This window comes from Gymnoscopelus microlampas (genome assembly GCF_963454915.1).
Source record: "Gymnoscopelus microlampas genome assembly, chromosome: 17".
Lineage (NCBI taxonomy): Eukaryota > Metazoa > Chordata > Actinopteri > Myctophiformes > Myctophidae > Gymnoscopelus > Gymnoscopelus microlampas.
In genome coordinates this window covers 12,489,103-12,560,421 of record NC_139954.1, presented here as the reverse complement: position 1 = coordinate 12,560,421, position 71,319 = coordinate 12,489,103, and the positions used below count along the sequence as shown (strand labels likewise).

Genomic DNA, 71,319 nt, shown 5'->3' with positions numbered 1-71,319 from the left:
AGTAAAACTGTATAAAAAGAAGGAAACACATTTCAAGAGACGTATCATTGTACTGATAAATGTGTGTGTAAATGTTTGGCCATTTATAATAAGACCTCAAGAGTTTCATTATTCTGCTACATTTTCATGATGATTGAGTGATTCTGATGAGGACACCAACGTGACTTCATAGTGATATTAACTCATGTAACAGAACTGGCAGGATAGCAGTTGGCAGGGATGAAGGAATATATTCTACACTGGTGTGGTGACAAAACTAACACTGTATGGCTGCCTCCTAGTGGCACAATAACACCGCGTCAATCAGATGAGCACGATATTCCAAGTAACTTTGTCCTACATTAGATTATCTGAGAGGCGGTCAGGCGGAGGTAGCAGCACACAATAAAATGCATCAGAAGTGCAGATGGCTCTTAAAGTAGCAATACCACAATGTATATATAATTAAGAAAGTATGCAGTGGTGGAAAAAAGTACAACAATTTGTTACTTACAGTAAGTAAAAGTATCAATACTGCAATATAGAAATACTCTGTTACAAGTAAAAGTCCGGAATTCAAAATGTACTAAAGTACAAAAGTATTGGCATCAAAATATACTTAAAGTACCAAAAGTAAAAGTACTCATTATGCAGAATGTCCCATTTCAAGTTTTCAAATGCATACAAATTTTTTGAAAATAGCCGATCTACAAGCTAACAATGCGTCATATCGCGACGCATTGTGAGCTTGTAGATCGGGTATTTTCAAATGGCCGAAATGTATATAGGTCTGAGGTAGTATGTTTTGTAAAAATAATCAAAATCTACAAAGTAACTAGTGACTTCAAATAATTGTAGTGGAGTAAAAGTACAATATTTGCCTCTGGGATGTAGTGGAGTAGAGGTAAAAGTATTGGAAATTAGAAATACTCAAGTAAAGTACAAATACCTCAAAATTGTACTAAAGTACACTACTTGAGTACATGTACTTAGTTACTTTCCACCACTGAAATTATGTTGGTGGATAAAGGGAAGGTCTACAATCTGAAAAGTGCCTAAGGGTACCTTGAGGCCCTCTGTATGAGGTAAGTTAGTGTATAATGATGATGGTATCAGTCCAAATCACCGGTGTCTTTCAAATAAGATCATTGATTCCATGTTTGTATGCTGTTTGTGTTGTATATAATTATGTCTATAATATGGTGTTCATTTTCATGCAGGCCCTGTGGCCTCAACAGTGGTGATGGGCCTGCCTTCGATCTTTGCATATTTATTTATTTATTCTAGCATTTCTTGCTTTATAAATTCATTTATTTATTTATCTATGACAGTTTTGGTATTCCATACTAATAGGCCTACTGCCTGCTTATAGCCAACATGGGAAACCTACATTTAGGGTTGTTGATGGTCTGAGGACGTCCACTCTGTCACTTTTTTTGTCACCATGTAAAGTAAAGTAAAACACTTTTTTGCATCCAACGAGCCTCAATGTTCATTTGTCAGTGTTCTAGCCTATTTTGTTGTTCCCTGTTGAAGCTACAGGCATGAAACTTCATATAGGTGTCTCCTGATGAGGAACAACTTTGCCACTTTGACCTTTTACCCTTTTTTTTACCCTTTTTATCCACCATTTATAATTTAATGAAAAACGGAACAAATGTGAACTTGAGTTTTTTTTGTGTTGAACAAGTGAGAGGACCACACAAACAGCTTGATGACTGTTTTGTTTCATACTGCGTACTTTTAGAACTATAGAGGCAGACAAAATGTGAACAACAGCCAGACATAGATGGTTTAATGTTGACATAAAACTTAACTTAAACTACTCTCTTAAATAAAAGATTGATTTAAGTCTCAGCACTTACACACAGCCATGGCTAGTCTTACGCTGTATAAACTAGGCTTGATACTGCCACCTATTGGACTGATGGGCACATTACATCCTTATGTAATAATGCTTATACAGTATAACCTCTAGTAGACTGGGAAGAAGGGGGTATCACGCACCCCCGGAAATATAGGCTACTTCTGATCAGCGTTTCAAATTAAGTTAGCACTGCCAGTATCAAAAAACCTAATACGTATAGTAAAGGCGTGGCTTCATTTGGATTTCGGATTTCACATGGCCAGCCTGTGATGTCAGTCATCTATGATGACACCCTATCCAAGCCCCTTGACTTCCATTATAAAATTGAAGTGAAATATTTCCCCAAAAATTAAAAAAAAATAATAATGTGAAACACATGCGTGAACACACTTCTGTAGTCTACTAACAGAGTGCAAAGGAAATGTTATTGTGGTTATACTGTAGATGACACGGTCCATCGTATAATAAAGTATAAATTGGCCTGAATGCTCCCTAGATCAGTGGTTCTCAAACTAGGTCGGGACCCCCAGAGGTAATTGAGGGGGTTCTAGGGGATCCCCAGCTAAATGATTGATAGTTCGGAACCAATTGGACCCTTACAGGCCTAACTATAGGAGGGATTTTGGACTTTGTGCAACATTGTGTATACAGGGTAGGCCTATCTGCACATTTCTAAAGTGACAATTTAAGAACTTTTTAATACATTTTTAATACCTCAAATACCTCAAAAGTAGTCAACAAAATGTACAATAAACAATTGTCAAACATTGGCCAAATTGTCAAATATTACGGAAGAGGCGAAATAGCCGATCTACAAGCTCACAAGCCTCACTATTTTCACAATATTTATTTGTGGCACAGAGTCAAACAAAATGTAATGCCTCCTACCATTCCAAGTACTTGCATACTGTATCATCATTATAAGAAATAATAATAATAATGATAACTAGAAAAAGTGCTCCTCGGAGCACAACTCTCCGCCAGAAGACTTGTGTTGGTTCGAAGGTCGCGAAGGTCGCTATCCCTCTTGTATATGTAAGTGTCCTATCCATCCTGTCTGGGTAAGTGTCCTCTTCCGTTCATTCTGTGTAAGTGTCCTATCCCTCCTGTCCTATCCGTCCTGTCTATGTAAGTGTCATATCCCTCCTGTCTATATAAGTGTCCTATCTGTCCTATCTTTCCAATAAGACAGATAGGAACAATTGGACCGCGACTACTTGACTACTTCCGGTTCGAAGGTCTGGGAGTGAGCTAGTGGCCGGATTTTCGGTATTGGAATCTGGCTTATCACAGTGACACATGTATTTATAGGTCGCTATCCCTCTTGTATATGTAAGTGTCCTATCCAACCTGTCTGGGTAAGTGTCCTCTTCCGTTCTGTCTGTGTGAGTGTCCTATCCCTCCTGTCTGTATAAGTGTCCTATGTCATATCCCTCCTGTCTATATAAATGTCCTATCTGTCCTATCTGCCAATTATGTATCAGCCATGCAGCCATTTCATGGTTCCCGTCTCACCTCACTCTGACAGTGGCGGAGACACTGTCAGAGTGATGCCATGTATATATAGGCCCGGTGGCGTCACTAGCCAATCAGATCACAGTATTTCACGTGTCACGTGAGGCTTGACCAATCGGTGTGTCATGTTTAGAAAGTGAAAACGCAGTGATAACAATACTCTCCTGGCGGAGAGTAATAATAAATCACTGCACAAATCATTCCATCTTTTCATTCCGCTCCTTCACCTGCGGCCGCTTCGCCGCATTGAAATCGGACAAAGTCCAGGACTCGGGCCTCCTGCCCTTTGAGGAACTGCGCCACTGTCCTGCTGGGGTCTGGGAGGAAGGTCTGGGGCAGCAGGCGAGTCTCGCTCTCACCACAAGGCAGATCATCCATGTTGCCCAGGGACACAGGTGCCTCCCCCACCACATGTTGACCCAGCTTACGCCCCAGAGCCTCCTGAGACCCCTCCTTTCCACCATGGAACACCACCAGGGCACCATAGCGGCCCATGGCCATGTCACTCTGGCCAGTCACACCGGCATGCACATAAGACCCAATCTGACAGCCGGCAGGGACCCCCACTGTCACTGCCCACCTCACTGCCATGTTCTCACCCAGACGACCTATTGTGAGAGCCACCTGGTCAGCCAGTGAAGTTCCTTCAGTGACACTAAGTTTACTCAGCTGATCAGCTGCCAGCATATTCTTTACATATCCTGCCTGGCCTTGATGTTTCATCCGGTGGTGAGCCATGGCGGCAAATGCCACATCCTTAACCAGTCGCTGGAACTTCTCATTACGGGCAACAAAGTCTGTCTCACAGTTTACCTCCACAATAACTGCAGCTTTGTCTCCTACAAAAAGACCAATCAGACCCTCTTTTGCTTTCCGCCCCTCCAGCTTGTTTGCTTTGCTCCAACCTTCTTTCTGGGCTTGATCGTGTAACCAATTCTCAGCCTGCGTTATGTCATTGTCAAACTTCTCCAGTGCTTTCTTGCAGTTTATGAAGGTATAGCCAGTGCTCTTTCGCAGCTTCATCAACAGGGATTTCTCAGCAGCCAGAAGGTGACAGCCGGTGTGTAAGGATTGCACATACTGGCAAAGTCCCACCTTCGAAAACGTTCTTAATGCTCTAAAAACATACATTAACAACATTGTTGTATTTATGTTCTTTATTTCTTATGAAAGATAAACCGGGATGTCATTAAAATGCACGCTGTGTGACAGCTCTGTGCTGTCGCCGGCCAAACCACTCTTTATCACGTCGATCACCTCCTCTGGGTACCGTTGTGTCTTTTCCCGAGACAATAGCATCTTTAATGTCTTTAGATATTTTTCTCCACTTAAATATTGCTGATTTCACTGGACCAAACCAGTGATTGGTGACATCATTGCTGATCACTGGTTTGGTCCAGACATCATTGCTGATGTCACTGGTTTGGTCCAGACATCATTGCTGATGTCACTGGTTTGGTCAAGTGACATCAGCAATGATGTCACTTGTTTAGATGTTGTTTGTTTAGTTATCATTGGTTGAAATGTTCATGTGCATGAGACAACTTAATTTAAATCACCTTTTCCTAAAGAATTAAGCAAGTAGTGTTTCAATGTGATAGTCATGTGCTACCCAGTGGTTAAAGTAACTAGTACATTTACTCAAGTAGCCTACTGTACTTAAGTACAATTGAGGTACTTTAACTTTGCTTGAGTATTGAATTACTTGATACTTTGTACATGGATCTCTAAGGATGAGACTGGAAAACAGAAATTGCACAGGGCAAATATGACAAATAACTGAAATATACAAAATGACTGACAATGACACAATAGAGCATAGTGGAAATAGCTGATCTGTCCCCAGACCCCACTTTGAGAACCACTGATTCAAAGGGTTAATAATATATTATTGCAATAAATGCACCGTCTTAAATTCCCCGCACTCATAATGAAAGATGTCACTTGTGAATTGTTTTCAATCTTGTCCTTGGCGTTCAGCTGCTGAGAGGAACAGATTAAAAGTTGCAAATTTGCACTGGAAGTGAACAAAATGAACAAATCCAGCACAATACACTGATGTTAACTCACTGAGGCGTGCATTAAAACCACTTAAGCCACTTAATTTCAGTGACTGCATGCCGATGATCAGTGCTCGATCGATCATTCCTGCCACCAATCCCCTCAGGCCGAGGTTGGTACGTTGGTTCGTACACTCACAGAAATGTTGGTGTGACATGTCAGACTGTGCAACAACATCAAAATAGTGTACAAATATGACAAAATATGAAAGAACAGACTGCATCTCCTGTGGATGACCACTGATCACACCATTGATGGATCCTGGGGCAACAACTTCAGACTCAATTGAGTATGTCTTGCAGCCCTGCATCACCCAACCTTTTTCCTAAAATACCTAGGAAGGACATGTATGAAACTCACCTATAGTCTAATCACTAGACGCTTTGTCAAGTCATCATCTTTCCAGCGGATTTGCTGAGCTTTGGCATATATAGCTTGGTCAAAACTAACACTACATGGTCCAGTTCTAGCTGATCAGCAACTTCAACACCTTCAACCTGTATGTCTCCCTGCTATGGAACACTTTCATGCCTCCTTTTTGGGCATCCCAAGTTGTTGAAGGGCTAACAACCAGTTTGTGGGTATCCAAGGCTGCCAAATATAAAAACAAATAGTCTGCACCTATAACCTAGCTCTGAGATGGTATGTAGGAGTGGTTCATATTTAATGACCTTGGTCAAAAAGGCTTCGTCTAGGCTAGTGTCAAAGGTGCAGGCTATCTCTCTTCCCTGGACTCTTCATCAACTACAATATCATCTGGTGTATTAGCTGTCAAAGATGTAAAGATGTCTGGGTTATCACAGAGATGAAACATGGATGAAATGACACAGAATGTTTGTACATTCTCACTGTAGATGCATGATATTTTTACATGTTTATTTTGTGTAAAATATATATATATATATATATATATATATATATATTACTGATAAATACAGTTTAGTACCCATTGACAGCCCAATATTGACATGCATGGCATTTGCAATCTCTCACTTGTCCATATTGTCAATTATTTCAGTCTCTCATGTTAAAATGCCCCCCCTGTGTGTGTCTCACCTGCTGACGTTTCTGCAGACTGTTTGACGCAGGTTCTGTAGGTATCCCATCTCGTCTGTGTAAATTCCTGAACCTCTTCTTTCTGGACAGATATGAGTTGCATATAGCATCGTTTCGATTACTTTTTGCACACTTTGGAAGCATGTTTTCTATGTTTTGCATGTTTTCCTCGGACCCAAGGGTCGCCATGTTGGTTTGTAGTGAAACTAAAGCGGCTTCCCTATTGGTCCATATGCTAAAAAAAACACCACCCAGGGGTCATCAACATGCCAGCTTGTGATGGACATTTTTCTCAAACTACATTTTTGCCACAGTCTCATGGACATACAAAATGAGTGGTCAATAATATTACCATAAATACTAATTTACTAGTCCAGTAGTCACGATGGAGAACACAGATTGTGTTTTAAAGAGGGGTAGTGGTTAGTCCTCATCACTTTGTAATTTATTTATTTTATTTTATTAAGTGGAAAGCTGAGAGGGAAGGCGTAGATGGAGCAATTTGTAACCATATTTCAAAAATTGCTTTAAAAGTCAAGTGTATTATTGTTATCTCCATGGCCATCAGTGATTCACTGATTGCTTTGACCTTTTCAAAGCATTAAAGGAATAGTTCACCTAAAAAATGACATAATTTCTATCAATTACCCACCCCATGAAGTCTTGAATTCATGGAGATCCTTTGTTTTTTTACGCATTCCTAAGCCAACTACTCCTTTAAAGAAAGAGACAGTGAAAAGTATTCATCCATCATTATAAAATCTAAGCTTTTAAAAACAGACAGGGCTCAGACAGATTTTTCAAGACCCAGTCATTAGGCATGCATGTTCTGTATCCGCCACTGTTTGGTACCTGGTTTAACAAGGTTTGAATACCTGTCTGGCAGTGTCTTTATTAGAGTGTTAATGTCAAAGGGCATTTTGAACCCGTTTATCAGTTAAATTGTTTGCGTATAGTCACTGCACTTTGGCTTTGTAGGGCAGTATAGAAGTGTCAGTGTCCTACCTATTCTGAAGAAAACCTGGAGACTGGCAAGTCAGTATACTGGCTCTGGCGTTAATAGTTTTTCTAATCAAAGATTTGCCACAGACATGGACAAGTCTTGCCACGGACACGTTTGTCCCTGTATAGTAGTACCGACTTTAAACACTGATTATTACAAAACTGCTGGATAACATGAGGAGAACCTTTTGTTTCTACTAGAACTAGAGAAAAGGCAACTCAAACAATATGACGTCAACAGAGAGGTAAGGTGTCAGCCTCTCCCCATGGCAACACACACTTACCAGAGCTGTTCCCTTTATATAGTCTACTCAGACTCCACCCTTGGCTATCTAATCAACCAACCCCAGTGCAGTAGCAATCCACCCAAGATGATCCCCATGTATTAATCAGCTCTTCAGGCACCACACCCCAATACACAGTTAGGCTTCTAGGAAACAAAAGCATATTCGAATTCCAGTCACAGCAAATGGGCACCTCCTGTGGGACTGAGAATCTACAAGTGCTAAGCATACTACAGCATAACATACAATGTGTACGGCTGAACATTAGGAAATTAGTCTGTCAGGCTGCTCTGTCACAATCCATCATACATAGTTTTAAGAAAAGTAAATGGGGGTTGGGGGGCAGATAGAGGGAGAGCAAAGAGAGGAATACAGAAAAGAAGCATAAAAGGTTTCGTAGTGACTGAGGTCTGAATAGAACTTAAATGTTATCAAACCATTTTTCTGTTGGAGTCTTCCATCTCTTGTTTTAATAGTACTCGTGACGAGGGCCTCAATCTTCTGACACAAAGTCTGCGGTGTGCCGGGATGGTCAGTCTCTCCTGAAAAAAGTGAAAAATGTTTTTGAGAATGTTTTGAAATGATTAAAAACAAAATGTAGGCAACAAAAATAATAACGAAATATTTACCCGGTGTGACCCATAAAGATGTGTCCACGACCCACAAATGGGTCCCGACCCACTTTTTGGAAACCAGTATGTGTCCACGACCCAAAAATGGGTCCCAACCCATTGTCTGGGAACCAGTGCCCTATCCCGACCTATTATTTGGGAACCAGTGCCCTATCCCGACCCACTGTTTTTTTTTCCTCGTACCATCACCGGCAAAGACTGAAACGGATACAAAAGTCTTGGCAGTATATTCATCTTAACCCATCACCATTTTCAACACACTATTTGTCCAGGGCTGAGCGTTTACAAACTTTCGACTGAGTTTCTACAAATCTTCTTACAATCTTCCATCTTCACAATAAATGAGAAAACCTCTGTCTGTCATTCTGTCTGTCCCCTTCCATTTTTCTCCTCAGTGTTGACCAATCTGAACTTGCACATGGACCATTTGCATATGAAGTGAGTGAGGAAACCAATCTCTCACTTTTCCAATGTTTTATTAGCAACTCAATCAAGACTGCTGTGGGTGGGGAGAGACTCAGATATTACTGCCACATGGTACTTGATTGACAGGTGTTTCCTTAGAATGAGGCCATGACATCTTCTGTATTGTGGCATATCTTTAACAACCTTTCCTCTCATCAGCTGGCACACCTGCAGCTCATTCCTGATTGCAGCTGTAGCCCCACCTAACAGCTTAAAAAGCTGGCCTGCTGCACACTGCAGTGAGAGACAGACCCAGCCAGTACAGCACACAGTTGTCCCCCTCTATGTTCAGTTTGGCCGGCTTCTCCAAGTCCTTTTGGTTCCCTGAATTATTTTCCTTCCTAAATTGTGTGGTGTTCTTTTTATGTTACTGTTCTCCATTTAAAAGTGCTTTAACACTTAAGTGAATCAACTTAGAATATTTAAAAACCTACAAAACTCATCATGAGAATTGGACATAACTGGCTCAAAATAGATATAGGGGGTCTGAACCAAGAACTGCAAAAACAATTTGGATCGTTCAATGTAGTCCGAGTCTGAGTGATCCATGTTGACAGCACACCCAATCAAAATACAGTAAATGACATTTATTGTATACAGTGCAATGTATTATTAAACATATGTACATTTCTTGGCATTCTACACGTCTTCCTCGTATGTTACAAATGATGTTCAAATAAATACACATCCAGTCTAATGGCATATTCAACCAATTGTATTATACAAAAAATTAAACACAAATGAGAAAAGCTGTCCATTAACTTTCGGTCATAATGGTCTGGCCACTTGAGCCAGGTTGTGCCACATCCTGGCTAGAAGTGGTCGGAGGAGATGAGTTGGTGTTTGGAAGGTTCTGACCGTCTAGATCGCCTTGTACAATGACTCCTCTATCCATGGAGGAGGGAGGGAGGCGCACGGCGCCGATCCGAGTGAGGGGGAAGGGAAAGGGAGGCGCCGAGCCGAGCCGGAAAGCCACACACATGGAACAGCACATCCATAATGACCAGTTGATTAGAGGAAGTGTTTGTATATTTCCTCGTTTCTCCTGCCATTGTATTGGGGGTACGGGTACCTACATGTACCCTGCCGTTTGAGAGTGAGGGGTGGAAGAACATAAATATTAGTGTATATTAATACATACAAATATAGCTCTAATCAAAATGTCATGTTAACACTTTTAATACTTAAAGCTGTCCCTGTTCTACCCCAGATTTGAACCCGGGCCTCCAGCGCAAATGCTGAATTTTTTACCACTGAGGAGGGGGGAGGGAGGCGCGCGGAGCCGATCCAAGGGAGGGGGGAGAGGGGGGGGTGCACGGCGTCGGGAGGAAGGGGAAGGGAGGAGGGGGGAGGTGCACGCTGCCGGTCCAAGGGAGGGGGAGGGAGGCACAGGCTCCGAGGCGAGCCGGAAGGCTGCACCTTATTGACCAACACATCCACAATGACCAGTTGAATAGAGTAAAGGCCATTGCACACAGGATGCGATTATTGCGATTATTAGGCTCAGACAGGGTGCGTTTTTTTCCGTGCGAATAATCGCATCCTGTGTGCAATGGCCTTAAGTGTTGGTATATCTCCTCGTTTCTCCTACCATTGTATCGGGGGCGCCGCTACGTTTACATTGACCCTGCCCTTTATCCAATAAGGTTCATGCATTGAATGAAGCAAAAAGTAAAATCGCATGACTTAACCCTTTTGTCAGGTCAAGTCTTAATCTGTACTTTAACAGTACAGGACAGGAGTCCCTCCACACTAGTGCTCTGGTTTCTAAACAATCAGCACAATGAATGTGTAGAATTACGATGTTTAGGTATTATCATTCCAAACCTACAGTATGTTCTTGCAATTCTAAATTCAACCAACCAGTTGGAGAAAATGCAGACAGAGGCTTTAACCTTTGAATTTATTAAATATCCGAGACCATTAGTTTTATGGAAGATGCTTCTGAACATGTATTACTAGTTTGACCACTTCAAATGAGCTGTAATCTTACAATAACTATATCTACAATATCTCACAATAGACAAACCTTTAATGCTACTAATGATGGTAACTGATAATGTATGCACATACTATGGCCAGTTAGGGTTATCCATACATAATATACATTATAGGGTTAGGGAGACCTTTGTAGATACACTGTGTCAATCTATTACTTTTGGCTAGAACAGTTGTCAAATAATATAAGAAAGAGGCAAGAATTGTGAAAATAACCGATCTACAAGCTCACACCGCCTCGCACATGTGAGCTTGTAGATCTGCTATTTTCACAGTATTTATCTATGGAACCGAGTCAAACTAAATTGAATGCCTTAACTCCTACATTCCAAGTGCTTGTCAGGGTGGTGGGGGTCCCCAGTTCAAATATGATTATTTTTGCGGGTCGTGGCTTGAAAAGGTTGAGAAACACTGGGCTAGAACACAACATACATTATGCACTTTATTTCCTGTGGTCAATTAGTGTTATATTTACCTTCGTCATAGCTGGTCCATGTGCATTTCTCTGGTTTTACGCCACGAATGAGTGTTTGGCTTGAAGATAGCAAAGAGGAGATAGGAAAACAGAGGAAGGAAGTTACTCAGGTTAGTAGTGTCAGCTAAACTGCCAATGCAATGTAAATGTATTAATGTCTACACTATGGTAAATCTTTTATAAGTTTTGTTACCTCTGCACACATATGACGTGCAGGAAGTTGGTCTTCTCATCGGGCGTGACACAAAGCACTTCATAGTCGTCACCTTCGGATACCTTGGATCCATGCATTGTGAGATAGTACAGTGAAAATCGGTACCAGCTCGAACCCATACACCATGTACTGGCCGTACGGGAATAAGGCCTCCAAGGTGGCCCGTGCAAGCAGCTGGACCACTGTAATGTAACTGTAGCGTCAGCCCCCGTGTCGATTTTGAAGGTTACTGGCATGTTCTCACCCAGACAACCTATTGTGAGAGCCACCTGGTCAGCCAGTGAAGTTCCTTCAGTGACACTAAGTTTACTCAGCTGATCAGCTGCAAGCATATTCTTTACATATCCTGCCTGGCCTTGATTTTTCATCCGGTGGTGAGCCATGGCGGCAAATGCCACATCCTTAACCAGTCGCTAGAACTCTCATTACAGGCAACAAAGTCTGTCTCACAGTTTACCTCCACAATAACTGCAGCTCCTACAAAAATACCAATCAGACCTTCTTATGCTTTCCGCCCTTCCAGCTTGTTTGCTTTGCTCCAACCTTCTTTCTGGGCTTGATCATGTAACCAATTCTCAGCCTGCATTATGTCATTGTCAAACTTCTCTAGTGCTTTCTTGCAGTTTATGAAGGTATAGCCAGTGCTCTTCCTCAGCTTTATCAACAGGGCTTTCTCAGCATCCAGTGTGGCTCCATCGACAGCTTGAGCTAAAACAAAAACCTCCTGCCCCACCACAAACATTTTGAATTACAGATTGATCACACCTGCTCTTATTTACACACCTGCTACATAACATTACCCTTAATTAAGCACAAATCCCCCCCAATACTCTTACAATAAACCAAAAAAGAACGATATTCAAAGAATTACATTCAGGCTTGGAACAATTACTCTAAATTGTAACTTAAATTGAAGGAGCCTACAAGAAATGCTATAATCTCAAAAATATATTTAAAAAAAAAAGATCTATAGTTCTTCTATTTGTTTCCTTTTTTTCTTCACCCTGTCAGAAACAAGTATTGAAAAAAGCATAGAGAAAAAAAAACTCTGTAATGCCCTTTTGTGCCCATTGTTTAAATCCTTGGTCATAGATTCCCGGTTTGAAACTTGAGTCCTATAGAGACACACGGCCGGAAGCGGAAGGTCTACAAATTCACGCCCACTTTTGACACTCGGGGTCCGTTAGAACGATGAACTGCAGCTCTCAATGCAATCTCTATGAGAGGCATTGTAAAATACCCTAATTTCACTGGTTAACTACTGAAGCTGTAGCGATTTTTTTTTGTGTTCTAATAAACTGTCCCATTTGTTTAATTTATCCTTTTTAATGTCCCATATCTGTCATCTCGATATACTACCCACAATATACTATAATATACTCCATCAGTATGTCAAAACCGCTAGCATCGGAGATTTAGAGTTTAATGGCCGCATGGTATATACGTCACGGACGCATCCCTTGAGGTTTTCAATACCCAGAAAACTGGCGAAAGTGTCCGTTTTCAATATGTTTTGGTCATTATCTCTGAAACAGAAGGTCCAATCTGCTCAGTTCAAAGCTTGTTGGATGCGTGATTTTGAGGACGCAATGACACATTTTTTTTTGTTTTGTTTTGTTAGGGGAGGCGAGATCTTAGTTGGGCAGGCGACCGCCGGCCTGTCCTGCCTCTACAGTGGGTAAACCACTGGTCAGCGCTCGGCGCTCGTAAAGGCAGTGATGTCACTGAAATGCGACAACTTGTCTGTCTGCCGTCTACCCTCTGCTGTGTTAACATTATGGGTAACTCGTTAAAGTGACAAATTAAATGTGAAACACATCAACTATTAAGAAAACAAGAAGATATGTTGACAAAGACACTCCATACATTTGGAAACATATTTTTATTTAAATCAATATCGTCTCCAGTTAATGTAGGAATATTTTAAAAGTAGGCTAACTCTCATGTCCTCTCATAGGGAATGCATTGAGAGCTGCAGTTCATCGTTCTAACGGACCCCGAGTAGCGGCGCTATCTCAAAAGTGGGCGTGAATTTGTAGGCCTTCCGCTTCCGGCCGTGTGTCTCTATGCCAACCAGCTAAGATTTTTTGTTTCTTTCCCTATTTGTATTTTTTAACTATTCTATTCCATATTTCAGTTGTAAATCTAGTGATAGGATCCAGGTCTTTCTCCAATTTCATAAATAGCTCTTTATTTGCCATAAAATGTTGTACCTGGCATCCTTTAAATTCTATTTCAATATCCTTCCATTTCGTCCATTAACTTTCGGTCATAATGGTCATAATGGTCTGGCCACTTGAGCCAGGTTGTGCCACCTCCTGGCTAGAAGTGGTCGGAGGAGCTGATTTGGTGTTTGGAAGGTTCTGACCGTCTAGATCGCCTCGTACAATGACTCCTCTATCCATAGAGGGAGAGAGGAGGGAGGGCCACGGCGCCGATACAAGGGAGGGGGTAGGGAAAGGGAGGCGCAGGCACAGGCGCCGAGCCGAGCCGGAAAGCCACACCTTATGGACCAACACATCCATAATGACCAGTTTCTTACCCCCCCCCCCCCCCATATAAACCTTGATATCCATTTACCTCATTCCATGAATTGTTTTTTTTTCCTCGTACCATCACCGGTAAAGACTGAAACGGATACAAAAAGTCTTGGCAGTATATTCATCTTAACCCATCACCATTTTCAACAGTCCAGTAACTCGATTTGTCCAGGGCTGAGCGTTTACAAACTTTCGACTGAGTTTCTACAAATCTTCTTACAATCTTCTATCTTCACAATAAATGAGAAAACCTCTGTCTGTCATTCTGTCTGTCCCCTTCCATTTTTCTCCTCAGTGTTGACCAATCTGAACTTGCACATGGACCATTTGCATATGAAGTGAGTGAGGAAACCAATCTCTCACTTTTCCAATGTTTTATTAGCAACTCAATCAAGACTGCTGTGGGTGGGGAGAGACTCAGATATTACTGCCACATGGTACTTGATTGACAGGTGTTTCCTTAGAATATGGCCATGACATCTTCTGTATTGTGGCATATCTTTAACAACCTTTCCTCTCATCAGCTGGCACACCTGCAGCTCATTCCTGATTGCAGCTGTAGCCCCACCTAACAGCTTAAAAAGCTGGCCTGCTGCATACTGAAGTGAGAGACTCAGACACAGCCAGTACAGCACACAGTTGTCCCCCTCTATGTTCAGTTTGGCCGGCTTCTCCAAGTCCTTTTGGTTCCCTGAATTATTTTCCTTCCTAAATTGTGTGGTGTTCTTTTTATGTTACTGTTCTCCATTTAAAAGTGCTTTAACACTTAAGTGAATCAACTTAGAATATTTAAAAACCTACAAAACTCATCATGAGAATTGGACATAACTGGCTCAAAATAGATATAGGGGGTCTGAACCAAGAACTGCAAAAACAATTTGGATCGTTCAATGTAGTCCGAGTCTGAGTGATCCATGTTGACAGCACACACAATCAAAATACAGTAAATGACATTTATTGTATACAGTGCAATGTATTATTAAACATATGTACATTTCTTGGCATTCTACACGTCTTCCTCGTATGTTACAAATGATGTTCAAATAAATACACATCCAGTCTAATGGCATATTCAACCAATTGTATTATACAAAAAATTAAACACAAATGAGAAAAGCTGTCCATTAACTTTCGGTCATAATGGTCTGGCCACTTGAGCCAGGTTGTGCCACATCCTGGCTAGAAGTGGTCGGAGGAGATGAGTTGGTGTTTGGAAGGTTCTGACCGTCTAGATCGCCTTGTACAATGACTCCTCTATCCATGGAGGAGGGAGGGAGGCGCACGGCGCCGATCCGAGTGAGGGGGAAGGGAAAGGGAGGCGCCGAGCCGAGCCGGAAAGCCACACACATGGAACAGCACATCCATAATGACCAGTTGATTAGAGGAAGTGTTTGTATATTTCCTCGTTTCTCCTGCCATTGTATTGGGGGTACGGGTACCTACATGTACCCTGCCGTTTGAGAGTGAGGGGTGGAAGAACATAAATATTAGTGTATATTAATACATACAAATATAGCTCTAATCAAAATGTCGTGTTAACACTTTTAATACTTAAAGCTGTCCCTGTTCTACCCCAGATTTGAACCCGGGCCTCCAGCGCAAATGCTGAATTTTTTACCACTGAGGAGGGGGGAGGGAGGCGCGCGGAGCCGATCCAAGGGAGGGGGGAGAGGGGGGGGTGCACGGCGTCGGGAGGAAGGGGAAGGGAGGAGGGGGGAGGTGCACGCTGCCGGTCCAAGGGAGGGGGAGGGAGGCACAGGCTCCGAGGCGAGCCGGAAGGCTGCACCTTATTGACCAACACATCCACAATGACCAGTTGAATAGAGTAAAGGCCATTGCACACAGGATGCGATTATTGCGATTATTAGGCTCAGACAGGGTGCGTTTTTTTCCGTGCGAATAATCGCATCCTGTGTGCAATGGCCTTAAGTGTTGGTATATCTCCTCGTTTCTCCTACCATTGTATCGGGGGCGCCGCTACGTTTACATTGACCCTGCCCTTTATCCAATAAGGTTCATGCATTGAATGAAGCAAAAAGTAAAATCGCATGACTTAACCCTTTTGTCAGGTCAAGTCTTAATCTGTACTTTAACAGTACAGGACAGGAGTCCCTCCACACTAGTGCTCTGGTTTCTAAACAATCAGCACAATGAATGTGTAGAATTACGATGTTTAGGTATTATCATTCCAAACCTACAGTATGTTCTTGCAATTCTAAATTCAACCAACCAGTTGGAGAAAATGCAGACAGAGGCTTTAACCTTTGAATTTATTAAATATCCGAGACCATTAGTTTTATGGAAGATGCTTCTGAACATGTATTACTAGTTTGACCACTTCAAATGAGCTGTAATCTTACAATAACTATATCTACAATATCTCACAATAGAAAATAGTCAATTTGACAAACCTTTAACGCTACTAATGATGGTAACTGATACTTTATGCACATACTATGGCCAGTTAGGGTTATCCATACATAATATACATTATAGGGTTAGGGAGACCTTTGTAGATACACTGTGTCAATCTATTACTTTTGGCTAGAACAGTTGTCAAATAATATAAGAAAGAGGCAAGAATTGTGAAAATAACCGATCTACAAGCTCACACCGCCTCGCATATGTGAGCTTGTAGATCTGCTATTTTCACAGTATTTATCTATGGAACCGAGTCAAACTAAATTGAATGCCTTAACTCCTACATTCCAAGTGCTTGTCAGGGTGGTGGGGGTCCCCAGTTCAAATATGATTATTTTTGCGGGTCGTGGATTGAAAAGGTTGAGAAACACTGGGCTAGAACACAACATACATTATGCACTTTATTTCCTGTGGTCAATTAGTGTTATATTTACCTTCGTCATAGCTGGTCCATATGCATTTCTCTGGTTTTACGCCACGAATGAGTGCTTGGCTTGAAGATAGCAAAGAGGAGATAGGAAAACAGAGGAAGGAAGTTACTCAGGTTAGTAGTGTCAGCTAAACTGCCAATGCAATGTAAATGTATTAATGTCTACATTATGGTAAATCTTTTATAAGTTTTGTTACCTCTGCACACATATGACGTGCAGGAAGTTGGTCTTCTCATCGGGCGTGACACAAAGCACCTCAGAGTCGTCACCTTCGGATACCTTGGATCCATGCATTGTGAGATAGTACAGTGAAAATCGGTACCAGCTCGAACCCATACATGGTCGAACACACCAGCTCGAACACACCATGTACTGGCCGTACGGGAATAAGGCCTCCAAGGTGGGCCGTGCAAGCAGCTGGACCACTGTAATGTAACTGTAGCGTCAGTCCCCGTGTCGATTTTGAAGGTTACTGGCATGTTCTCACCCAGACAACCTATTGTGAGAGCCACCTGGTCAGCCAGTGAAGTTCCTTCAGTGACACTAAGTTTACTCAGCTGATCAGCTGCGAGCATATTCTTTACATATCTTGCCTGGCCTTGATTTTTCATCCGGTGGTGAGCCATGGCGGCAAATGCCACATCCTTAACCAGTTGCTGGAACTCTCATTACAGGCAACAAAGTCTGTCTCACAGTTTACCTCCACAATAACTGCAGCTCCTACAAAAATACCAATCAGACCTTCTTATGCTTTCCGCCCTTCCAGCTTGTTTGCTTTGCTCCAACCTTCTTTCTGGGCTTGATCGTGTAACCAATTCTCAGCCTGCATTATGTCATTGTCAAACTTCTCTAGTGCTTTCTTGCAGTTTATGAAGGTATAGCCAGTGCTCTCCCTCAGCTTCATCAACAGGGCTTTCTCAGCAGCTAGTGTGGCTCCATCGACAGCTTGAGCTAAAACAAAAACCTCCTGCCCCACCACAAACATTTTGAATTTACAAATTGATCACACCTGCTCTTATTTACACACCTGCTACATAACATTACCCTTAATTAAGCACAAATCCCCCCCCAATACTCTTACAATAAACCAAAAAAGAACAATATTCAAAGAATTACATTCAGGCTTGGAACAATTACTCTAAATTGTAACTTAAATTGAAGGAGCCTACAAGAAATGCTATAATCTCAAAAATATATTTAAAAAAAATGATCTATAGTTCTTCTATTTGTTTCCTTTTTTTCTTCACCCTGTCAGAAACAAGTATTGAAAAAAGCATCGAAAAAACAACAACTCTGTAATGCCCTTTTGTGGCCATTGTTTAAATCCTTGGTCATAGATTCCCGGTTTGAAACTTGAGTCCTATAGAGACACACGGCCGGAAGCGGAAGGCCTACAAATTCACGCCCACTTCTGACACTCGGGGTCCGTTAGAACGATGAACTGCAGCTCTCAATGCAATCTCTATGAGAGGCATTGTAAAATACCGTAATTTCACTGGTTAACTACTGAAGCTGTAGCGATTTTTTTTTGTGTTCTAATAAACTGTCCCATTTGTTTAATTTATCCTTTTTAATGTCCCATATCTGTCATCTCGATATACTATAATATACTCCATCAGTATGTCAAAACCGCTAGCATCGGAGATTTAGAGTTAAGTGGTCGCATGGTATATACGTCACGGACGCATCCCTTGAGGTTTTCAATACCCAGAAAACTGGCGAAAGTGTCCGTTTTCAATATGTTTTGGTCATTATCTCTGGAACAGAAGGTCCAATCTGCTCAGTTCAAAGCTTGTTGGATGCGTGATTTTGAGGACATTAAGCACGCAATGACACATTTTTTTTTTTTGTTTTGTTAGGGGAGGCGAGATCTTAGTTGGGCAGGCGACCGCCTGTCCTGCCTCTACAGTGGGTAAACCACTGGTCAGCACTCGGCGCTCGTAAAGGCAGTGATATCACTGAAATGCGACAACTTGTCTGTCTGCCGTCTACCCTCTGCTGTGTTAACATTATGGGTAACTCGTTAAAGTGTCAAATTAAATGTGAAACACATCAACTATTAAGAAAACAAGAAGATATGTTGACAAAGACACTCCATACATTTGGAAACATATTTTTATTTAAATCAATATCGTCTCCAGTTAATGTAGGAATATTTTGAAAGTAGGCTAACTCTCATGTCCTCTCATAGGGAATGCATAGACGGGTTTCCTGTTAGTAAACATGAGAGGAATATGACCGCGCAGAGGAGGGGGAAGCCTATGGGTGCGTTTGGAAATTACGCACCGGAGCACACTCGCCTATTAGTTTGTATTGGCCAGTGCGCTCACTGCCGCTCAGGGCTGTATTTTCGAACGCGCCTTTCACCCGGGCATGCGCAGATTGCGCATTCTGCTCTGTGATGACGTCGCGCGGAAATCCGTCTATTGAGAGCTGCAGTTCATCGTTCTAACGGACCCCGAGTAGCGGCGCTATCTCAAAAGTGGGCGTGAATTTGTAGGCCTTCCGCTTCTGGCCGTGTGTCTCTATGCCAACCAGCTAAGATTTTTTGTTTCTTTCCCTATTTGTATTTTTTAACTATTCTATTCCATATTTCAATTGTAAATCTAGTGATAGGATCCAGGTCTTTCTCCAATTTCATAAATAGCTCTTTATTTGCCATAAAATGTTGTACCTGGCATCCTTTAAATTCTATTTCAATATCCTTCCATTTCGTCCATTAACTTTCGGTCATAATGGTCATAATGGTCTGGCCACTTGAGCCAGGTTGTGCCACCTCCTGGCTAGAAGTGGTCGGAGGAGCTGATTTGGTGTTTGGACGGTTCTGACCGTCTAGATCGCCTCGTACAATGACTCCTCTATCCATAGAGGGAGAGAGGAGGGAGGCGCACGGCGCCGATCCGAGGGAGGGGGAAGAGAAAGGGAGGCGCAGGCACAGGCGCCGAGCCGAGCCGGAAAGCCACACCTTATGGACCAACACATCCATAATGACGAGTTTCTTACCCCCCCCCCCCCCCCCCATATAAACCTTGATATCCATTTACCTCATTCCATGAATTGTTTTTTTTTCCTCGTACCATCACCGGTAAAGACTGAAACGGATACAAAAAGTCTTGGCAGTATATTCATCTTAACCCATCACCATTTTCAACAGTCCAGTGACTCGATTTGTCCAGGGCTGAGCGTTTACAAACTTTCGACTATGTTTCTACAAATCTTCTTACAATCTTCTATCTTCACAATAAATGAGAAAACCTCTGTCTGTCATTCTGTCTGTCCCCTTCCATTTTTCTCCTCAGTGTTGACCAATCTGAACTTGCACATGGACCATTTGCATTTGAAGTGAGTGAGGAAACCAATCTCTCACTTTTCCAATGTTTTATTAGCAACTCAATCAAGACTGCTGTGGGTGGGGAGAGACTCAGATATTACTGCCACATGGTACTTGATTGACAGGTGTTTCCTTAGAATGAGGCCATGACATCTTCTGTATTGTGGCATATCTTTAACAACCTTTCCTCTCATCAGCTGGCACACCTGCAGCTCATTCCTGATTGCAGCTGTAGCCCCACCTAACAGCTTAAAAAGCTGGCCTGCTGCACACTGCAGTGAGAGACACAGAACCAGCCAGTACAGCACACAGTTGTCCCCCTCTATGTTCAGTTTGGCCGGCTTCTCCAAGTCCTTTTGGTTCCCTGAATTATTTTCCTTCCTAAATTGTGTGGTGTTCTTTTTATGTTACAGTTCTCCATTTAAAAGTGCTCTAACACTTAAGTGAATCAACTTAGAATATTTAAAAACCTACAAAACTCAATTATCATGAGAATTGGACATAACTGGCTCAAAATAGATATAGGGGGTCTGAACCAAAAACTGCAAAAACAATTTGGATCGTTCAATGTAGTCCGAGTCTTAGTGATCCATGTTGACAGCACACACAATCAAAAAACAGTAAATGACATTTATTGTATACAGTGCAATGTATTATTAAACATATGTACATTTCTTGGCATTCTACACGTCTTCCTCGTATGTTACAAATGATGTTCAAATAAATACACATCCAGTCCAATGGCATATTCAACCAATTGTATTATTCAAAACATTAAACACAAATGAGAAAAGCTGTCCATTAACTTTCGGTCATAATGGTCTGGCCACTTGAGCCAGGTTGTGCCACCTCCTGGCTAGAAGTGGTCGGAGGAGATGAGTTGGTGTTTGGAAGGTTCTGACCGTCTAGATCGCCTTGTACAATGACTCCTATCCATGGAGGAGGGAGGGAGGCGCCGAGCCGAGCCGGAAAGCCACACCTTATGGAACAACACATCCATAATGACCAGTTGATTAGAGGAAGTGTTTGTATATTTCCTCGTTTCTCCTGCCATTGTATTGGGGGTACGGGTACCTACATGTACCCTGCCGTTTGAGTGTGAGGGGTGGAAGAACAGAAATATTAGTGTATATTAATACATACAAATATAGGTCTAATCTGTTAATCTGATCAAAATGTTGTGTTAACACTTTTAATACTTAAAGCTGTCCCTGTTCTACCCCAGATTTGAACCCGGGCCTCCAGCGCAAATGCTGATTTTTTTACCACTGAGGAGGGGGGAGGGAGGCGCGCGGAGCCGATCCAAGGGAGCGGGGAGAGGGGGGGGGGGGGGGGGGGGGGGGGGGGGCGCACGGCGTCAGGGGGAAGGGAGGAGGGGGGAGGTGCACGCTGCCGGTCCAAGGGAGGGCGAGGGAGGCACAGGCTCCGAGGCGAGCCGGAAGGCTGCACCTTATTGACCAACACATCCACAATGACCAGTTGAATAGAGTAAAGGCCATTGCACACAGGATGCGATTATTGCGATTATTGCGATTATTAGGCTCAGACAGGGTGCGTTTTTTCCGTGCGAATAATCGCATCCTGTGTGCAATGGCCTTAAGTGTTGGTATATCTCCTCGTTTCTCCTACCATTGTATCGGGGGCGCCGCTACGTTTACATTGACCCTGCCCTTTATCCAATAAGGTTCATGCATTGAATGAAGCAAAAAGTAAAATCGCATGAATTAACCCTTTTGTCAGGTCAAGTCTTAATCTGTACTTTAACAGTACAGGACAGGAGGCCCTCCACACTAGTGCTCTGGTTTCTAAACAATCAGCATAATGAATGTGTATAATTACGATGTTTAGGTATTATCATTCCAAACCTACAGTATGTTCTTGCAATTCTAAATTCAACCAACCAGTTGGAGAAAATGCAGACAGAGGCTTTAACCTTTGAATTTATTAAATATCCGAGGCCATTAGTTTTATGGAAGATGCTTCTGAACATGTATTACTAGTTTGACCACTTCAAATGAGCTGTAATCTTACAATAACTATATCTACAATATCTCACAATAGAAAATAGTCAATTTGACAAACCTTTAACGCTACTAATGATGGTAACTGATAATTTATGCACATACTATGGCCAGTTAGGGTTATCCATACATAATATACATTATAGGGTTAGGGAGACCTTTGTAGATACACTGTGTCAATCTATTACTTTTGGCTAGAACAGTTGTCAAATAATATAAGAAAGAGGCAAGAATTGTGAAAATAACCGATCTACAAGCTCACACCGCCTCGCATATGTGAGCTTGTAGATCTGCTATTTTCACAGTGTTTATCTATGGAACCGAGTCAAACTAAATTGAATGCCTTAACTCCTACATTCCAAGTGCTTGTCAGGGTGGTGGGGGTCCCCAGTTCAAATATGATTATTTTTGCGGGTCGTGGATTGAAAAGGTTGAGAAACACTGGGCTAGAACACAACATACATTATGCACTTTATTTCCTGTGGTCAATTAGTGTTATATTTACCTTCGTCATAGCTGGTCCATATGCATTTCTCTGGTTTTACGCCACGAATGAGTGTTTGGCTTGAAGATAGCAAAGAGGAGATAGGAAAACAGAGGAAGGAAGTTACTCAGGTTAGTAGTGTCAGCTAAACTGCCAATGCAATGTAAATGTATTAATGTCTACACTATGGTAAATCTTTTATAAGTTTTGTTACCTCTGACGTGCAGGAAGTTGGTCTTCTCATCGGGCGTGACACAAAGCACCTCAGAGTCGTCACCTTCGGATACCTTGGATCCATGCATTGTGAGATAGTACAGTGAAAATCGGTACCAGCTCGAGCCCATACACCATGTACTGGCCGTACGGGAATAAGGCCTCCAAGGTGGCCCGTGCAAGCAGCTGGACCACTGTAATGTAACTGTAGCGTCAGCCCCCGTGTCGATTTTGAAGGTTACTGGCATGTTCTCACCCAGACAACCTATTGTGAGAGCCACCTGGTCAGCCAGTGAAGTTCCTTCAGTGACACTAAGTTTACTCAGCTGATCAGCTGCGAGCATATTCTTTACATATCCTGCCTGGCCTTGATTTTTCATCCGGTGGTGAGCCATGGCGGCAAATGCCACATCCTTAACCAGTTGCTGGAACTCTCATTACAGGCAACAAAGTCTGCCTCACAGTTTACCTCCACAATAACTGCAGCTCCTACAAAAATACCAATCAGACCTTCTTATGCTTTCCGCCCTTCCAGCTTGTTTGCTTTGCTCCAACCTTCTTTCTGGGCTTGATCGTGTAATCAATTCTCAGCCTGCATTATGTCATTGTCAAACTTCTCTAGTGCTTTCTTGCAGTTTATGAAGGTATAGCCAGTGCTCTTCCTCAGCTTCATCAACAGGGCTTTCTCAGCAGCCAGTGTGGCTCCATCGACAGCTTGAGCTAAAACAAACACACAAAAAAACTCCTGCCGCACCACAAACATTTTGTATTACAAATTGATCACACCTGCTCTTATTTACACACCTGCTACATAACATTACCCTTAATTAAGCACAAATCCCCCCCAATACTCAATACTACAATAAACCAAAAAATAACAATATTTGAAGAATTACATTCAGGCTTGGAACAATTAGCCTACTCTAAATTGTAACTTAAATTGAAGGAGCCTACAAGAAATGCTATAATCTCAAAAATATAAAACAATAAATTATCTACAGATGTTCTTCTATTTGTTTACTTTTACCACTGGGCTAGAACACAACATACATTATGCACTTTATTTCCTGTGGTCAATTAGTGTTATATTTACCTTCGTCGTAACTGGTCCATATGCATTTCTCTGGTTTTACGCCACGAATGAGAGCTTGGCTTGAAGATAGCAAAGAGGAGATAGAAAAACTCAGGTTAGTAGTGTCAGCTAAACTGCCAATGCAATGTAAATGTATTAATGTCTACACTATGGTAACTCTTTTATAAGTTTTGTTACCTCTGCACACACATGACGTGCTGGAAGTTGGTCTTCTCATCGGGCGTGACACAAAGCACCTCAGAGTCGTCACCTTCGGATACCTAGGATCAATGCATTGAGAGATAGTACGGTTGAAAATCGGTAGAAAATCGGTACCAGCTCAAGCCCATACACCGTGTACTGGCTGTACGAGAATAAGGCCTCCATGGAGGCAAATGCCACATCCTTAACCAGTTACTGGAACTTCTCATTACAGGCAACAAAGTCTGTCTCACAGTTTACCTCAACAATAACTGCAGCTTTGTCTCCTACAAAAAGACCAATCAGACCTTCGTCCTTCCAGCTTGTTTGCTTTGCTCCAACCTTCTTTCTGGGCTTGATCGTGTAATCAATTCTCAGCCTGCATTATGTCATTGTCAAACTTCTCTAGTGCTTTCTTGCAGTTTATGAAGGTATAGCCAGTGCTCTTCCTCAGCTTCATCAACAGGGCTTTCTCAGCAGCCAGTGTGGCTCCATCGACAGCTTGAGCTAAAACAAACACACAAAAAAACTCCTGCCGCACCACAAACATTTTGTATTACAAATTGATCACACCTGCTCTTATTTACACACCTGCTACATAACATTACCCTTAATTAAGCACAAATCCCCCCCAATACTCAATACTACAATAAACCAAAAAATAACAATATTTGAAGAATTACATTCAGGCTTGGAACAATTAGCCTACTCTAAATTGTAACTTAAATTGAAGGAGCCTACAAGAAATGCTATAATCTCAAAAATATAAAACAATAAATTATCTACAGATGTTCTTCTATTTGTTTACTTTTACCACTGGGCTAGAACACAACATACATTATGCACTTTATTTCCTGTGGTCAATTAGTGTTATATTTACCTTCGTCGTAACTGGTCCATATGCATTTCTCTGGTTTTACGCCACGAATGAGAGCTTGGCTTGAAGATAGCAAAGAGGAGATAGAAAAACTCAGGTTAGTAGTGTCAGCTAAACTGCCAATGCAATGTAAATGTATTAATGTCTACACTATGGTAACTCTTTTATAAGTTTTGTTACCTCTGCACACACATGACGTGCTGGAAGTTGGTCTTCTCATCGGGCGTGACACAAAGCACCTCAGAGTCGTCACCTTCGGATACCTAGGATCAATGCATTGAGAGATAGTACGGTTGAAAATCGGTAGAAAATCGGTACCAGCTCAAGCCCATACACCGTGTACTGGCTGTACGAGAATAAGGCCTCCATGGAGGCAAATGCCACATCCTTAACCAGTTACTGGAACTTCTCATTACAGGCAACAAAGTCTGTCTCACAGTTTACCTCAACAATAACTGCAGCTTTGTCTCCTACAAAAAGACCAATCAGACCTTCGTCCTTCCAGCTTGTTTGCTTTGCTCCAACCTTCTTTCTGGGCTTGATCGTGTAATCAATTCTCAGCCTGCATTATGTCATTGTCAAACTTCTCTAGTGCTTTCTTGCAGTTTATGAAGGTATAGCCAGTGCTCTTCCTCAGCTTCATCAACAGGGCTTTCTCAGCAGCCAGTGTGGCTCCATCGACAGCTTGAGCTAAAACAAACACACAAAAAAACTCCTGCCGCACCACAAACATTTTGTATTACAAATTGATCACACCTGCTCTTATTTACACACCTGCTACATAACATTACCCTTAATTAAGCACAAATCCCCCCCAATACTCAATACTACAATAAACCAAAAAATAACAATATTTGAAGAATTACATTCAGGCTTGGAACAATTAGCCTACTCTAAATTGTAACTTAAATTGAAGGAGCCTACAAGAAATGCTATAATCTCAAAAATATAAAACAATAAATTATCTACAGATGTTCTTCTATTTGTTTACTTTTACCACTGGGCTAGAACACAACATACATTATGCACTTTATTTCCTGTGGTCAATTAGTGTTATATTTACCTTCGTCGTAACTGGTCCATATGCATTTCTCTGGTTTTACGCCACGAATGAGAGCTTGGCTTGAAGATAGCAAAGAGGAGATAGAAAAACTCAGGTTAGTAGTGTCAGCTAAACTGCCAATGCAATGTAAATGTATTAATGTCTACACTATGGTAACTCTTTTATAAGTTTTGTTACCTCTGCACACACATGACGTGCTGGAAGTTGGTCTTCTCATCGGGCGTGACACAAAGCACCTCAGAGTCGTCACCTTCGGATACCTAGGATCAATGCATTGAGAGATAGTACGGTTGAAAATCGGTAGAAAATCGGTACCAGCTCAAGCCCATACACCGTGTACTGGCTGTACGAGAATAAGGCCTCCATGGAGGCAAATGCCACATCCTTAACCAGTTACTGGAACTTCTCATTACAGGCAACAAAGTCTGTCTCACAGTTTACCTCAACAATAACTGCAGCTTTGTCTCCTACAAAAAGACCAATCAGACCTTCGTCCTTCCAGCTTGTTTGCTTTGCTCCAACCTTCTTTCTGGGCTTGATCGTGTAATCAATTCTCAGCCTGCATTATGTCATTGTCAAACTTCTCTAGTGCTTTCTTGCAGTTTATGAAGGTATAGCCAGTGCTCTTCCTCAGCTTCATCAACAGGGCTTTCTCAGCAGCCAGTGTGGCTCCATCGACAGCTTGAGCTAAAACAAACACACAAAAAAACTCCTGCCGCACCACAAACATTTTGTATTACAAATTGATCACACCTGCTCTTATTTACACACCTGCTACATAACATTACCCTTAATTAAGCACAAATCCCCCCCAATACTCAATACTACAATAAACCAAAAAATAACAATATTTGAAGAATTACATTCAGGCTTGGAACAATTAGCCTACTCTAAATTGTAACTTAAATTGAAGGAGCCTACAAGAAATGCTATAATCTCAAAAATATAAAACAATAAATTATCTACAGATGTTCTTCTATTTGTTTACTTTTACCACTGGGCTAGAACACAACATACATTATGCACTTTATTTCCTGTGGTCAATTGGTGTTATATTTACCTTCGTCGTAACTGGTCCATATGCATTTCTCTGGTTTTACGCCACGAATGAGAGCTTGGCTTGAAGATAGCAAAGAGGAGATAGAAAAACTCAGGTTAGTAGTGTCAGCTAAACTGCCAATGCAATGTAAATGTATTAATGTCTACACTATGGTAACTCTTTTATAAGTTTTGTTACCTCTGCACACACATGACGTGCTGGAAGTTGGTCTTCTCATCGGGCGTGACACAAAGCACCTCAGAGTCGTCACCTTCGGATACCTAGGATCAATGCATTGAGAGATAGTACGGTTGAAAATCGGTAGAAAATCGGTACCAGCTCAAGCCCATACACCGTGTACTGGCTGTACGAGAATAAGGCCTCCATGGAGGCAAATGCCACATCCTTAACCAGTTACTGGAACTTCTCATTACAGGCAACAAAGTCTGTCTCACAGTTTACCTCAACAATAACTGCAGCTTTGTCTCCTACAAAAAGACCAATCAGACCTTCGTCCTTCCAGCTTGTTTGCTTTGTTCCAACCTTCTTTCTGGGCTTGATCGTGTAACCAATTCTCAGCCTGCATTATGTCATTGTCAAACTTCTCTAGTGCTTTCTTGCAGTTTATGAAGGTATAGCCAGTGCTCTTCCTCCGCTTCATCAACAGGGCTTTCTCAGCAGCCAGTGTGGCTCCATCGACAGATTGAGCTAAAGCAAAAACCTCCTGCCCCACCACAAACATTTTGAATACAAATTGATCACACCTGCTCTTATTTACACACCTGCTACATAACATTACCCTTAATTAAACACAGGGAGGAGTCTGCATAATCTATAATAGGCTACTGTATATCTTACAATAAATGCAACAAATCTCTGTATGTATGTCTGTAATCCACGTATCTCGAGAACCGTTCAACTGCCCTAATTCAAATTCGCCACACACGTCACAGGCGACCAAGGGAGTGCAGTGCCCGGCGTCGAGGCGATCGGATAGGCGGTTGTCCAGAACCGCCAGAAAAGCCTATGGATTGATTTGGCAAATTCCACACAGGTTTTGGAGTGTTCATGGTGTTAATGTCCCCAGAGACCCACAACTAATGTGGATTGCAGTGGCAAATCAGAATTGGAAGAATTTGTATAATATTAAGTAAACCGCGATTCATTTGAGGAATATAACAAATACGTCAGCTGCCTCAGCTGGTGCCATTGACTTGGCAGAGAACCCCCCAGGACATAAGACATGGCAAGGAGGATGCAGTTGAATGGCTTAGTATCAGCACTAAACTTTGAGCCTGGTGATCCATAGGCCCAGCAGTGAGCATGGCCTCAAAGTGAACTGTGGTCAGTAGCATATCGGCCAAGGGCCTCAACACTAAATGAGGAGAAAATGAAATCAAGTTGGGAGATTTTCTTTTTTTATAAGACTAGACCTGTGCCCGTCGGTCACCGGCCTACTTGGGAACGATGCAAGTTGGGAACAATGAAAATAGGGAATGCATGCCCCACGCTGTTATGCAATACCTGTTATACCCGTTGTCATAGCACCCGTTGTCTCCCTTTTGTGCCCATATATGGAGATCTCTGTATCTGTGCGTCTGTCTGTCTGTGTCCCTTTTATGGCCATATATGGAAATCTCTGTGTCTGTCCTTGTCCCTTTTATGCTGATATATGGAGATCCCTGATGTTATCAGTATATGCCCATATATGGGTATGGCCATATATGGGCATATGAGGGGGGTTGACAGTTATGGAAAGTCCTTGTGCAGTGGGTCTGTGGAGAATATGTTGAGAATGTGTGAAACTGACTGTGTGCAAACTGACTGTGGAAAGTGGACTGACGAACTAATCAAATGGCAGGTGTGTGGAATTTGCCAAATCAATCCATAGGCTTTTCTGACGGTTCTGGACAACCACCTATCCGATCGCCTCGACGCGGGGCACTGCACTCCCTTGGTCGTCTGTGACGTGTGTGGCGAATTTGAAGTCGGGCGGTTGAACGGTTCTCGAGATACGTGGATTACAGACATACTACATACAGAGATTTGGTGCATTTATTGTAAGATATACAGGAACCTATTATAGATTATGCAGTATGGCCCAATTTTTTTTCTGCAAGACACTTGATTATCTATCTGTCTGTCTGCAGATCCTATTGCTTGCATGTTAGACTGCAACTTTTACTTTGAAGGACAAAGACCACGTGATCTGACATGTGGTCATTTGTTTTGTTGAAAAAGGTAGATTAAAAGATGACTGACATTTCAAATAATAACCATTTCAGACTTTTAGATTCCAGATGAATTAAGAAAAACAAAGATAAATAAAGAGCTTTTTCCTTTGTCAGTCCCAATTCAAAAAATGACAAAATACTAATCAGAATATCAGAAATATTTAGCAATTTCTAGATTTTTGGTGGGCTAGAAAATTGGAAAAATAAAGCCATTCTTTGATTTTTGTTCTGGGATGAAAGAAATGGAAAAACACTTCCTTAAGAGCTCTTTTCATTGTCAGTCCCAAATCAAAAGACGCCAAAATATTAATCAGAATATCAGAAAAATTGAGCGTTTTCCTGATTTCTTTTGTGGGCTAGAAAATTTGAAAAATGAAGCCATTATTAGATTTTTGTTCTGGGGTGAAAAAATGTCAAAAACCTTTTTTAATAGCTTTTTTTCAGTGTCAGTCCCAAATCAAAAAACGCCAAAATACTAATCAGAATATCAGAAAATGTATCATTTTCCAGATATTTTGGGAGACAAGAAACGTTTAAAAATGAAGCAATTTTTGATTTAAGTTCTGAAACGAAAATCTGTAAAATAGACTTTTCAGAAGTCGATTCCAATTGAATCTCAGATTATACTAAGATCCCAGACCCTTTTTTGTTCTTTCTGATTAAAACTTTGACAGATTAATATTAATCAATCCTCTGGAGAGCACAGCATCTTTTGCACAGTAGTACGTCCTTTTTTGCTTTATGAAATTAATTCATTTTAGGGCCTTTCTGCCTTAATTTGTATAGTGCACTGTAGAGTGACAGGAAACGGGGAGTTGAGTGACACGCGGGTAGTCGGGTTTGAGAATCGAACCCGTGACTTGCTGTCTAGCTGCATTAGAACCTTTATGTGGTGTGCACCTTAACCGCTAGGCCATCAGCACCCTCATTTATTCATTTTAATTTATCAATCATTTTTTTACCTGAGGTTCTGCAGAGTCACTTCCTGGAGTGCTGAGGGTCCAGGGGTGGTAGGGGAGGGGTGGTCGGACCAACCTCTCCACAGATGACCCCACTGCATCTACAGCAGTGGTTCTCATAGTGGGGTCCGGGGACCCCCAGGGGTTCTTAACGAGAGTCCAGGGAGTCCCTAGCAAAACGACTTAATCATTTAGCATAAAAATCTGATTAATCACTTTAACCCTATAAAACATTGTGGAAATAGATGATCTACAAGCTCACAGCTTGTAGATCAGATATTTCCACTTCTTTTGAAATGTTTGAAAATGTTTCAACAAAGAAACGATTATGCAAAATATATGTGATTATCTCAAATAATTGTGATTAGATGATAATGGGAAGGATAATGTTTCAGGTATGAATGTACCATCGCAGAATCAGCTGTGCTATTTATTCAAGTAAATTGGAAGGCAAGTGAGTTAAAATGTCCTGTCACTCACCCATAGAGTTCCAGACCTGTAGCCAAGTCATGGGTCTGAAGCTGGAGACCCGCGTGGCCACACTCCTGCTCCCCGCAGACAACCGATTGACCATCCAATTGAACCCGCTGACCAGCCTGTTCACCACCGCTGTGCCCAGTTACAGACCTGTAACTTCGCCGCATTGAAATCGGACAAAGTCCAGGACTCGGGCCTCCTGCCCTTTGAGGAACTGCGCCACTGTCCTGCTGGGGTCTGAGAGGAAGGTCTGGGGCAGCAGGCGAGTCTCGCTCTCACCACAAGGCAGATCATCCATGTTGCCAAGGGACACAGGTGCCTCCCCCACCACATGTTGACCCAGCTTACGCCCCAGAGCCTCCTGAGACCCCTCCTTTCCACCATGGAACACCACCAGGGCACCATAGCGGCCCATGGCCATGTCACTCTGGCCAGTCACACTGGCATGCACATAAGACCCGATCTGGCAACCGGCAGGGACCCCCACTGTCACTGCCCGCCTCACTGCCATGTTCTCACCCAGATGACCTATTGTGAGAGCCACCTGGTCAGCCAGTGAAGTTCCTTCAGTGACACTAAGTTTACTCAGCTGATCAGCTGCGAGCATATTCTTTACATATCCTGCCTGGCCTTGATTTTTCATCTGGTGGTGAGCCATGGCGGAAAATGCCACATCCTTAACCAGTTGCTGGAACTTCTCATTACGGGCAACAAAGTCTGTCTCACAGTTTACCTCCACAATAACTGCAGCTTTGTCTCCTACAAAAAGACCAATCAGACCCTCTTTTGCTTTCCGCCCTTCCAGCTTGTTTGCTTTGCTCCAACCTTCTTTCTGGGCTTGATCGTGTAACCAATTCTCAGCCTGCGTCATGTCATTGTCAAACTTCTCCAGTGCTTTCTTGCAGTTTATGAAGGTATAGCCAGTACTCTTCCTCAGCTTCATCAACAGGGCTTTCTCAGCAGCCAGGTGACAGCCTGTGTGTAAGGATTGCACATACTGGCAAACTCCCACCTTTGAAACGTGTGTTCTTAATGCTCTAAAAACAAAGGTTAACGACATTGTTGTATTTATGTTCTTTATTTCTTATGAAAGATAAACCGGGATGTCATTGAAATGCACACTGTGTGACAGCTCTGTGCTGTCACCGGCCAAACCACTCTTTATCACGTCAATCACCTCCTCTGGGTACCGCTGTGTCTCTTCCCAAGACAAATAGCATAATGCCTTTAGATCTTTTTCTCCACTTAAATAAGATTGGTGACATCATTGCTGATGCCACTGGACCAAACCAGTGATTGGTGACATCATTGCTGATGTCACTGGACCAAACCAGTGACATCAGCAATGATGTCACTTGTTTAAAGGGATTGTAGGCAAGTTCAGAGATAAAAAAAAGAAAAAAACTGTTGTCAAACATCGCCCCTCCACTCCCCCCCCCCCTCCTCATCAGCAGTTTGTTTCCCCGACCACCAGGGGGTGACGCAGGGGGGACTTCTAAACGGGCCATGCCGAAAATAGGTTGCTTTATTCGGATACAATGCGTGTCACTGGCCGCCCGGTCCACCCCTGCCGGCTCTCTGAATTTGTATTTTTAAATAGGCTCTGTCATGATAAATTGACCACATATATGAAGTTAAACAACTAAATTCTATCCAAACAATATCTTAAAAGTAAATTCCTCAAAAAAGAAGTTTGAGAGCGTTTTAAAACCGAAAGTAAAAAGTAAAAACTGACCACAGAAAACAATGGTGGCTCGTTCCATTTTTGTCGGCTGCACTCGGTTCCATTCGGTTTCACTCGGAACAGTTCACACGGACAGGGACACGCACATGCGTGCGTTAATTTACGTCCCGGACAAATATAAACTGTAGGGAAAATACGGATTTCAGAAAGAGGACTGTGCAATGCAGGAAAACACCCCAGCATCATTATATAGTGGCTGATAGAGGGGGAAAATGCAATATATATATATATATATATATATATATATATATATATATATATATATATATATAAATCTTTTTTTTAATTTAGGTTTAATGTTGCCTAGAATCCCTTTAAATGTCGTTTGTTTAGTTATCATTGGTTGAATAAATGTTCATGTGCAGGAGACAACTAACACATTTAAATCACCTTTTCCTAAATAATTAAGCAAGTGTTTCAATGTGATAGTCATGTGCTACCCAGTGGTTTAAGTAACTAGTACATTTACTCAAGTAGCCTACTGTACTTAAGTACAATAGAGGTACTTTAACTTTGCTTGAGTATTAAATTACTTGATACTTTGTACTTGTACTCCACTTCATCTCAGAGGCTAATATTGTCTTTTGTACTCCTCTACAATTATCTGACATACATTTTGAATACCAGACTTTTACTTGTAACAGAGTATTTCTGCATTGCAGTATTACTACTTTTACTTAAGTACAAAAAGTGAGTACTTCTTCCACCACTGGTCTCACCTGTCCAACATCTCTTGTGTTTCAACTGCTCCTTGTCCATTGTCTGTCTGAACATGGATCTCTAAGGGTGAGACTGGAAAACAGAAATTGCACAGGGCAGATATGACAAATAACTGAAATATACAAAATGACTGACAATGACACATACAGTACAAATAAAAAAAAAAAAATACTATTGCCAATATAAGCCATAATATTAATACATGTATACAATAGAGCATAGTGGAAATAGCTGATCTGTCCCCAGTCCCCACTTTGAGAACCACTGATTCAAATGGTTAATAATATATTATTGCAATAAATGCACAGTCTTAAATTCCCTGCACTCATAATGAAAGATGTCACTTGTGAATTGTTTTCAATCTTGTCCTTGGCGTTCAGCTACTGAGAGGAACAGATTAAAAGTTGCAAATTTACATTGGATGCAACAAAATGAACAAATCCAGCACAAAGACTGATGTTAACTCACTGAGGCGTGCATTAAAACCACTTAAGCCACTTCATTTCAGTGACTGCATGCCGATGATCAGTGCTCGATCGATCATTCCTGCCACCAATCCCCTCAGGCCGAGGTTGGTACGTTGGTTCGTACACTCACAGGTACGAACAGAGAAATGTTGGTGTGACATTGTCAGACTGTGCAATAACAGCAAAATAGTGTACAAATATGACAACATATGAAAGAACAGACTGCATTTCCTGTGGATGACCACTGATCACACCATTGATGGATCCTGGTGGGCAACTCTTGCAGCCCTGCATCACCAAACCTTTTTCCTAAAATACCTAGGAAGGACATGTATGAAACTCACCTAGTCTAATCACTAGACGTTTTGTCAAGTCATCATCTTTCCAGCGGATTTGCTGAGCTTTGGCATATATAGCTTGGTCAAAACTAACACTAAATGGTGTGTGTGTGTGTGTGTGTGTGTGTGTGTGTGTGTGTGTGTGTGTGTGTGTGTGTGTGTGCGTGCGTGTGTCTTACCTGCTGACGTTTCTGCTTGAGAGAGTTGATCCTTCTGCCATTTCCCTCTCACATTAATGTCTTTTTGTCAATAAAACTCCGGTAGCATGTTGCGAGAAACCCAGCATCCTCAGGGTTTCTTATCAACGTCCCTCACTAACTAAGCCACTGTTTGACGCAGGTTCTGTAGGTAGGCCTATCCCATCTCGTCTGTGTAAATTCCTGAAACTCTTCTTTCTGGACAGATGAGAGTTGCATATAGCATTGTTTCGATTATTTTTTGCACACTTTGGAAGCATATTTTCTATGTTTTGCATGTTTTCATCGGACCAAGGGTCGCCATGTTGGTTTGTTGTTAAACTAAAGTGGCTACCCTATTGGTCCATATGCTAAAAACCCCACCACCCAGGGGTCATCAACATGCCAGCTTGTGGAGGACATTTTTCTCAAACTCCATTTTTGCCACGGACATACAAAATGAGTGGTCCATAATATTACCATAAATACTAATATACTAGTCCAGTAGACACTATGGAGAACACAGACTGTGTTTTTAAAAAGGGGGAGTGGTTAGTCCTCATCACTTTGTAATTTATTTTATTTTATTAAGTGGAAAGCTGAGAGGGAAGGCGTAGATGGAGCCATTTGTAACCATATTTCAAAAATTGCTTTAAAAGTCAAGTGTATTGTATTATCTCCATGGCCATCAGTGATTCACTGATTGCTTTGAACTTTTCAAAGCATTAAAGGAATAGTTAACCTAAAAATGACTTAATTTCTATCAATTACACACCCCATGAAGTCCTGAATTCATGGACAGTCTTTGTTTTTTTTACGCATTCCTAAGCCAACTACTCCTTTAAAGAAAGAGAGTGAAAAGAATTCATCCACCGGTCATTATAAAATCTAAGCTTTTAAAAACAGACAGGGCTCAGACAGATTTTTCAAGACCCAGTCATTAGGCATGCAGGTTCTGTATCCGCCACTGTTTGGTACCTGGTTTAACAAGATCCAGTCATTAGGCATGCATGTTATGTATCCACCACTGTTTGGTACCTGGTTTAACAAGATTTGATACCTGTCTGGCAGTGTCTTTATTAGAGTGTTAATGTCAAAGGGCATTTTGAACCCTTTTATCAGTTAAATTGTTTGCGTATAGTCACTGCACTTTGGCTTTGTAGGGCAGTATAGAAGTATTACACCACTGGTATTTCTGCAAGAATTAATTCAGTGTCCTACCTATTCTGAAGAAACCTGGAGACTGGCAAGTCAGTATACTGGCTCTAGTGTTTTTAGATTTTTCAAAAATCATATCAATCATATCAAAGTCTTGCCACGGACACGTTTGTCCGTGTATGGACACATTGATGACCCCTGTATAGTAGTACCGACTTTAAACACTGATTATTAAAAAACTGCTGGATAACATGTGGAGAACCTTTTGTTTCTAGTAGGGAACAACTAGGGAAAAGACAACTCAAACAATATGACTTCAACAGAGAGGTAAGGTGTCAGCCTCTCCCCATGGCAACACACACTTACCAGAGCTGTTCCCTTTATATAGTCTACTCAGACTCCACCCTTGGCTATCTAATCAACCAACCCCAGTGCAGTAGCAATCCACCCAAGATGATCCCCATGTATTAATCAGCTCTTCAGGCACCACACCCCAATACAAGGAAACTTCCCCATAATAGTCCATGAGCCAGAGCCCCAAAATTGAGCAATGATTACCGAAAGAGTGGGCAAAACCAAACCTATATTAAATTGTTCATAGGGTCAATACGAGTAAATAAATATATGATAACCTTTCCACAGGAGCAGCTTTTTCATGGTTATCACACATTTTGTTATTTTCCCCATACGTACATGACAGGTGAAAAAATGACAAAATTTAAAAAAAGAGTTATCATAATGAAACTTCCTGAGTTGATTACTTGCATGAAGACAATGATTTATCGTATTACAAGTTTTCTTTAATTGTATATTTAAATATGCAAATTAGGCATTTAGTCCATGAGCCAGAGCCCCAAAATTGAGCCAGATATTGAATATTCCCTTGTTAAAAACCTTTGACTCCAACATCTTAACAAAATGAAATAAGAATGTAGACTCTGGCTTTGTCCAATGTTCCAATGTTGATTCTGGAAAGTTATGCAAATTCGGGCATATTCCTAATGCCAAATTTGCATATCTAAATATACAATATCAGAAAACTTGTAGTACAATAAATCATTGTCTTCATGTAAGTAATCAACTCAGGAAGTTTCATTATGATAACTATTTTTAAAATGTTGTCATTTTTTCACCTGTCATGTACGTATGGGGAAAATAACAAAATGTGTGATAACCATGAAAAAGCTGCTCCTGTGGAGAGGTTATCATATATTTATTTACTCGTATTGACCCTATGAACAATTTAATATAGGTATGGTTTTGCCCACTCTTTCGATAATGAAATCTTGTCTGGCTCATGGACTATAACAGCATCTGTGCAGATAAACAAAAGCATATTCGAATTCCAGTCACAGCAGAATGGGCACCTCCTGTGGGACTGAGAATCTACAAGTGCTAAGCACTACAGCATAACATACAATTAATGTGTACGGCTGTACATTAGGAAATTAGTCTGTCAGGCTGCTCTGTCACAATCCATCATACATAGTTTTAAGAAAAAAAAATGGGGTTGGGGGCAGACAGAGGGAGAGCAAAGAGAGGAATACAGAAAAGAAGCATAAAAGGTTTCATAGTGACTGAAGTCTGAATAGGCCTTAAATGTTATCAAACCATTTTTCCGTTGGAGTCGTCGATCTCTTGTTTTAATAGTACTCGTGAGGGCCTCAATCTTCTGACACAAAGTCTGCGGTGTGCCTGGATGGTCAGTCTCTCCTGAAAAAAGTGAAAAATGTTTTTGAAAATGTTTTGAAATGATTAAAAACTAAATGTAGGAAACAAAAATAGTAACGAAATATTTACCCGGTGTGACCCATAAAAATGTGTCCACGACCCACAAATGGGTCCCGACCCACTTTTTGGGAACCAGTATGTGTCCACGACCCACAAATGGGTCCCGACCCATTGTTTGGGAACCAGTGCCCTATCCCGACCCACTGTTTGGGAACCAGTGCCCTATACAATCATCCCGCCTGGTGCAGAGCAAGAAGACACCGTCAATAAATAATAAAGTATACCGGTACTCTCTTTCTTGTTCTGCATCAGGCAGTATTGTATAGGGTGTATACATCTGACACCCAATACAATCATTCTACTTGATGCAGAACAAGAAGAGAGTAGCACGGTAAGTTATGGCATCAACACAAATCACAGGTAACGCAACAGGCGACAACAGAGTGGATGTTACAATAGTCACCAGATTGTACCAGGATGCTGCAGATGTTCTATCAGTCAGCAACGGCTAGCTCTCTTCTTTGCAAATGCAAATTGCAATTAGCAGGAGGGTTAATGATAGATTCATCTTCCCAAAGGGGACAACTAATAGACTTAGACAGTCCTTTGTGTCGCTAGCTATGAAGATGTATAATGAGGCACACGATGCTCGCTCAGTTTGTTCAATAGACTCGGGGAAAACAACAGTTCTGTACAGTAGTGGACAATGTTAGACATGCTTAATGTATGTTCTCTTGTATGTTCCTATGGCTTGCACTATGCAAACACTGCTGAGAGTGTATCTGTTGTATATTGTATGCTGTATATAGTATTTTATTGCCAATTATTGATGGTGTTGCATTGATTGGTGATATATTTCTACCATGCTGAATATACAGTACTTTTTTTTCTTCACCCGTAACCTCTTTTTTAACTGCTGTGCTGTCTTTGGCAACTGATTTTCTCTCACAGGATCAACAGAGGTCTTATCAGGGACGAGGTCAACCCGAATACACATTTTATCCTAACTATATAGCATTAGTACGAATTCCCTGGACCAAAGTTTGTTACTAGTGTACTTAGATATGTAGATAACACATAGTATTGTGAGGATATCTGTAACACTTTTGGTAAACAAACCACCAGTTGAAAAATAACCATTTAACCACTATCACCCTCTGTACTTGGTCCCCTCCTTTACCCCCACTATACCAAATCTCTTTGGCAAAAATAACCAATCTACCAGCTCACAACGTGTCTCCTTGCTTATGAGATGTTGTGAGCTTTTACCTTTTCTATTTTCTTTTAATGTCTGCCTATTTTCCATTGAATCTTAACCTATTATGACATGCACAGAATAGGGAAGCTAGGGTTCCAAGCCTAAGTTTAAGAACCACCCATTTGCTTTTTTTGCCCCACATTTCTCAATCAGGTAAACAAAAATAAATTGTAAGTGGTCATAAAAACCTGACATCATTCAGATTTTAATACATATTAGATAGTAGTAGACAGGGGAAGTCGTGTAAGAAAAGCAAGCTTTTTTTCAGTTGTTCTCCAGCAGAAGAGTGTAACAGGGTAACAACAGTAAAAACAACAAAAAAGACAAAGAAAATGTTGCTTTATATAGCAATACTAACTGGGTATATCCTGTTTTAATCAAGGATCAAGAAGAATTCTGCATGGTGCAAAAATATTTGTAGAAAAATCAGAGCCATTTAAACAGCAGTAGCAGTTTCACAAACTAAGGCACCGACAATGGAGACCCGACAACACCGCTGAACCAAAGGGGTATATCAAGAGAAGCAGGCTAACTCATTTAACCATAGGACTGGGCGATATGGACAAAAATATGATATCACAATATTTTTGACAAAATACCTCAATACGTACACATATATACATTATGTATTTATTTTTCCCAAAAATGATTTAATATCGATATATTGCCCAGCCCTAACTTCACCAGATATCTCCAAGTGTGATCGTGAAATAACAAATACTCTAGCACTGCAGGTATTGAGATGAACACAATATGAGATATGACCAGAAGGCATCCGCGAGAACCAATATCCAAGTTCAAGCTGGCAAACTATATATAATATATAAATGAATCCAAACATTGTGAGCTTGTAGATCTTTTAGCTGCACAACACCAGTGTATGAGCGTATTGATTATATAGGCCTAGGCTATTTTGGAGAATGTTCACCTATTTTCACCTAACGACAAGCCTAGAGATGCCAGGGTTAATGTGGTTAAACTACCCTGCAGTCTTATGCTGTCACAAACACAAAGGTCTGATACACATCTATATATACAATTTGAATCCTGCGCCATGTCGGTTGTCCGTATGCGACGCCAGTGTGACGGTGTGACGTAATCTGACATCACGATGACAACGCCAGTGTGACATCACATGACATCACATCCTACCTATAAATTCTAGGATGCCGTCAGATCGCACCAGTTCGACGGCTTCCATAGTGATAAATAGTAATAATCTATACAAGGAACTCTCTCCACCACAAGAACTCTCTCCACCACAATGACGACAACTTCACCAAAGCCACAACGGCTGGAGATACAACGCCAGACATGGCGCACTGCAAAGTGAACGACGCGTCACGCTAGACGTTCGGGCCGCGTAGCGGCCCGAACTTCTAGTGAATATACAATCATGGTCCCTAAATGTAACAATCAATTAAAGCAAAGACATAACTTGTTAAACATGCCAACACATCCCTCCAAGGCGTTGGAACCACAATCTACGTCTACATTCTCCAACTGCCAAAAACTCCTGATGAGATCAACACAGCAAAGCGTAACGTTCATCTTGTCAATGATGCTTCTTTGTCAGTGAAAAGATCTTTGCATTCCTTTTACCGGGACATATAGCCTTTTGGAAAGTGTTTACTGTCAAAGGCTTCTCTTTAGTCCGTTTGACATATAACGGTGCTTATTTTCTATCCCAAATATACCATTACGATTATGCAGAGAAGTGTGATAGCATGTACAGCTGACTTTTTAAAGGGTTTTCCTGTGCATCAAGACGGTTCAGCTCATATTGGTGAACAGTTCTCACCCTGCCCAAATAGCCACAGATGAGGGGTCTCTTCTTCCTCCCTCAAATATGTGATGTCACAGTAATGTACAGCTCCACTTAAAAAGCATAGGAAATGTCAGGAGAGGGAACAGCTTAGTAATGTATAAACACATTAGTAAAGAAATCACAATGATTTTGTTTTTGTTTATTATGGAGGCTGAAGTAATTTTTTGAATTTAAACAGCATTGTGCTACAATTATTAATCCTTTTTTTTTTTTGCATATTATGTGCTCTGAAAAGCTTTCTCTCCCACTATATGATGGTTTGGTTTCATAATCTTATGGCTCAGAAACCCACGGCCCTGAGAAGGCAGCGCATAGCATGCACAACGTAATTAGCACTCAAGGCAGCCTTGTTTTATTGCACGTTATGTTTGTGTTTTAATTTGAGCATATGTCTTATTACTTTGTTTCGATTGTCCATTCCTTACTGCACTGCATTTCCCAAACTCCACCGTATGCAATACCTCATACAGTAGAATTTGAAAGAGAGCACACATTTTAACTCGATAAGCTGTGAAAGATTAAACAAATCTTCCATCTGCCCACAAACTTGAATCTTGAATGAACTGAATGAGCTGCTGAAAGTTGTGTACCTTAATGACAACACTTCATGTGGTGCCTGGTTTGGGAAGAGTTGTTCATGTTCACAACTATGGAATAAACTGTCCTAGGACACAAAGATAACACACGCGATCGCGTGAACTGGATTGTATGAGTTGGAAAAACGTTTTTTTTCCATGTATTTAACATGTAGTGTTCACTTAGTGATGTAGTGAGGATGCTTATGCAGTTCCAAAGCAGTAAAGGGGACGTGCCTGACTGGCGACTGAGTTGCAGCACGGTTTGCTGCTCTCCACGTCACTCTAGTGGTGCAGCAGAGATGCACAGGTTGTTTAAGGCACAGGCGACCTGTACAATCTTATCAAAGGTGGAGAGGCTGGACGTGCGCTCCGAGGCTGTGGTAAAGGGGCTTTCCACAGGGCCGGTGAGCATGGCGTATCTCTGCTTCACCATGGAGATCACCCTCTCCACGTGGCAGTGCACGCTCAGCACCTCTGGGGAACACGAGTCTACCAGCAGGGTACTTCCAGAGCTCCCATATGCTTCTCCTCCTCCTCCCTCGCCAGCTGTTCTGAACAGGGCCCCGCGGGCGGCCACGGACTCACCAATATCCAGGTCCCGATTGGCCAGCACAACGTCGCCAGGGAGGAGCTTGCACAGGAAGCCACAGCCCTCAGCCAGGTTCTTGTCGCTGACACTTCCCAGCACGCCCCTGGAGACAAAGGTGACCACCCCCTGAGGAGCCACGCCTATCAGGTACTTCAGTATGTTAATAGTACTACTGCCTGTACCCTGGTGGACTGACGGAGGTGTAAGCAAGGCCGTCTGCTGCTGGTTGGTCCGGGAAACGGGCTCCTCAAAGGGCACAGTGAAGCAGTCTATGATGACAGCGCAGTCTGGATGCGTGGAGCGCAAGGCAGCGGGAAGGTTCTTCCGGAGCTCGGCCCTGGAGGGCCAGAAAACGGCCGTGGGGACCAGGGTGGAGGACATGATGTTGACCATCCGGTGGACTGTCCTGGTCACCGTGCCGACTTTCACACCAAAGCGGTAGGCAAGGTCCTGGTTGCGCAGGTCCAGGCGGAGCCGCATGAGAGTCAGGAGAAGCTGCTGGAACTTGGTGAGCTTTACGTTCTTCATGCCGTCCATGTGGGGCGCCAGAAGCCACATGACGGTCTCCAACACAAAGTAGTTGGGCAGACCCGTGTAGAACTTCACCTTCTCTGCATCATTCTTCAGGGAGGTCTCCGAGAGCGACATCTTCTCCGCCGACTCTCTGAGACTCTGGTTCTCTTTCTTGAGGGCTTTCAGGATGTCCTCAAAGTTCAACGGCACCACGTCCGATGACTTCTGGGCAAACTTTCCCCTTTTGCTGTCACTCGCCAATTCCAGGTCGTCATCATCATCATCGTCGCTGTCATCTCCATCGCTGCTGGCAGACGAGGAGGCACTCTCCTCATCCCCTGCCTCCTCCTCCTCTTCACGTGCCTGGGTCTGTCCGTGTTCCCCCGCCAATGACCTGCCTTGGCCCTGGAGGAAAAGCAAGGCGTTGGCGGCCTCTACTTGCGCTTCCTGCTTGTCTACCAGTTCAAAAGCACCAGGTTCCTTCATCTCTGGGGACAAGGGGGTGGCGGTGAACACAGAGGGGACATAATCTGGTGACCGCGGGTTCTTCACCTGCTTACCTGAATGTATGGAGAGAACAAGACAAGGAGTGGTGGTCAAAGACAAAGAGAATACAGTATGTAAAAAGTACATTGCATCACCCCCATAACAGAAGACTGTTAGATTAGATGTAGTTCAGAATTCTAACTGTCTATTATAAAGGCTATATTGTATAGCCTATGGGGAGATGACAGTGGAGAGGGTGAAATTATCTGAACAGTCATTCTTTCTTAAACATCACTGGTCTAACTTCTAGCCGGTGAAATAACAGGGGAATAAAACCTTTCCTCTTTTTGCCGAGGATGCCCTGGTCCTCAACACTGTTTCAGCAGTGTTGCCATGTCTACTTATTCTAAGTGACTTTGGGCTTGTTTTTCTGTAAAGTTGCTTGTAAATATTGGTCGTTTTTTGGGCTTATTTCTAAAGTGTAATTGCTTATTGTGCTTGCTGTCTAATTTAAATGGTTTAAATGGTTTAAAATGTATTTTTAAACCAGTGTCTCTCAAACATGTTCAAGTCAAGGACCCCCAAATTAAAATGTATTTGTTTGCTGTCACCCATCTGACAGAAAATATTTTATGCCAGGGACCACCATACAAGATTTATATTCCAAAAATATATCAAATGTTTAATTTTTTCTTCAAGATTTAAAAAAGAAATAGCAGATCTACAAGCTCACAACTTCTAGATCGACTATTTTTGTTTTACATACAAATAGCCAATGTATACATTGTTTAAAGGGCGAAGGGCCTCGCTTCTTTTGGGCTATTTTCATGGAACTGGTTGCTTGTCTCTCTCGCAAAAAAACTGACAACACTGGTTGTCAGCTTGCAGATCTGTTCTTTTTTGGGTCGAGATATGGCAGTACAGTAATACAGCCTACAAAATGGGTCTTTCTACCAGATCTGTAGAGGGCGCAGTGGAGTAAATAAGATAATTTCAGTCTGGTGGACATATATTATTTTTCTGCCCAAAAAGTGTATTATACAGAGAAGGTGGGGTGCTGAGAGGCTTCCCACCCTGGAGAATAGACTTTCAACAACACAAAACAGCCTTTGTTTCGGTGAGAAGCGAAATAGTTTAGTTTATTTCTTACTAAAGAAGGAGACCCACGGCAGTGGAATTTTCGGTCTATGAGCAGAGCAGCGCGCCTGGCAGAGCGTTGAGGACTCACTAACACTCTGAGATAGCTGTAGAATACAACTCTCGTAGACGTATTTATGATTCTGACGTTTTCAATCTACGAGAGCTGTAGGGTTCATCCCCCATGGACACAGGGACTTATAGCACTATACCCCGTAGACACTCCAAACATGTACAAATTGAAAATAAAGGTGCTTACCCCCACGCCCCAAATGTTAACTCTCGCTACGGGGTAGTAGTTTAATGTAATAATCCATATATTTCAATACAGAAGTGTTTTAATGCCGTCTGTGGCCGATTCTGTCGGATGTTCCCAATGGGCGGTAGTGACGCGCCCATCTGGTGAAACCCGGAATTACACTCAATGTAAACAGTAAGTAAACGAGGGTGAAAAAATGGCGTTCGGCCACATACGGCATTAAAACACTTCTTTATTGAAAGATATGGAGTATTACATTAAACTACTATCCCGTAGCGAGAGTTAACATTTGGGGCGTGGGGGTAAGCACCTTTATTTTCAATTTGTACATGTTTGGAGTGTCTACGGGGTATAGTGCTGAAAGTCTCCGTGTCCATGGGGGGTGAACCCTACAACTCTCGTAGATTGAAAACGTCAGAATCATAAATACGTCTACGAGAGTTGTATTCTACAGCTAACTCTGGACCAGAGCTAGATGTTGTACCTGAGATGAAGTGAGTGCTACAGAGGCGGCTGCCGTCGTTGGGCGCCCATCCCTCCCGGTTGACGGCGGCGATCCACCGCTGCTTCCTCTCAGGGTCCCGGGGGAAGCGGTAGAAGGAGAGCGTGGTGCCCGGGGTTCTTCTGTTCCTGCAGCCGGCCACCACGCACGTGTGAACCATAGTATGTTAAAGAAGACTCTCTCTCCTCCACCCACGGTATAGTATCGTGGTGTGTGTGTGTGTGTGTGTGTGTGTGTGTGTGTGTGTGTGTGTGTGTGTGTGTGTGTGTGTGTGTATGTGTGCGTGCGTGGTGGGGTTAGACGTGTATTTTTTTTTCCTTTTTTTTTTTTTTGACTCCCAAAATGGTGGTCAGACTACTGGTGACCAGTGTTGCCAGGTTTTGTGAGAGAAATAAGCAGCCTGGTCTATGAAAGCAGGCCAAAAAGAAGCGGCTAGGCCACATGAGCAACAGGGGGCGGGGGGGTCCCTGGCACAACATTTTCATATGAAGGTCTTTCTCTTTGGATACATATATTAAATATATAAATACAATATTTGAGAGCCACTGGTTTAAACAAAATTTGGAAACAAGCCCAAAATATGCAGCTACATTTTAAGCAACTACATTTTAGAAACATGCCCAAAAAAACGCTATCAATATTTACAAGCAACTTTACAGAAAAAGAAGCTTATAATAAGCGGACATGGCGGTGACTAGCGAGAGAGAGCGAGAGACAAAAATGAAAAAAAGAAAAAAGAAACACGTTCCCTAGCCTAGACTTTCTCTAAAAGGAAAAACAGCGCCCTCTGCTGTTTGTGGAGAGCAGAATCAGCAGAGTGACTCTCGGACCAATCCACTTTGTAAGGTTGAATATCCGGTACGTTTTAATGTTCGTTTGTTTTGTATTAATTTATCTACATAATTATTTGTTTGATCTTTATTTGTATGGTGTTTTTCTGTGTTCATTTTAATGTTATAATAATTAAAAAACAAGGAAAAATAGTGCTTAGCCACGACGTCATCAGGGTTGCCATCTCCGCTTATTATAATCGACTTTGGGCTTATTTTTATGTAAAGTCGCTTGTAAATGCTGGTAGTTGCGAGTTGCAGTTTTTTGGGCTTGTTTCTAAAGTGTAGTTGCTTATTTTGGGCTTGCTGTGTAAATGTTGATTTAAAACCAGTGATTCTTAAACATTTTCATGTCAAGGACCCCCAAATTAATATATTTGTCTGCAGACCCCCATCTGAAAGTATGTTGTGCCAGGGACCCCCATACACTATTTGTGTTGTTAAAATGTTTCGAATTCATTTTTTTTCAAATGGCAGATGCGACCCGTTGTGAGCGTGTAGATCTGCTATTTTCAATTAGTCGAAAGGGCTCATGTAGCATAGCCGCTTCTTTTGGGCTTGTTTTCATATATCTAGTTGCTTGTTTCTCTCGTTGAACCTGGCAACACTGCCCCTGACAACGTCATCCGTATGCGCTCTGTGTTTGTTTTGAGTGTTGTTGCTGTTGCTGAAGTAAACGACCGCGATACAACATTTGTTAAAACCGACTGTTGTTGTTGGGTTAGGGTTAACTTTGAACTTTTTTCCCCAGAAAGTGCACGTGCACGCGCAATGATGGCTGTGGTGGAATCCAGGGTGACACAAGAGGAGATCAGGAAAGAACCAGAGCAACCAGTGGACAGAGAGAAGGTTGGAGCCAGTGTTGCCATGTCACATTTTCTATAAAGTTGTTTTTAAATATTGGTAGTTGCGGGTTTCGTTAAAAAAAAATCCAAATATTGCACATTTTATTGCAAGCGTTTTTGAAAATAGCAAATCTACAAGCTCAGATGCGACGTGTTGTGAGCTTGTAGATCGGCTATTTTCAAATAGCCGATAAAGTGCTCAAGCTCATGTGGCCTACCTAAGTTGCTTCTTCTCTAGACCTAGCCCTAGAATGTCTGTGATCTTACATACATTTCAAGTATTCCAAATACACAGTCATAGATCCCCCTCGTAGGCGCGCTGTGTAGTGACGATCTGCGCGGCCGTAAAAGTGCTCTAAACTCCGTCTGTACTCACCCAATAATTAATTCCTAAGACTTGGAGTCATTTTTTGTCCTCTAGTGTCATATCCATTTGAAAGTTCTGGCAGAAAACGTGTGTTTAGTCAAATATCTCCACTTTTCCACGAGCTTCACACGGACGACTGTCTGGATGCGCTAGGGGGGCCGACTTGAGTGACGGACCCATTTACTTGTGTGTTACTTACTCTAGACCCTGCTTGTTTTCCTAGACCCGGTTGCTTATTTCTCTCACTAAACCTGGCAACACTGGTTGGAGCCACCCCACTCTTTCACTATGAATGCTAGAACTGAATAAATACTGTGCCTATTTCAGTGGTTCTCAAACCTTTTTGGCTCAGGGCACCCCTGTAATTAAACTTTTCATCCACAGCACCCCTGAAGTATATAGTACCTTTATACATTTATGTAATATTACATACAGTACGTAAATAGGTCAATCCTTCCCCCTAAGACACAATATGTCACGAGGAAAACTTGAGAGAATATCCGTTTCCATTAGGACAGATTGAATATAACTTTATACATGACGTTTAACCATTTGAGCCAGCGTCCATATTATTCTGGGGGGAGCATTCACCAAAAATTGCAGATTTACAACACGTGAGGTTGAAGATCTGCTATTTTTGGAGAAGAGATTTGGTGTAGATTGTGGTTAAACTGAAGTGATATTGATAATTTCCAAATATTATCAAAGTATACTGCGGCACCCACTTTGAGAAACCCTGGCCTATCTTACTCAAATAAATGCAGCAATGCCAGCCCCATTTTTGTAACCCTGTATACTTTTTGGGTATTTGGGATGACGCTATTCCAAAATACAAAAAAGGCACCTACTACAAGGTTCTGAAAGGGGGGGGGGGCTACAAAACCACAATGTAGAAGTACACGGTTACAACGATCAAAGTCCTGTATTCAAATTTGTACTGTTATAGCCTTGGATCAAGACTACCATAGATGTATTTTAGCGAGTCTGACTTTTGCTTTCGTATCTAGATATGCAAATGTCAAAATCTATAAAATAAATCTGTGATAGTCTTGATCCAAGGCTAGTACCCCTGGGTCTTAGTGTATGTTTTGTATTAATAATCTAAATATGCAAAGTAACTAAAGCTGTCAAATAATTGTAGTGGAGTAAAAAGTACAACATTTGCCTCCATATTAGGACAAGACTGACTTCATCAACATGACGTCCGAGTTCCACAGGGAAGTCACACTGTCCTGTTGAGTTACATTCCTGCTTTGTCTTGTCTCTCCAACCAGACATGCCCTCTCCTGCTGAGGGTCTTCACCACCAATAGCGGTCGACACCATAGGATGGATGAGTTCACCAGAGGCAACGTTCCTGCAAATGAGCTTCAAATTTACACCTGGTAAAATACCTGAATAATCTGAACTTTATTGTATTTTTTTGTGTGCAAGCTCTCAACATTAGAATAGAGAAGAAAGGAACACAGAACAAAAATAAGTGGAAGGCACAGTCAAATACAATTTACAAATACTTGTGAAGGTGGTACAAGCTGGTACTGTGATGTGAATTTACTGATACACAGTAAAATCCTGAATGTTAATTTAAGAGAGAGAGAGAGAGAGTGTTACACTCTCAGAGTTACAAATTGAGGATTTTCCTGTGTAGGTTTTGTGCCATGCTCCTTTGAGAAGATGCTTTATGATTTTCTCTGTGTTGTTTCCTCACAGGACGGATGCCACATTGAAAGAGCTGACAAGTCTTGTGAAAGAAGTGTATCCCGACGCTCGCAAGAAGGGCACACATTTCAGTTTTGCCATAGTCTTCCCCGACCTGCAAAGACAAGTCTACAGGTAATCGGTGCAAAAGGCAAGCTTTGCTGTTGACCACAGTGGCTGGAGTGGACGAGTTCCAAACCACAGAATTTTGTAATCCTCCCCCTCTTTTGTCAAAACAATAGAACAGGCTTTCCAAAACGCCAGGTAGTTAACTGGCCACAACAAACCTTAAAAAAATACACAATATGGTTCTCTCACCTTTTGACTGTATATCCATAGTCCACACATGCAAAAAAATCTTACATTTTCTAAAGTAAACAATAATGAACCTAAACAATGATGTGGGAATAAATGGTAGGTATCTATGTGTGAGTGGAGTGTGGTGTGTGCAAATGTATAAATGAAAATAAAGGCAGGAACCCAAACAAATGCAGCTTGTGTGTGTGTGTGTGCGCATGCTCCAGGTTAGGCCCAGTGGCTGACTTAAAGAATGGGGTCCACCCCATTAATTAAACTTGAATTAACAATATTAAAGTTAACTACTCACCCAATGTAGTTAATGTATGTGTAGGCCTACAGGAAAATCTATACAGGACTTTGTACATTACTTTGGCTGTGCCTTCCTGTTCATTTTGTTGTTCCTTCCTTTTCTTCTCTAGTCCGTTTTACTATTCTAACTCTTCCTGTAACTGCAAATGATGTTGAGAGCTTGCACAAAAAAATTCACCCACTTTTACACCTGTAGTCGTGTGATGTGACAACAAAGTTTATTCTGATTCTGAAGTGAATTAGAGTAGTTTTTGTGACACTGCCTTCTTTGTGTTTCAGAGTGAAAGACATTGGCAACACTGTGTCAGGTCAGAAGGGCACAGATGATTCTATGACGCTAAAGTCCCAACGTTTCAGGATTGGGGACTATTTGGACATAGCAATCACCCCACCCAACAGAGCCCCGCCGATACAGGGTCTGAGACAGGGTATGAGACCCTTCTAACGGTTACACCTTCGACATTCAGACTACAGTGAACACCTGCCTTGAGTTGTAGATTGAAACTGGGAACTTTCTTATGTGGAACAGTCAGTCACTCTAGCCTGCAGGTGACGATGTTTATCACCCAACTGATCTTAAATTGTTTGAGGAGTGCTTGGTTGGCAGGGATGTGAGGTTTTTATATTAGCCGTTTAGATACACAACTCATATTTGTCTCAAGGTGCAGTGACTGCAGTCACACTGGATGCGATAAAAATAATTTGGATGCAACAGTTTCCCCACACAATGGCGGTTGCGTTCACACCCAGATGTGAAGTTTCCCCCCCCCCCCCACACACACACTGACAACAAAAATATTAAGGACACATTACAATTTTTTTTTTAAGATAATATAAATTCATACAAATAGTTTCATGTAAACAATGCATCTGAAATAACAGGTATACCATTCACAGCATTTTGTAAATACTTTGAATGAAATTGTGCTATTTTTGACAAAGTTATGGCCGAAGACATTTATTTTAATTGCCTCCAAAATGTACTAAGCGATTAAGGTAATCTAGGGACCATTGCCCACCTTTCCTGGAAATAAGTCATTCCGTGCAGATGTGTTCAGCTGAGACAAAGGCTTATCATACCTGCTGATTCAAACTCTAGAAATGAGTGGGCTTTTCTACATTTTGTGTAACCAAAGTTTTCTGTGTCGAGTGCAGACACTGCTCTTCTGTTGGAATGCTGTGAATTAAAAGACTTTGTAATATGATGTTCTATTCATACATTAAAACTTAATGTGTATGCATTTAAAACCACAATGGAAATAAGTATTTCACTCCGTTAGTTTTGATGATCTTGCAGCTCAAGAGTGCAAGGCCCTAGAGCATGTAGGCAATCTTATAACGAGGATTAGTGAGGGCCATTTATATCAAGTTAGGCTGAAAATAAATGAAGTGGTCCTTTAACTGCACATTTGTCAAACCCCAGGATGACCGGATGTACACCTGTAAACATCAAGAGACCGGGCAACCCGACAGACAAGTGGTTCTCAAACATTTCATGGCAAGGAAACCCAAATTGATATTAAGCCACAGACCCTCGTTTGAAAATAGTTTGTGCCAGGGATGCCCATAACTAAAGATTTGTTAGATTAGCCTTTACACAGAATTTTAAAACTGTGGTTGGTGAGATGACATTGAAGAGAATGAAACCTATGATTATGTCACTTACATTGAACTTCTATAGCTGATGAAATAAGTGGAAATGTTCCTATTTTTGCTAGGGACCCGCTGAAAACCCCTAAAGGGCCGCGGGGGTACCCAGATGGACCCCACTTAAAGAACCACTGCGATGGGAAAGTGGTTAGGCCACCGTCTCTCTCCACATGTACCTGTACCTATTGAAAAAGGGTGGGGGGAAAAGGGGCTCTGGTATGGAGTTACATTTGTGTCTTTATTACTCCGGCACCTATGAGAGGGTGGAAAGGGAGAACCACATCTGGAGTTTGTCAGAAAACATGAGTTACAGCTAAAAGTGGGAAAATGTTTTGTGGCCTTATAAGATATAGTACTAGAAAAATTTACTTTAATTCGTAATAGTGCAAGAACTGTCTATAGCCATGCAATTAATAAATCAAGCATGGGAACAGTACCTGTAAATGGGAGTTAGATTTATAGATCTAGACTTTGGCTTTTTTGTGTACCCCCCCTTCCTTGAAACCCCTTTACTCCTTGAGCTGCAAACATGAAAAAATGTAAAAACAAAGAAAAAAAATTAAAGCATAACTTTGAAGAAAGATTGTAAATAGTATTGTTACCGTTCCAAGTAAGCAAATAAGTTGCTGTTCAAGGGCACGGTTGATGGTTATATAATGGAATAATAAAAAGACAGGGACTGTACAGCTCACTTGTAACAAAGTCCGTGGTATAGGGTGGAAGTAAAAAAAGCAACAGAGGCACTCTGATGCAATTAAATCCTTTATTAAATAAGTATAACTTTTAAACATTGCAATTAAACATGCTAAACATCATTTATTGTCAACAAGAATGAATGAACAACACCACATAACAATCGTTCAAGACGCAGTCAGGTGTTCATTTGGTGATCAGCCTGTATTCCGAGTTCATCCCCACACCTCGGACCTGCCTGAGTCTGTTGAGCTCTGTGAGGCAGAGGAAGTAGACTGGAGCCTTGCTCACAGTGTCTAAACCTGCCATCCTCTTCAGGTCCGACATGCTGAACTCCTCATTTTCATCTGCAGAGGGCACCAAAGACCAACAATGACATGGATTATGATCAGACTGAATGGCTTGTGGAGAAAACTGTTGAGCACATACACAACGTCCTATCTCTCTCCACTGATAACGGTGCAACAAACTTATGTTGTTGCCGTCAGGCCTAAAGATATACAAGGAATGTGTGTATAGATCACGCAAACGTAGCGAAAACAGCTGATCTACAAGCTCATGGTGACACGCGGTTAGCTTGTAGGTCTGCTATTTTTGCAATCATTTGAAAAGGTTTTAAAATTAAAGTGGTTAAGTCGGTCTGAGTCCATTATTTGAAAACGTTTTAAAGTGAAAGTGGTTAGTCGGGAGCTTTTGACTATTAACTACATTGGAACACAGGTTATTTTTTCCTGACAGCGATACTATATAATATACAAGATGTATAACAATATGCAACTCATAATACAATCAAATCACAACTGATTTCAAACAAAGGTGTTAATAATTGGGCACATTAACATTATCATTTAAAATTTGTATCTATCCAAAAGTGATTTGTGTTTATAATATATTCGTTTGCTTACAAGTTAATGTTCTCAAAAAATAGCAACTTAATCAAATCTTTTTTTAAGTTTTTCAAATTTATTTCAAAATTTGGCACTTTTCTTTACAATATATTGGTCAAAAAAACGTCAGCCATCTGTGGTCTAAGACTTTCCAAAATGGGGATCAGCCCCAGACAAGACGAGTGCTGGACTCGTCTTTTGTCGTGACATTCTTGTTGTAAGCCAACTCCCGAGGTGAAATTGCGCCGTCACTTGAGATGATGTATCTTTTACAAAGTGACACGCCAGACAATGCACTGTATATTTCACTTCCAGCCCAGGTTCAAGCCAGGCCCAACTTCAAGGACTGCTGAATGACAAATGGCTGTCAAGTGTATTGCTCAAAGAATTGTCAACTGCATACTGCAGCGGTTCCCAACCTTTTCTGAGTCAGTGCCCATTGCCCACTTGAAAATCTTGAAAGTGTTCGCGGCCCACAGGTTTCCATTCATCAGTATTGCAATGAAAACTAATTGTTCAAAGAAAGAAAAAAAAACACCATGATAAAATCGTAATGTTTTGCCAATCATTTGGAAGCCCACTTGCAATATCCTCAGTGGGCCCAGGTCCACATTTTGGGAATCGTTGGCATACATTAAAGCGTTTGAATGTGGTTGATACAGTGTAACGCAGCCCTGGGTGTCAAATTACTCTTAGGTTAATCTTATGTTGCCACTTAAGCTGGATCCTTTTCAAGTAACGCATTGAATAAAACACATTGGAAAAGATACTATGTATTCAGCTTTCATGGTCCGTCTGACACATTTAGATTGCCAGCGTTGCCAGTGGACAGTGACAAATTGCCAATTACACACAGTATGCAGGGAGGACTGGACGAAACCATGCAAATGGGACAATAAACAGCATCCCTGTATGGGTCACAGATTAGAGCCTGGCACTAATGCTGCCATGGTTAGGGGTTCTTTTCCCAGTCAGACCCGTCCATACCAAAGCGCTTTGGACAAAAGCCACTTCACTTAATGGCATTACACGAATGTGTGTAATTTTGTGAGTGTGCAGCCAGCTGTTGCTGTAAAAGAGCATCTGTCCTTGGACAACATTCTCTTGATAAATGACTCATGTCCCTGGAGCCACTGTCCCCGTGTCTCCCTCTCACCAACTAATCGGTCTCTGTCTTACAGAGAATGGGGTGGCCTGTCTGTGGAAAATAGAAGATAGTGTAGTGGTTACACCCACCTAAAGCCTAGTTCAGACTGAAGATTCACAAGGAGAGGAAACCGGTTTAAGCCCGATTCATACTTGCGTTGTGAACTTGTAGGTCTGCTATTTTCGGCACGCCACACCATCATATGACGGAGCACACATTTAAGCATTACAGTGACAAATTGCAACGGTCTGAATTGCCCTGAAGACCCCCAGTCTCAGGACCCACACATACACCTTCCTCATCTATCAGCGAAATCAAGCAGAGCCTCCTGGTGATAGACTCCCCAGTCCCTGGAACCACATCCACCTAGTCTGGTATAGCCAGAAGATCAGAGATATCTGCCTACTGACGCATCTGGGGAAATCTAAATGCATTTAATGGACAGTAGAGTTGTTCCGATACCAGTATCGGAAAAGCTGCCGATACTGCCTAAAATGCAGGTATCGGCGAGAAAGACAGTCTTATGCTATTCCGATACCACATAATTTATCACATGACATTTCATTTAAAGTAATATTTTGATTGCTTCAGTTGATGTTGCACGACTGTTTTATACTCTTCCCATTTGCATTATAATTTTAATAACTTGTGTAGTTGCACATTAACAATTATTAATGGAGTTTTTATTTATTCCTAGATCAGTGGTTCTAAAATCTTTTTAATTTCAAGGACCCCCATAACTCTGAGAGTGTACAAATCGAACCAAATGGACCTGTAAGACACAAGTAATTCTCAGAGTTACAGACCCGTAAGGATCCATTGACACCCCCCCCCCCCCTGCCACAACCAATTTATTGGGCAGAAAACAGCTCACCATGCTCTTCCAACTAACCGTGTGAGTCTGCAGCAGCTTCGTTGAGCTTTTGAACGGCCTGGTTGAGGCTGGACAGAGGCATCTGACGAAGGTAGCCGGGCAGGCGCTGGAACTCAACCTGCGTCACCTCGAACATGACCTTGGATCTGGAACAACATTACAGACAAGCCCAAACACACACGTTTGTAATACTATACTTAGTTGTGAGGACATCAACATTTTTAGCACAGTCATTTTAAAAATACCATTTTTAACTCTGACCCTAAATCCTGAGTTGTACCGTGTCGCGCACCAAAAATAGCAATACCTAAAACCTCTAAATGTCATCCTAAACACAACCTGACCATTTTCCCAGCTGTAAGCTGAAAAGTCTAAAAATATGTCTAAACCATAAAAACAACCATTTGTCAAATTCTACAATACTTGAGGGGACATTTGGCCCTCACAAGTATAGCAAGACACACACAGATAGACCTGGTCTTCGTTAAATGAGATCAGGTCATAGAGATGTATTAAAGTTATGGCCTTAATTTCAGTATCTACAAAGAATAGTCATTTTATATACTGTACATGCATTTAATTAACCCAGATCAGCCCTGATTCGTGTTAACCCTTATTCCAATGCGGGGATTAACCACTCGTTTGTCGGCGTATGACAAACAGTGAAAATAGCTGATCTACAAGCTCACAGCGTGTCGCGATGCAATGTCTTGTGAGCTTGTAGAGTCGCCGTTTACGCGATATGTGAACACGTTTGAGAAATCAGCACAAAATGGGGATGCCAAGGTTAACGTGGTTTATCATTTGTAAAATGTTTGATCAGCTTACCGGTTTTCTTTTCCTGGAGGTCTGTGGTTTGGCAACACCGTTTTGGATTGTGCCAGCAGATGCTAAGGTATAAAAGACAGTGATAAAATGGATTAACTGAAGAAAAACAATGTGACAAAGAACAACAATCTGATGCTTCCATAGTTTTATCTGTGCAATGCCTTTCTGTAGAAAACACCATATAATTTACAACACCCACTAAATTCAGGTAATTGGAACATTTCTTTTTATTCCCCCAATATGGATTAACTTATGAATAGCTTTAGACAGGAGTTGTTTTCTTGCATAAAATCTGTACTTTTTCATAGGTTAATATGCAGGTAACTATATCGGAACAAGGCCACTGCAAAGTCTTGCTAAGAAAAACTGCTGAACTCAGCACACCGTTAAACCTTTTCACGTTTTTAGAGTCAGGTGCTTGATCCAAAAAAAGAACACGGTAGTGGATGGCAGTATAGATGGAACCCTTAAGTTTGCACACAAATCATTTGCAAAGGCAGACTCTATAAAAAGAATGGTGCAACGTTTGCAACGCACATGAGCAGGAGGAGACTGTGGTTCAAATCTGGGGGTAGAACAGGAAAGTTACATGCAAGAATGAATCACCAAGGTTCATGATTGCATAAAATGATGTGGCCAAATGGCAGACTTACCTGAATGTTGGTCAGTGTTTCAGAGCTGAGGTCTGGCATCTTTGGGCTCATGCCGCTCATCATGGGATCGTCCAGCTTCAGACTGGCAACACTGGGCAGCACCGGCTCCGTTTGCCCAGTTACAACACCCCTCTACAGGGACGGAAGGAGGAAAGGTAGGAGAGAAGGATGAAGGGAAGAATGACAAATGAACAAAGAAACAAAGTCAAAAATGGGTGGCATTTCAGAAAAGAAAATGGTCCAACAATTTCTTGGGTGGCAAAATGTTCCCTTTTACAACTCAAGTGGTTGAAAGCGTTCATATTGCATTGACATTCACTATTATATTATGGGGCAAACATTAACTTAGTCTTCTGATACAAGCATTTTACTGTGGTGGAACCAGTATTTATAATTAAGATTAATTAAAAAAGATCAAATCTCAGGATCCACACAGGAACAGTGTGGCTATAATGTGAACCTCATACTTCATGACTAACTTGGGACAACATTTGTCTATGATGACATATCTATGACTCCAAATTTAGGCACGGTTTCAGCCCAATGAGAGCCCTGTTGACTTCCATTATCAAATTAAAGTTAGATATTTCAGAAAGTATAAAACATGATTTATTTTTATGGAGGCACTTCCATGGCCTACTGGCAGTGTGCACAAGCATTTGGCACGGATCGGTCCAGTGGCTTGCAAGATTAGCTCCGGACACAGACAGACACTCATAGATGGCTAGTCTCCTGTAGAGCCTTGCTGTGGGAAGAGTTTACAAATACACTTATCCTTCTATCTATATTAAAACTGCCTTGTGGGTGGACGTTGGGTGGCGATGAACGGCGGTGTCATAAAAACACCATGCCTATTTACAGTGGTGCAAAGGCGATACGGACAAAATCAATCATCACAATTCTTTTAGCAAAATACGTTGATAATCTATTGTGACGATAATACTTTTTTTTTATAGCGGAAAACTACAAACTCACAATGCATCTCGTCTTTCAAACATTTTTGAAACACTTGCAATATCAAGATATTACCATATCCAAAATCCCATACCATATCTAGTCTCATATCACGATATTGATACATCGATATATTGCCCAGCCGTAGTTGGTCTAGTAGTGGGTACTACTCAGCACCCAGCTGTTGAAAGCCATGTGTCATGTCCAAGTCGGACAGAGACTCTAGTCTACCTGCTTGTAACCAGTCGTTGTTACTCTGCCTATAGCCTGACCTCTACTTGGTTGCTTGCAGATGTACAAGCTACATAGGGGTTACGATGTGATGCGTTCTTACTGTGGCTGCAGGCCGTGGACTGCGCCGCAAACCAAAATCCCACTCCGGCGTCTCGGGCGTGTGTACGACATCGTCAAGCGCCATTTCTGGAACGTCGTACTCCCAGGGCCTCTGGCCAGGCTTTGTGCGGTTGGCAGGCGTGGGAAGATCCGGGATGCTGGTGGCCCCTGTATGTTTCTCACCCTGGGAACCAAAGTACAACGGGTCATTCAAACAAAAAGGATTTTACAGTGTATACTGGGCTCCAGTATAGTGTAGTTAAGTGATTTGCAATCTTTTTAATTTGAAGGACCGCCAGTTCGAAATGCATAAGTCCACGGAACCCCCCCCCCCTCCCCATTTGATACAATTAGTTTTTGCTCTGGGACCCCAATCTACACTGTAAAATCCTCAAGAACTATGAGTGTACAAAACAGAACCAAATGGTCATACACTCCAGAGTTACAGACCAGTAAGGGTCCATTTTGACCCCTGGTGGTCCCCAAACCCAACATTGACAACCAGTGGGCTTACAGACACATGCACACGCTTTATGTGCTCGTCTAATTCTTATGGTTCTCATTGTTCTGTAAAGCACTTTGTAACCTTGTTTGGAAAAGCTCTATACAAATCCATTAACGTCATCATTTACTGTATACCATTTTGCGGCCGAGCGCTCTGTTGAGGTAGGCCGATTCAAACTGAGGGACCTCAGGAGACTTCAGGGGCATGGTCAGGGGCTGCTTATTCAGGAAAGGGGTCTCCTCCGGTGGAGGTGAAGAGGCGAGTCCATACACTCTTTTGTTCCGGATACGTGGGAGAGAATATACTTGGTGGGGCGGGGTAGGAGATGGAAACATTCGATCTAGGGGAGAGAACAAAAAAATATATAATACAAGAGCAAGTTCAACACTGTCTGTCCCAAATGGTAAATATGCATTAGTTTGCATTAGTGCCTCATGACGTGTTAACTATCTAGTACATGGGTTACAATGACACGCGAATGACGCCAGTGGCATACGTATCGATACAAGAGGCTTGACAATCAGTTCAGAATTGTGAAAAACAATATTGTTATACTCATCTCTAACACTCTTTGTACAGCCAAGTTTGCATGGAGACATGAATAAATGCTCACAATAGACGAAATACAACAAGAATATTATATTATTATTACTTGAATTAATATTGTTCACTCAATTGCAATCAGATCCTGAACAGAATTATAAATTCAATAGTATTCTTTATGCCAACCAAAATAACCTGTCAAAATGGCTGCTGTGAAAAGAGTAGTGTCAAATTGCCTAAAAATGGTCCAAAGTCTAGAAGTACAGAAAGAGATGTGGACCCCAGGAAGAGTAGCTGCTACTTTGGTGGCAGCTAATAGGGATCCAATGTAAATCTCAATGTCATACCAGGTGAAGCCAAGTCATCAGTCCCAGGGTGGTGTGCAGATACAGTTGAGCTGCACATGACAGAAGAACTCATTTTACATCCTTTTTTCGACACAATAATATGGCAATGAAAAAAAGCATTCACATGCAACAAAGAATCAATTTGGCCTAATGTCCCTTTCACACAGAAAGTCGCCCTTACATCTGCCAGCCCTACATGATTAATGGGCACAATTAAAATATTAAGCAAAATAATCTGCCAGCCCTGGCTCTAGTGCATCAAGAAACAGACTTTAACCATAAGAATATGAGATTTTATTTATATATTTATATATATATATATGTATATATATATATATATATATATATATATATATATATATATATAGAAGGAAAGAGGGAGAAGTGACAAAGAAAGTAGAGGGAAGGGAAGCAAAAACAACTGTCCTTATATTTGCGGCTGAGATAATTTTTTACTGCATAGAGGATAAAGAAATGAAAACTTAGCTTGAAATGTGTTTAGTGAAGCACAAATATGCCTCAGTAGACCATTTTTAAAACACATTTTGTGTTTCTTTGTCATCATTTACACATCATTATTTGACACGCAAGGTTAAAGTTATACATTTAGTCTTAATCTCAGTGGACCTTATACTGTCGTACTTTGTTGATATCTTCAGAATCAGTTTTATTGTCACTTCCATAATACACACTAGGCAGCAAAATAAGCGCAACTCATTGTCACATCTTGTCATTGAACTCTAGGGGCAACTCCTGGTTATTAAAAAAAAGTAATTAACAATAGCTCAATAATGTTTTCATGCAGCTCAAGTACTGCACCCCAAATTTGAGAAAATATCCCAGTTAGTATTTTAGAGATATGGCGGGGTCACATTTCCTTAGATTTCCTCCACTGACAAGCTTACCTCTGAGCAGCCAGAAGCTCAACCCCTTTCCTCTGCAGATCCATGGTGAAGTCATTGTTCAGACACATGGTGTGTTCATACGCGCCGAAGTACGGTGCCTGGGGCGAGTGCAGCTCGTCGTCCATCTGCAGCGTGCACTTGGGCGTCTTGGGTGTGGCACTGGGCATGTACATGGAGAGTGGAGAGAACGGTAAGGGGGCGGTGACGTCGGGCCCCTGAAGTCTCTTCCTGAGGTCCAGCTCCGACAGGCCAAAGTCGGAGAACTGAGGGGTGCGCAAATACCCAGAGGAGGCGGCGGCTGCGGCTCCGCCCCGGTCGGCTCCACGAAGCTCCGCTTCGACTGAATTGTCTGCAGCGCCTTCAACCATCCTCCTCCTCAGGTTGGCCTCCGACAGGCCGAAGTCAGAGAACTGAGGGGTGCGCTGGAGGTCTGCCGTGCAGGCTGCAGGGTGAGGGTCCGGAGCGGGTGGGTCCTCTCCAACCTTCTGTGCATCTTCAGCTCCTCGGCCTGCTTCCTCATCATCCACCTCCTGCTCTGTTCCTCCTTTATTTGTGGCGCCTGACTTCTGATCACAGGCTTCTACAACAAGGGGTGGGGGGTACAATACAGTTGAATCCTTCCCTACAGTAAAAAGGCTTAATGTTTGATAACAAGCAGTGCCACATATACCACACTAGGAAAAAGGTTTTGCAGTAAAAATGACTGTCCATCTCATTTTCTTGGTGCAGATCTCCCTCTTTAACCACTTAACCCATTTAGACCTGAGGCCGATTCTAAAAACGGCTTCTAAATCCTGACCCAAGTTTTCTGAAAAACTTGATATGTATTGAAAAATTACAAAAAAATGTATGTTGCATAGCAACAGGAACCCCAAAAGGGGTTCCCATCTTGAAAGGTATAGTGACAAATAGTGGTTCAGCCCCATTTAAAAAAAATCTACTCTACAAGCTCACAATTCAGTTAGTAGATTTGCCTTCTTTTTTTTTCATTACTTTGCCTATAATGGCATGTCCAAAATTGGGACACAAGAAAGTTGTCTGTGACATGACATCTCTGCATACTTCACCTTCACCAAGAAATCCCACCAGCTACCCTCCTTTACTTACTTAGTGTTTTCTGCCGGTTTTGGGGAGCCTGGTAGCCGTACTTCTCACTATGTTTTCTAATCGTATCCATGTCTTCGCCAACTTTCCGTTTCATCACCATGCATGCATCAAGGAACCGGTCCACTTCCGTCACCCGCTGCCTCTGTTGCTTCAGGTCAGCCTGCACCTGAGACTGTATGAAAACATGTGATCATGGCACTGTGGTTCACTTACTGTAATGCAATTCATGTTGGAACAGTTGAACGTTAAACACTTAGTTGACCAGGGTCACCCAGGGCTGTATCAAGAAAGACGTACGTCACACCGTTTGCCATAGAATAGGGTCGCTAGCGTTCACCGTTCAACTGGTTAAAGTCTGTTTCTTGACGCACTAGAGGCAGGGCTGGCAGATTATTTTGCTTAATATTTTAATTGTGCCCATTAATCATGTAGGCCTGTCAGATTTTGCTTAATATTTTAATTGTGCCCATAAATCATGATTGTCACCAAACTAATTAAGATTATAATCTTCTTGCTCGTTGTGTTTATGGGTTATGCATTTCTTTGGTAGTATGTAATGACTTTATTGAGCCTGATGGATGGAGAGATAAGCCCAGAATGGCTGGTAAAAAACATGATAATAATGGATTATTAGAAGCCATTGGTGATATTCCATACAATCCATGTATAGGGCATAGCAGTGGTGGCCATTTTGTGGTTCCACAAAAAAAAAAGACTATTTATAAGACTATATATTTAGATCAATTATTTTAAACCTAGAATCAAGCCATCCAGGCTCCTGGTGAATCGTGAGAAACATTTAATACATACCGTTTGTTTTGCGGTTTTCAAAAAACGAAACAAACAAATATGCACAAAATCAAATGTGTTATGGTCATGGTTCACCAGGAGCCTCGATGGCTTGATTCTAAGCTTAAAATAATTGATATACATATTTTTGGAAATCTCTATGGGAAAAATGAATGGCCTTTTTTTGAGGGAAACCACAAAATGGCCACCACTGCTATGCCCTATTCCATGATTCCATCATGTAATTTATGAAATATCAGCTATTTTAGGGACTTGGCTGTACAGTGTTGGTAAGGTGCAACAGATAACCAAATAAGATATCTGGATGAATTCCCAAGTTTCACTTTTACACAATAAAACTTTTTCTCAATTCCTCCAGATTGACATGAAACAGTAGGGTAGACACATTGATCCCATGAAGGAAATTCAGTTGCTATACTGCATCACCATTGATTGATTGATTGAATACTTTATTTAGAAAGACATGGAAACAGTACATGGAAGTACAATTCACAATACAAGGTCCTCTAAACTGGATCGCTCAAAAAAGCAGTGGCTTATTTAAAATGAGATCCCCATGCACTCAAATCATGATGAAATGCTACAGTAAGCTAAATACCACAGTAAGAAACGGGACAGATAAGAAAAAGATACTAAGCAAAGACTAAGCTTCAGGAGTACACATAATAAAAACAAGAGTAAACAACAAACGAGTAGTAACGTATAGTAGTAGCAATAGGATTCAAAATACCAAAAAGAAGATTTAAAGTCTGGTCTGGCCGTTTGCACTTGGACGGTCCGAGATCTGCATAATGTATTAGCCATTAGCAAATGACTTAATTACTAATGAATTGCCAATTAAGGTTCTGTTCCATGACTCCCTTTGACCTGAATTAACACAATCTTAATTAATTAGTATCATTAGTAAAACACTTGCATTTATCCTATTTAAGGTCAAAATGGCTGCTGTGAGGTTAAAGGGGGAGAATGACAGCCAAGACTGATTTTGTAGTCCACCCACATTTTACACCCACATGAAACATCATTCTGAAGCACACCAACAAGAGTGCTAAAATATGTTTCTAAAAGTAATGCGTGGAGTGGGCCATTTTCGCTACTCTTCATGAGCATGGCTTAAGTGGTTAACGTGTCTGAAGTGTGGAAGGTTTAAGCTTTGTCAGATGTAAGAAGGAAAAGGTTGGGAACACAGCCTGAGGTAGTCTCAGGGGCCCATATACTCTGGGCCCTAACCTGCCTATGTGTTCCAGTTCCAATCATGTCTGCCCATTTATTTGTGTCATCACCAAGTTACAATTTCATTTGTTTATCCTGTATGAGTTCTGAGCTGGAGGGAGAGAGAGACCCTGTCACTGAACAAATTGTATGAAGTAGTTACCAACCTTAAATTCCTTAACTTCAGAGCTCAGCTCATAACACGCCCGCGTGGCTCTCTCTGTCTTTTCTGGGGGAAAAATACAAAAATACATTTAAGTTTAATCAGTGGTTCTGAAACGTTTTCATGTAAAGGACCCCCAAACTGATATGTAATGTATATGGCTATGTTATGTTTGTGCCATGGCCCCCGATAAAAGATTTGTGTTCATTCTAATTTTTTCAAGATTCTTTTGAAAATAGATCTACAAGCGAGCTTTTTATAAGTAGATACTCGGTTTAAAAGGTGTTAAGTAGTTTTCCTGGGGCCCCCTGGAACCACCTCAGGGATCGCTAGGGGGACCCCGGATCCCACATTGAGAACCACTGAATTAAAGTAGGGTACGTGATATTTTTGTGTTAAAACAAAAGTTGTTTGTTAAAAGGTTAAATAACCATATATCGAGAGTAATCATTGCTATAGTGCTTTTGTTCAGTAGCATCTTCAGGTGGGTGGCAAATCTTTAGCCAAGCAGGAGAAAGTAGGACTCATTTTTCAGCTTCAATTTGATAGTGTTCCAGTTCCAATTATGTCTGCTCATTTATTTGTGTCATCACTTCCAATTTCACTTGTTCATCCTGTATCCTGTCGTGTGAGATCTCTACTGATTGGAAAATGCATTTTCTGTTTAATCAAGAGCTGGAGGGGGCGGGGGAGACCCCCCGTTACTGAACAAATGTTATACTAGTCTTGGATCAAGACCATCTTAGATGTATTTTATCAAGTCTGACTTTTACTTTCGCATCTATGCAAATGTCAAAAACGATAAAATACATCTATGATGGATAGTCTTGATCCAAGGCTTACTATACCAATGAGTACTATAAGAATATAAAAGCAATTTAACACATATTCTAACAAAACAATATCACTTACCCGGCCTTTAAATAACAGTTTGTGAATAAAACAAATGTTCCTTCCATTCATCATGTTCAGTGGTGTAAAGTAACAAAGTACATTTACTCAAGTACTGTACTTGAGTACAATTTTGAGGTACTTTTACTTTACTGGAGTATTTCCAATACTTTTACTCCACTACATCTCAGGGGCAAATATTGTACTTTTACTCCACTACAATTATTTGAAAACTTTAGTTACTGGTTACTTTGCAAATATAAATTATTACAATGTAAAACATACAATATTAAAACACTTTAGCCGTATTTTATACCTAGGCTATTGGTGACGCCTTGTGAGCGTGTAGATCTGCTATTTTAAAACATTTACTTTTGGTACTTTAAAGGACGACTTCACCACTTTTCAACATATCTTCATATAATAGGTCCCAGTGATGTTGCTAGGTTTTCAATGTAATGGGTCCTGGGATGCAAGGGTGGTCTTTTAGATGGGTCCCAGGGACATTTTATGGGTCCCACAAAAATGCACAGCGTTTAACTCGTGTTTCATCTTATATGGTTATATTCATGTACATGTATCTGAAAGAAAAGTACACAATTCCAAATCCGACAACTAGTACTTGTAGTACTTGATTTTTTTTTTTACATTAACCACTTGAATCCTAGTATCCCTTTTCTGAGGAGAACTTTAGCCAAAAATAGCAGATCTACAAGCTCACACTTGTGAGCTTGTAGATCGGCTATTTTTGGAGTTATAGGTGTGTAAAGGGAAAAAAGAGCAGCAAAAGTTTATCTGAAACACAATTTTATACAATATAGAGGGGGTCCCTGCTTCATCTCTCTCTCAACTAGGGGGTCCTTGGCCTGAAAACACTGAAGACCCCTGCTCTACAGGGAATTATTTGATATCTGGCTGCACGGAAAGACACAAGAATCACAGCTGCCATTAATTAGTGCTGTTCAATGTTGATTGCCTAGTGGTCAAATTGGGGTCAACGAGCCATCGTTAACTTGCTTTGAAGTTGAGCTGTAAGTTGCGCAGCACTCTGACTCTCTCCCTCTAGCAGCACTCGCACTGCCCTGAGACAGAGAGAGAATACTTCTCCATACGGCGGTGTTTTACCGAGATTTTTCTTGTTTTCTGCACTATGCCTTGTAATCCGCGGACGGCTTTGAAATCCACGGATGGCCTTCAAATCCGCGGTAATTTCCGCTAAATTGTAGTGCGTCCCATGGACGCAAGACGGTGCCATAAATGCGTCCTTTTTCAATATGGTGCGTCAGAGACGCAGGACGCAGGCCTATGAGCATCTCTGAGGTCCTCACTAATGCTCATGATAAAATGGTACAATTTTTTTCTAATCAGTCTGTGTCTCAGAGGAGGGCTGTAGACAGTTCAGAAACCCGTCTACCAGTGACATCAACGATGGGAAATCCAAGCTAATAGAAACTACAGGCTTTCTATTCCTGGAAAGTTGCAATGCAATAATAGATCCCATTGTTCTCGCCTTAATAAAAATCTGAATTTAAAAATTGTTATCTTTTTGGGGGGGGAAATCCTGCCTAACGATGATGTCACTGGTAGACGGGTTTCTGGACTGTCCACAGCCCTCCTATGAGACACAGACCAAGTAGAAAAAAATTGTATCATTTTATCATGAGCATTAGTGAGGACCTATTATATGAAGATATGTTGAAAAGTGGTGAAGTTGTCCTTTAAGTACATTTGGAGTTGGATACCAATACTTTTGTACTTTTATCTCAAGTACATTTTGAATTCCGACATTTCACTTGTAACAGGGTACTTCTACATTGCACGTATTGATACTTTTACTTAAGTAAAACATGCGAGTACTTTTCCCACCACTGATCATGTTCATGTTGTTGTTTATACCATGTCACTCACCGTCGTCATCCTCGTCGTTGCGGGTGTCATAAGCTCTCTGAAGCTCTGCGCTTTGTGTCTCCAGGTTGACAGCAACCTTTCGGAGTTTAGCGAAGAAGCGAGACGTGGGGTCCATCTTTGCGTCAAACAAATACAGTCAAAATGTCAACTAAATGTTTCGTTTTCAATTCACTCCTGCTACAGCATCTGTCTGACAGTCTGGGGGAGAAAAAACGCTGATTATTTTGAATGAGGCGCCGCGCCTTGGTTTAATACATCCGGGTCAGTGTTGCCAGATTCTGCGAGAGAAATAAGCAACCAATTATATGAAAACACAAGCCCAAAAGACAAAAGAAAACATAAGCGCTGCTATTTGAAAATAGCAGATCCACAAGCTCACAACACGTCGCGATGTGACGCGTTGTGAGCTTGTAAATCTGCTATTTTCTGTTTCTTTATCTTTCGCATTTTAATATTTTCATTATTATGGGGGGTCTCACTGGCACAAAATATGTTATATTAATTTGGGGGTCATCGGTCCTTGACATGAAAATGTTTGAGAACCACTGGTTAAACAACATTAGGAAACAAAGAATCCCGAATAAGCAAATACACTTTAGAAACAAGCCCCAAAAAACTGCAAACCCGCAACTACTCAATATTTACAAGCAACTTTACAGAAAAATAAGCCCAAGGTCGCTTATAATAAGCGGACATGGCAACACTGGTCACTGTAAACCCGAAGTATACTTCGTTGCACAACGGTGCCGCGTGCCAAAATATCCGACCTACAAGCCCACAACTTGCCACCAATGTGACGCATTTTGGGCTTATAGGTCTGCTGTTTTCGTAAATCTGGGTTTAACGGAAAGACAGTTCGTATTCCTTTGACTGACTAGGTTATGCTGCCGCCTAGCGCATTGGAGGCCAATTGCAAGAGAGGACAAACTGATTTAAAAAAAATGTATTGAATATTTTATTAACATAGTTTGCAAATAGTACAGTGGTGCGATTTTACAATGATGCTAAAAAGGAGACCTCGTATGAGCCCTTTGGGCTTCTTGCCTCCTCCTGGCACTTTTCCTTTTTATATTTTGTATACTGTTTTTTATATTGCTTTTACAATTTGTGCTAAGTAAATCAATCAAATCAAATCAAATCACAGACTAGTGAACCAGTCAACAATAAGTTATTTCAAACTTATTTCAGTGTTCGGAAGAAAGTCTCCACCTACACATTTCTTTATTTTCATAAACTTTGTTTAGGGGTTTTATTGTTAAGTTTAGTCACATGAGGAGGCGGTGGTCTGTGGAGACATCTTATCAGATGTTGATTATTTTGGAGAGTGAATAAATACTGAGGGAAGCATGAAGGTCAACACACACACACACACCTGTCCTGAACAGAAGCTACAGAACAACTGAGAACTTTACCAGAGGGCTCCACATTCACCCAGAAAATAGGTAGGCCCATGCATGTGCCATATTCTGACTAGATTATACCTTTACAGTGTTACTATGAATACATACAGTATATTGTATGTCAAGCTTTCCGCCCGACAGTAAATATATAATATATGATTATTTGTATTTTTCTTATAAATTGCTGTTTGTTTTTTAAAAGAGCTCTACTCATAGTTACTCAGTGCTCCAGCCATGGCCATGTTTGGAAAGGTTCTGGAGCCAGTGGGCTACATGCAGACCATGAGGTGAGCTCTTCTCTTTTGTAAATTCTAACTAAGACAGATTGAACATAACAAAAACACCGAAAGAATGTTGTTCGTATGTAGGCTACTATACCACTGTTTCTCAACTGGTGGTCCATGGCATAATTACAGGTGGTCCATGGAGAAATGTTTTAAAAATGTTTAATATACATTATTATGCAGCATATTGTACTTTTGTCAAATATTATAACAAATATTTTAAAATAATATTTCACAAGTCCATCAAATCTTTGATATAATATAATATAATAGTGTCGGGGGGAGCTTGAAATGAAATAATGACTATTAAAGGAGTAGTTCACCCAAAAAATTACTTATTTTCTATCAATTACACACCCCATGAAGCCTTGAATTCATGGAGATTTTTTTGTTTTTGTCACATTTCTAGGACAATAATATGATGACCGGGTCATCGGTCAGTAGGAGACTCTGCAAGTCATTAAATTATTGGCTTCGGAATGCGACAAAAGCTAAAACATCTCCATGAATTCAAGGCTTCATGGGCTTCATGTAATTGATAGAAAATAAGTCATTTTTTGGGTGAACTAGCCTACTCCTTTAAGAGCTTGATATACTTTGCACTGCAGCACATGATTGTGTATGCGTAGATGTGTGACCAGCACCCAACTAGTGTAAGTCTGGCTTTAAGATCATTAAGGGTTTACATATATTTTTTTTTAAATGAAGTAACATAGAAATGGCTGTGTTATGCATTCTTCATTCTACTGATTATATATGTTTAAGGGCTCCTAAAACATTGTTATTAGAACAATTCATATTCATTGAAGGTTGACATTGGTTTCGGCATGGTAGAATGGGAAGGTCCTTGAGAATTGTTCAAAATATGCTAGTGGACCAGAACTCAAAAAAGGTTGAGAACCACTCTAAACAAATGCCATGTACACATTGAAATGTGGACATGGGATAGTGAGGAACAATAACAACTAAAAGGACTTTTTTTATTTTAGAATTAGCGTGTTGTCACCAGGACTCTAAGCCTAGAGTCTACAAGGGCAGCAAGGTTATTGACCTGGACCTTGTGAAAGTATGTAAAAAAATTGTAAAAGATAGCAATCAAATGAAATTGCAATGTTACTGTAAACTACCACAAAGTAAATACTGCAAAGTAAAAGTGTAAACTAAATGCTGTAAAGTTAAACATCACGTTGCTGTAGTAGAATAAAGTGACAAGGATCTTCTTTGGTTCCGTTGAGGGTCCTGGTTCAGGGGATCTGCTCGTACATGGGAGGCACCGCCACGGCCGAGGACACAGAGCTGGTGAAGAAGAATTTGGACCACATTGACCAGGAGCTGGGCATATCGGGGCAGGGCCTCATGAACGACCCAGAAGTCCATCAGCTGGAGGACGACCTGGCCGTGGTGTACTACCAGCTGGGCACTGCGGTAAGGCCGCAGGGGGGCGGTTGGCGGTTGGCATGAGGCATGCCAACAGCGCATAGGGGGAAGGTGCCCTCCAACAAGGACTTCTAGATTAGATTAGGTTGAGTTTATGAAGGCCTTTTGACTGACAGCATGGAGCATGCAGCCTGTTCAAACTGAGTCAATTTGATAAAGATATTTGAACATTTCTCAGATGTCATTTAAATGTTACATTTCATTTGCCTTGTTTTGTGACGCTGATTTAAAATATTTGACAGATCACTTTTTTTTAATAGTATCGACAATAATAATGCTGCCTCTAAGAGCTCTAATGCCATGCTATTTTCATACTGTAAGCTGTCGGTTGAGAGTGTACAAACGGACCCGAAAGGGGCAAACTAATACTCTGAATCTTGTGTATTCATTTGTCCTGTGGACACATGTTTATGTGTCAATGTGACCCTTCTATTATGGGAGACTCTCCAGGACACAAAGCACCCAGAACACTACTGTAGGACATCAAGCCACGACAACTACAGGAAAACTGCACGCACAAATAGTATATGTACTAGGTATATAGAGATAGATGTTTGGAAAATATCAATGGCCCATTTAATATTAAGAAAGATTTAAAAAAAAAAGGTGTCATGACATTTTAATCATCTTTTCTCAGTCAGCATGTCAATGGTAGCAGTGGGTGATGCTGTCCTTGAGCATTAATGACAAAGATCAACTGTCCAGTGTAGCATAAGTGCAGGTGTGGATGGGGGGCGCGCTGGTCCTGCGGTCCAGAATAGTTTGAGAGCAACTGAACTAAACTAATATTTAGTAGAAGTGTGACCTGTACACATGCTTACAGCTGTGCTGTTAACCAATTAAGTCCTATTTTACACTTTAAAAAATGTCATTCCAACAGTCCAGTCTTATGCAGCGTGTCGTCAGATTGGCTATTTTCACTATTTTGTTCTTATTGTTTTATATGATAATAATAAAAAAGGAATGGTTTTGGACATACAAGATTTCCAACTGACAACAACGATATGTATATGTATTATGCACCTCAGGTTAGGGCCCAGCCGGAGTTTGCCAAGCGGGAGAAGGAGGTGTTCTTACAGTACGTCCAGGACTACCGTCTGGAGAGGCAGCTGACGGCGCTCTACAACCGCCTGATGGGCGTGTCCACCCTGACGGACCAGCCCACGCTGCTGGAGGTGCTGGTGCAGAGCCGCAAGCCCAGGCGCTGGGAGATGAAGGAGTTCTGTGTGAAGGTGGGTGGAGGGAGGGAGGGTTTGCTGGAGTGGACAGGCGGCAAAAGCCTTTCTGTCTGTCTGTCTGTCTGTCTGTCTGTCTGTCTGTCTGTCTGTCTGCCTGCCTGCCTGCCTGCCTGCCTGCCTGCCTGCCTGCCTGCCTGCCTGCCTGCCTGCCTGTCTGTCTGTATGTCTGTCTGTCTGTCTGTCTGTCTGTCTGTCTGTCTGTCTGTCTGTCTGCCTGCCTGCCTGCCTGCCTGCCTGCCTGCCTGCCTGCCTGCCTGTCTGTCTGTCTGTCTGTCTGTCTGCACCCAGTCAACAGACAAGGCTCCTTGCTAAATATTGTTGAAGTGATGATATGATGAATGCAATGCATGTTAATTATATATTGCAGTGTGTATATGATGATATTTGGTATTCCACGCACGCACGCGCACACACACACACACACACACACACACACACACACACACACACACACACACACACACACACACACACCAAATGATTTCTCTACTGTACGTGTGCTTTGTGTACACAAAGGCAGACATGTATTCATACAGTACACAACAGATAGATGACAGGTAGAGGTGTAGACAAGCACCATTGTAAAAAATAATCAGTGGACTCAAGTATTCAAACATACAAATTACCAAGTACATTTTCTTTTCGTCGAAGGTACAATATTTCTTCTGTATTTGAAATGTAGCGGCGTAATCAATTCATGAGCTAATACTCATAGTTACTGTCCTCCTCCACCACTGGCTACCTTCAATTAGGAGGCTAGAATTACATGAACATCATGCCAGACCGACAGCCTTACATAAAGAGGGTGCAGATATGCCCAATCCCATCCGAGCGTCTATTTTAAAAAAAGAGGGAAAAAAGAAAGAGATGAGCACAGCTGTACAGGATTAAATATTCAGACTGTTGTCCAAAATGATAAATGCGACAGAAACGCATCTCAGTCCCTGGGGGGAGGAAACGCATGCTGCATCCGTCTTCTCAGTATGAAAATAAACTAAATATTTAATTCTGCAGAGTTGTGACCTACTGTTATCTTACTTGCATGCATGCTTAGGTTTAGGCATAGTTTTACTGAGGTTAGGGTTAGGGTTAGGGTTAGATTTACGCATAGTTTTACTGAGGTTAGGTTATGGGTTAAGGTTAGGCAGGCATAGTTGCAAAAACGAGAACTGTCAATCACAGCGACTACTGACCAATTACAGCGGGTCTTGCCTAGAACTGCGGTGGGATCCATAATAACGTGCCGTTAGAGGCTTGGGTTGGCCATAGCTGAATGGGAGAGTCTCTTTTCCCTGGTGTTTCGCTCCGGTTGGACAGGGTTTTGAGGTTAGGTTTAGGCATAACTTCTGTGAGGTGTAGGGTTAGTGTAGATAGGTTAGGCATAGTGTTTGTGAGGTTAGGGTTTAGGGTTAAGGTTAGGTTTAGGCATATTTTTTATTCATAAGTTAAATGTTAGGGTTTAGGCACAACCGGGCAACACACCAATGAAAGAGGGAGTCCCGTACCTGAATGGGTAGAATGGGAACATGGGAAACAGGAGGTGCCAGGTTTGATTCCTGGTCCCGGCTATACGTCGAGGTGTCCGTGAGCAAGACACTTAACCCCTAACTGCCCCCCCCCTGAGGGCTCATCAGTACCATCTGAGCAGTGGGTGAAGCTGAAAACTTTATTTCGACCACGGGATTAGCCAGGCCTCCCCTTTCCTTTCCCTAAAACATTTAGAAACAGCAGATTTACAAGCTCCCATTTGTGAGCTTGTAGATCGGCTGTAGAATCATAGTCTCGGCCACACAGACAATTTCTCATT

General features: G+C 41.6%; 7 protein-coding genes across 10 annotated transcripts; 1 reads left to right on the top strand and 6 right to left on the bottom strand.

The window, feature by feature from the left end:
- Positions 1–3,553: 3,553 nt before the first annotated feature.
- LOC311064684 (elongation factor Ts, mitochondrial-like) lies at positions 3,554–4,501 on the bottom strand (the record flags this gene model as incomplete). Its single annotated transcript, XM_084084594.1, has 1 exon — positions 3,554–4,501. One exon carries the CDS (start codon positions 4,499–4,501, stop codon positions 3,572–3,574), a length of 930 nt encoding a protein of 309 aa, XP_083940720.1. The 3' UTR covers positions 3,554–3,571.
- A 19,131-nt stretch (positions 4,502–23,632) lies between these two features.
- On the bottom strand, positions 23,633–24,722 carry LOC311064294 (elongation factor Ts, mitochondrial-like; the record flags this gene model as incomplete). Its single annotated transcript, XM_084084128.1, has 5 exons — positions 23,633–23,734; positions 24,083–24,141; positions 24,260–24,342; positions 24,524–24,611; positions 24,664–24,722. 5 exons carry the CDS (start codon positions 24,720–24,722, stop codon positions 23,676–23,678), a joined length of 348 nt encoding a protein of 115 aa, XP_083940254.1. The 3' UTR covers positions 23,633–23,675.
- On the bottom strand, positions 24,693–25,782 carry LOC311064293 (elongation factor Ts, mitochondrial-like; the record flags this gene model as incomplete). The annotated part of the gene is made up of 5 exons (XM_084084127.1): positions 24,693–24,794; positions 25,143–25,201; positions 25,320–25,402; positions 25,584–25,671; positions 25,724–25,782. The coding sequence occupies 5 exons, from the start codon at positions 25,780–25,782 to the stop codon at positions 24,736–24,738; spliced, it is 348 nt and encodes a 115-aa protein (XP_083940253.1). The 3' UTR covers positions 24,693–24,735.
- A 5,271-nt stretch (positions 25,783–31,053) lies between these two features.
- LOC311064292 (elongation factor Ts, mitochondrial-like) lies at positions 31,054–31,971 on the bottom strand (the record flags this gene model as incomplete). The annotated part of the gene is made up of 1 exon (XM_084084126.1): positions 31,054–31,971. One exon carries the CDS (start codon positions 31,969–31,971, stop codon positions 31,054–31,056), a length of 918 nt encoding a protein of 305 aa, XP_083940252.1.
- Positions 31,972–39,898: 7,927 nt separating this feature from the next.
- LOC311065238 (uncharacterized protein) lies at positions 39,899–44,677 on the bottom strand. Its single transcript, XM_084085468.1, has 2 exons — positions 44,378–44,677; positions 39,899–42,571 (listed from the first exon to the last, which is right to left on the bottom strand). Exons 1-2 carry the CDS (start codon positions 44,553–44,555, stop codon positions 41,187–41,189), a joined length of 1,563 nt encoding a protein of 520 aa, XP_083941594.1. The 5' UTR covers positions 44,556–44,677; the 3' UTR covers positions 39,899–41,186.
- On the top strand, positions 44,458–49,944 carry sap18 (Sin3A-associated protein). Of its 2 annotated transcripts, XM_084085470.1 has the most exons (5): positions 44,458–44,556; positions 45,977–46,074; positions 47,712–47,821; positions 48,147–48,269; positions 49,023–49,944. In XM_084085470.1, exons 2-5 carry the CDS (start codon positions 45,997–45,999, stop codon positions 49,186–49,188), a joined length of 477 nt encoding a protein of 158 aa, XP_083941596.1. In that variant the 5' UTR covers positions 44,458–44,556; positions 45,977–45,996; the 3' UTR covers positions 49,189–49,944. The 2 variants fall into 2 exon arrangements, with proteins under 2 accessions (XP_083941596.1, XP_083941595.1); XM_084085469.1 differs by lacking the exon at positions 44,458–44,556 and having other exon boundaries at positions 45,889–46,074.
- Positions 49,945–51,168: 1,224 nt separating this feature from the next.
- On the bottom strand, positions 51,169–65,382 carry ska3 (spindle and kinetochore associated complex subunit 3). Of its 3 annotated transcripts, none has more exons than XM_084085464.1 (11): positions 65,154–65,380; positions 62,359–62,420; positions 60,170–60,341; positions 59,063–59,642; positions 58,158–58,207; positions 57,402–57,607; positions 56,764–56,946; positions 55,476–55,607; positions 54,823–54,884; positions 54,013–54,140; positions 51,169–51,433 (listed from the first exon to the last, which is right to left on the bottom strand). In XM_084085464.1, exons 1-11 carry the CDS (start codon positions 65,266–65,268, stop codon positions 51,273–51,275), a joined length of 1,851 nt encoding a protein of 616 aa, XP_083941590.1. In that variant the 5' UTR covers positions 65,269–65,380; the 3' UTR covers positions 51,169–51,272. The 3 variants fall into 3 exon arrangements, with proteins under 3 accessions (XP_083941590.1, XP_083941591.1, XP_083941592.1); XM_084085465.1 differs by having other exon boundaries at positions 59,063–59,639; XM_084085466.1 differs by having other exon boundaries at positions 51,307–51,433; positions 53,995–54,140; positions 65,154–65,382.
- Positions 65,383–71,319: the final 5,937 nt, after the last annotated feature.

Excerpts from the sequence above, each read along its gene's own strand:
- LOC311065238 (XM_084085468.1), bottom strand. The coding sequence starts at position 44,555 with ATGGTTCACACGTGCGTGGTGGCCGGCTGCAGGAACAGAAGAACCCCG. Across the intron at positions 42,572-44,377 it reads TAGCACTCACTTCATCTCAG|GTAAGCAGGTGAAGAACCCG; the intron begins GTACAACATCTA and ends CCATACATTCAG.
- sap18 (XM_084085470.1), top strand. The coding sequence starts at position 45,997 with ATGATGGCTGTGGTGGAATCCAGGGTGACACAAGAGGAGATCAGGAAA. Across the intron at positions 46,075-47,711 it reads AACCAGTGGACAGAGAGAAG|ACATGCCCTCTCCTGCTGAG; the intron begins GTTGGAGCCAGT and ends CTCTCCAACCAG. Across the intron at positions 48,270-49,022 it reads CTGCAAAGACAAGTCTACAG|AGTGAAAGACATTGGCAACA; the intron begins GTAATCGGTGCA and ends TTTGTGTTTCAG.
- ska3 (XM_084085464.1), bottom strand. The coding sequence starts at position 65,268 with ATGGACCCCACGTCTCGCTTCTTCGCTAAACTCCGAAAGGTTGCTGTC. Across the intron at positions 56,947-57,401 it reads GAGCGCTCGGCCGCAAAATG|GGTGAGAAACATACAGGGGC; the intron begins GTATACAGTAAA and ends TTTGGTTCCCAG. Across the intron at positions 51,434-54,012 it reads AGCTGCTGCAGACTCACACG|ATGAAAATGAGGAGTTCAGC; the intron begins GTTAGTTGGAAG and ends TGCCCTCTGCAG.